This window comes from Pleurodeles waltl, chromosome 2_1 (genome assembly GCF_031143425.1).
Source record: "Pleurodeles waltl isolate 20211129_DDA chromosome 2_1, aPleWal1.hap1.20221129, whole genome shotgun sequence".
NCBI classification, from domain to species: Eukaryota; Metazoa; Chordata; class Amphibia; order Caudata; family Salamandridae; genus Pleurodeles; species Pleurodeles waltl.
In genome coordinates, this window is record NC_090438.1 from 558,092,330 (window position 1) to 558,164,418 (window position 72,089).

The following is a 72,089-nucleotide window of genomic DNA, read 5'->3' on the forward strand; positions in this document are numbered from 1 at the left end:
CAAAGGCAAGGAACAAAGACAAGAAGGACTGGCCTGCTGGACCCCTGACCAATACCTGGACACTGTGCTCTGAAGGACTACACTTGAGCTTCACCACAAAAAGGACTTTGCCTGGCTACAACTGGTTCAAGAATGGATTCCTTATTTGCTACAGATAGAAAATAGCTGACCAGAGTCCCCTGTATCAAATCCTGAAGAAACTGACTAGATGACCACAGTCCAGTGGTAATTTCTGAGTTTGAGCCAGGTGCATTTTGGGAGTTGGAGTTCTAACCATCAAGGAGCAACTCAGAGTGTCTGGAACCTTGGGGTGAGTTGGGGACTCCTGACAAATCTTCAAAGACCTTCTGGAAGAAGATCCAGAAATTTGGAGAACTTTTGGGAAAAAGCTGTATAAAGGCACCGACCCCACGTCGTGAGTCAAGCCGGCTTACTTTGATTGAAACCCGACCTGACTTTCAGGTTTGTCCTGCTGAAAAGCTTCGGAGCCCCAGGCTTCCAGGATTTCACTAGGGGCTTTTGGAAAGGCAATCCAACAATGTTGGGTCAAAATCATCTTGCTGTAGAGGGTTGTCCGACGTCGCAGAGAAAAAAAAAAAAAAAAAAGTCACAAAGTCCAAATGTAAAAAGTTGACCTGGACTACCTGCGCAGCAAATACGAGAAGGGACGTCAGATCCAATTTCAAGTTTGGCCCGGATGAAGATTTCTGTCATAAAAAATTGTGTAAGTCCAAAGGTAGAATTCTTCACTGAGGTGTCTTGTGATGCGTATCTGAAGAGGGCTCCAGGGAGGTCAGATCAGATTTGTGAGTTCATCCTGATGAGAAAAATCTTCAAGAAAAAAAGACTAAGGGTCTCAATATGAGTTTAGTCAACTAACGGTGAGTCCGCCATGGTGACGGCCACCGAAAGACTGCCATATTGGTGATCACACAGACTGCTGTATTACGAGTTGCACAGCCAAGCTCGCCAAAAGACAGCCAGAATACCGACACCGCCAGGACTCTGGAGGGCAGGAAAGAGGCAGTCCCACCACCAGCACCACCAGGCCGCTGAGAAATTACCAAGCCTATTATAACCCACAAACCATAATAGCGGTTCTTCCATGGCGAAAGACCAGTGGTGGTGCGAACATTGGATAATTTGAAAACCCAACACCTGACTCACATCCACACATCCAACACACCTACACACTGCACTATTAATCACACACCTTCACACCCCACAATCCTTTGCAACCAGAACTCCATACACAGCTCAAAAAAGGCAGCACACAAATATCAGTATCCATAGATAAGGCACCCCTATACACTTTACATTTCACACATCACACACCTGTACAACACACCCAACACAACTATGGGTACCCCACACATTAGGCACCACTGATCATCCACTCACATCATAGCACCCACACTTCATCACCAAATCAATTTCCCTATTTTTTACATCCTTACAGTCTCATCAGAGTAGAGCCACACCTATTTGGAGCACAAGTCCAGCAAATATCCATCACCAGCAAAATGGAGATGTGGCAAAGAATAGTCAACAGGGTCAATTCTGTAGGCAACTATCCACGCACAAGGGAGGACCTCAGGAAGAGGTGGAATGACCTCAAGGGGAAGGTGTGTTCCATGGCTGCCAGTCACCAGCTGACTAGTGGTGGACCACCACCTCCTCCCCCACAGTTCACATCATGGGAGAAGAAGGTCTTGGACATCATGCATCCTGAGAGCTCAACAGCGATACCTGGGGGAGTGGAGTCGGGTAAGTCACAACACCTATGATGTCACTCTAAGCATTTGTCTTGCATGATCACTGATCTCCCTTTGACATCTTAACTGCCAAACCACTTACAACCCCTGTGTCCAGCTGTCCAAATACCCCTCTCTGCCATCCCACATGTCAATTAAACTCACCTGGGACTCCATTGTCTGTGTATGGCATGGTTAGTGCAGGGACTGACAGCACTAAAAATCCCAGCAAGAACTGTTCCACCATAAAGAAAACCAGAACTGTGTACTACAAATAAAATTGCCTTGTATATGAAACTAAAAAACAATTCAACACCACTGAATGCTCCACAATTGTACAGTCTATGGCAGTGACAGCAATGCAATGTGAAACTGCCAGTACAATACCTTCCAACACAGAGCTACAGCTGTGTTCTCTGCTCAACTGGCATTCAAATCTCCATGCAAGCAATTTAATGTACTCACATGGGACACATACACACATATAGGAAGCTGGCTGTACATTGATTACACCCATTCTGAGGCTCAGGTGTAATTCTTACTCCCATACTGTTGGCCAGCTGTGTTTCAATTATACATTGTGCAGCTGTTAGTTGACTCAATGATGCCATACACCTAGCTTGGAGATAACTTTAAAATATAAATTAATTTAGCAGACAAGATATGAGTCTATAAACAGGCATCTAATCACCAGGATAATCCAACATCGTGTAGCATGGTGTAGGAAATAGGAAACATCTGTTTCCCATATAGCTCTAACCCAGATTTGGAAGCAGGTATCAATGTCATATCAGGCAATCAAATAAAGTCTGTGTGTGCATGTCACAAGGCATGTCTACCGGTCAAAGTTTGATGTCACGTGTTGCATAATTTTCAGTAACTCTGTGTTCCACTTCTCCTACAGGTAACCTAGCCATAGTGACAATGGAAAGGACACCAGGGACAGCCACTTCCCATCTGGATGAAGCCCTCAGTGTGAAAATCACCCCATGGATGTGTGGACATTGAAGATGACTCTGGCTCTTCTGGAAAACCTGGTCAATCGACAACTGTCAGCCTCACCTTGCCTTTATCGACTCCTCCCAGCGCTGTTGGTACAACATCTCAGATAACCATTCACCCCAATCCTATGTTACAAGCACAGTGCTCCCCAAGTACAGGTACTTGAGTCACTAGTCATAAACCCAGATACTGATCAACCTGGCACCTGTGGGATTAGGCAATCAGTACCAAGGACACAGGCATGTGGGGGTAGGGTGCGGGGGAGGAATGGTGTGGGCCCAACGATGGAGGCTCGTAGGGATACCACTGGCCAGGACACCATTTCCCAAAACTTGGGAGCTGACCAACAATCCCAAGGTGAGATGGGCCAGGTACTTACCATGATGGGGGAGATCAAGCAGCTGCAGAGGGACAACCACCAGGAAGTGATGCAGCAGTGGAGGCCCAAAATGCCCATTTGGCTGCCATTGCAGTGGTACTGATAGACATGAATGCTACCCTGAGTAGGTTATGTCCACAACAGCTGGCCCCTTCCACTAGCAATGTGATATCTGTCCCTTCCACATCTGTGGCAGATAGTAGAATGGAGGCCCTGCCAGGGGAAGGACATGCCTCAGACACTCCTTTCTCTGTAGCTGACAACCCCCAACACAAACATGGACGTCCACCTAAACATCCAGGAGGAGCAAGTGCCAAGACTTTTCCCACTGCCAGGAAGTGAACGTCTACTGATTGGTTTCCCTTGCTTGTCATTGATAAACCCTGTTGACTGTCCTACAACCAATCTCCATTTTCCAATGGTATAAGACACTGGACTTGCAAATCCAAATGTTGTTCTAGCTCCCCTGATGATTTCATCCACCACAACTGAACCCTTCACTGTTTATAAGCATTTGATTTGATCCAATTCCCATGTATGAATGTGCACTCCCTATTTAACCCTACTTTACCACAGATCATGTGTGAGAGTCATTTTTCAGCTATATTTAACTGTTAATTGTAATACCTCTTGCACATAAAAGATATGCACAAATGTTCCAACTAATTAGTCTCATCTCATATGTACAGTTTAATCAGGGTACATTTTGCATTTGATGATACTGATGGACAATGGTATTATCACTGTCATTGCTCTTCCCTCCATATAGGTTGGGAAAATACAAATGATCATACAGTAAAGTACTGCTGCTCACTTTAATGACTCAGCATAAGTGCGAATAACTAGCACCCCGCAGGCCACAGAAGTTAGAGACATGTCAGTCTTTCACTATCCAAATGGGCAAACAGATTGGTTCACTGTATCATCAGCTAAAGCCTTATCAAAGACCCATACCATACCACCCTAATTACCATACCCCATAAAACAGGCAGATGTCTGTACAAATAACCCAAGTCATGGAACTTTCCACTCACCATGGATAGGTATCAGTGGGCATGCTACTCACCTATGTCAGTCTTGATGCACCTGCACTGTGGCCTGAAATGAGGAAACATAGTGACAGCTCCATACAAAAAGTATGTACAGAAAGTACAGTACTGACATGACATTTCACATGACATACTTGCTTCACTTATTCAGACCTGTTACAAGGTAAACCTCCTTGGTAGGAGAGGGATGTTCATAGACCTTTTTAATATCTCTTCTGAGTGGACAATCTACATATTAGTAACCATAGAGTTATTGCTAGACTCCTATTGCATCACATACATTGGTGTCAGGACAATGTCAGAACCATAGAAATGTTCAGTAGGTGGTAAGCGGCCACCCAGCATTTTACTTAGCCATACTGTTGTGGGCCTGATAAATAGTCAAATATATCTTATTCACAGTTACAATCTTATCATTTTTGTGCCACCATTATGTGTAAATTGAAAGGTTCTGCCATGATTCCACATTGTGAAGAGTTATATACATACTTTATGTTGCTAAATAGGTTATGTTTACTGAGTCCTGGCTGTATGGAAACCTATTGGTTGCACTGACACCAATGTGGCGTAGGTGTGATAGTTCACCTACACATGTGAGTGGTCTGGTTTGTGTATTCAAACATTTGGCTTGCATCATGGTGGATGTCCCTGTCATGATAGCATCAGATGTGGCTTGTCTCACTGAGAGTTTTCACAGACAGATAGGCAGACAGACAGAAGGGTAGCCACGTCTGATGTGGGGATAGTGATGTTGCCACCCAGTCAGTCATTTGGCTATTAATGGAATGATTGCATGATTAGGTAATTCTGAATGTCGCCTTCATTCACATGACAGTGGTCCATTGACTAGAAACAGAAGATATCCTAGCTGTTGTTGTGTGTGGGTAGATGCTCTGAGCTTAGTATGCCCTTGTATCACTGATATACTTTGTTGTCAGGAGGGCAATGACTTAGATGCCTTGCTCCACAATGTTTTTACAAACATTTCATACATCACTATTGGTACATGTGTAGGTGACATGTGTTTTAGACTCTTGAATCTAGTAAGATTTAGAGTATGGCAATTTGAGAAGTTGCATGATTGCATATATCCATTGTGCACGCTGTTAACTATGTGACATGAAGTGGTTATGGGTTGAATACAACAGGCTCTCTAGAGTATACTAGACAATATATTTCATTGCCTAGTACATTACATTAGACTTATTTGTTAGTCTATGTTGAGTTTGTGTATTTGAATTGCGGAAATCAATGTCACATTTCTATACTATACTATAGTTTGATTGTTGCTTGACTATGTTGCTGTGGATAGGGATCCTGTATCATGTAGCAAAGACACCTTGTCATGGAATGGTCAGTGTGATAGGCTACTGATATCATGGTTTTGTAAGGTGTGAGCTAGGTAGCTTAGTAGGTGTGTACAAATGTTTTAATTGAGGGACATACATTCTATCGTGTTGTGACATGATGTTGGCACTTAACTGGTACTTCCTGGGGGTGTTGGTCAACTAGATGTAATGTCACTGATGTGTAAAGTATAATAGAAGTGGTATGTAGAAAATGTGATGAACATATCTCACACTCCTTTTTGTAGAAAACTTGTAATGAGGCCCTCAGTCTGAAGGTAAACTTTTGACTGAGGCCTCCTGCTTACTGTAGCCGAGGAGAACTCTATTGCGGTCGGCCTCAAATTTTGACATTGCCACAGTCAAGTGCAACCAGATCAGATTGGTGCTTTTATGCCCTCATTATAACATTGGCAGTAAAAACCGCCTACCACCGCTGCAACTGCCGCCAAAAGACCGTCGCTGCAGCTACCAGCTGTCCACCGTATTATGACCACAGATGGTTTTCCACCAGAAGGATGGTGGAAAACCGGCTGTGGTCATGGAGGCAGATGGCGGTAATGTGGAGCTTCTGCCACCAGCAGCGCCATACCAGTAGACTGCCGCCGGCCGTATTATGACCCATAATACGGCCTGGCGGTGTTCTCCTGGCAGACAGTGCAGGTGGCAGCATCTCCCAGAGGACCACCTGACTACAGGTAAGTCGGGGCCCTGACAGTAGAGGGGGGTGGAGGGGCTTGTGTGTGTGTGGGGTGTGTGTGTATATATTTGTGTGTTCGTGGATGCGAGTGTGTGTTGCGTGTTGGATGCGAGTGTGCATGTATGAAGGTGTGAGTGCGTGTGTGTTGTGTTTTTTGTCTCCGTGTATGTTTGAAAGTGTGTGCTGGTGTGTGTGAGTGGATGTTTGCATGCGTGGATGTTTGTGGGAAAGTGTGTGTGTATGAGTGTGTTTGTGTGTGTGTGAAGAGGGGAGCCTGTATGTAGGGAGGAGTGAGGGGGCTTTTGAGAGGCATGGGGGTGTGGGGGGCAACTGGAGAGGGAGGGGGAGGGAGAGACCCCTATCAGTGACAGGGAAATAATTCCCTGTCACTGATGGTGCCTACCGCCATGGTCTTCGTGGTGGTAAGGAAGCCACGAAAACCATGGCGGTAGGTGGGATCATAATCCCGCGAGCAGAACAGTGATAGCCGCCGGGCTGGAGATAGATATCTCCAGCCCGGCGGCTGTCACCGCCCTGGTGGTTGGAGTGGTACATTGGCGGGTTGGCTTCAGCCAACCAGCTAACGTCATAAAATGCCGGTCAGTACCGCCAGCCTGTTTCCGGTACTTACCGCCATATTACCACCTACCGCCGATGTCATAACGATCCCCTTAGTTTCTATGCACTAAAAAACATTTTTTCTTTAACAATTCATATCTCCAGTTCCCCTAATCCAATTTTGATCATTTTGTGTTTTACTTATTTACTGTTTTGTGATTTTTAAATGCATTATACACCTGTCTCCTAAGTTAAGCCTTGTCGCTTGCTGTGAAGCTACCAAGGGTTGAGCTGGAATTAATTTAGTGGGGGTTAGTGGCCTACTGCTATGTGTAGGTACTTACTTGCCCATATCAATAACCCACTTTCCAACATGTTTGGTGCAGAGTGGTGGGATCCAGTACTTGTGTTTGATATCACACTACAGTGCTAAGTGAATCAAGTTAAACATCCTCTAAACTGACCTAAAGCAAAAGTATTTTTGAATTTTTCAAATTTGGACTACTTTTTTTTAATTACTTCCTTTTTGATTTGTTCTAAATTCTTCTGATTAATTGGTGCCAAAGTTTTTTTAAGTGACACAAAACTTAAGGGATACCATGGAGCTTGATTTGGCTAGCCACCAACACTCACAGTAGCTGAGCTTAGGGTGTTGTACAGAAAGAGGGGACTGCCTGCTGCTAACAATCTTAGGAAGACTGTGATGATCAAGTCTCTTGAAGCCTCGATAGTGCAGATGTAGGCAGAAAAATCTTCAGAGGTAAGAAGGGTGGGGGAAGATGTCCTCTCCAACCTCCAGGAAGATCACCTAACAGTGATTTCAGCAGCCAGGGCCCACCCAGAGCTAGTGGGAGTGGAGGCTTTGTGTCATCAGTTCAAGAAGAAGCAGAACTGGACCTCAGGGAGAGGGAACTTGAGGCCCAGGAAACCCTCATAGCTTTGGAGGCAGAGAAGTTGGCCCTACAAAAGAAGGAGAGGACGAAAAGGGAACAAAGAGATGGTGACAGTGAAGAAGAAGCTGAGATGTCCCGGGTGGTGGGTTTTACCCCAGACTACCCACATTGAATGTTCCTGCTGACAAGAAGGGGATAACATAGACAAGTGGCTGACAGCCTTTGAGAGGGCTCTCAGGATGAGGAGGGTTAAGCCTCAATACTGGGGCTCACTCCTATGGGAGTTGGTCGCAATATCTGGGAGGGATAGGCTCCTGACCCTAAGAAAGGAGGAAACAGAGTCCTATTCCAGTATGAGGAAGTACCTCGTCAAGAGGTTTGGTCTCACCCCAGAGCAGCATAGGATGAAACTCAGGAACACCCAGAAGGACAATACCCAGTACTGGATTGACTTTGTGGACACCTCAGAGAAGGCATGGAGGGCTGGGTACAAGACAACAAAGTAAATAGTTATGAGGTGCTATACAATTTGATCATGAGGGAGCACATTTTGACCAATTGTATCTCAGAGAGGTTACATCAGCATCTAGTGGACTCTAAGCTGACCAAACCCAGAGAGCCAAGGGAAGCAGCCAATGAGTGATTGAAAACCAGATTGGTTTTCAAGTCCCATGGGGGGATCTCCAAGAAGGGGGGTGTGACGGGGTGTCCTCGGTGGAAGACGCCCCTAGGTGCCCCAGGGGTACGGTCTTGGGTCAGGCAGGCCCCGGGGGGACTTCCAGTGACGACTTCCCCGACCAGGAAGTGCTCTGTGATCTTCCGATGCAACAGATGGAGGGGAATCACTGGGGCTTTTTAAGGGCCCAGACCACCCAGGAGGGGCGGCAACCACCAGAGGAGGACACTTCCAGGCACCAGACGACAGCATCACTGAGGAGGACGACTCCAGCCGACAACTGTGCCTCAGAGGAGGGAACCAGGAGGACGCAACACGCTGAATACGGCCACGCTCTGGAGAGTGTGGCTTAGCCAGGAACGTTGACGGGACGGGAGGGGAGGTGGAAAGATGGGAACGGGTTGTAGCGCTCGAAATTATGTTTGTTGGGGAGTAGTGGTTCTGGGATTATTGTTTCTATTCAGTGGTAGCTCCAGTGCAGTACTCTTTAGTTTAGCTAAAACCACGTTTTGACCATATAGCAAAAGGACCGGTTCCCGATCTCAGTTGCAGGAAGCCTATTGATTTTTTTTTATTTTCTCAAAACTAAAAGCTGGGGCCACGAAGTACCATTTGTTCAGAAAACCATTTAGACCAATAACAACAGGAACAGAAAAAAAAGAACACAAAAGACGATAGTCGTACCAATTTATTTTCTTCAGATAACAGAGAAACGAGATCCAGAGATAGAAAATTCAGCGAAAGCCAGTTAAAGATAGAAAAAGAAAGACAACTGTAACCAGAGAAGAAAAGAGAGAGAGAGAAAGGAAAACCAAGCGGAAATAGTGGAAGGGCAGAGGGTGGCAGTGAGAAACAATAAGGAGAGACCAACAGCAGAGAAGAGAGACAGAGAGCGAGAACAAGGGAAAAATCCCACCCAGAAAAGCGACAGAGAAAGAAGAGAAGGAACTAGAAAGGGAAAGGAGAAAGAATTAGGAAGGATATACTTACCAGCTGCCTGTATTCTTCATTTTCTTTGCATGCTCCTCCTGAGTTGACCCTGTGGAAAAGAAAGAAGATCAAGAGGAAAGCATGAAGTCCCACAAAGAAGGCAAAGAGAAGAAAAGACTAGAGGCCCACCAAAGACAACAATATGAGGAGAGTAACATTACCATAGTTATTTTAATAAATCATTCTATAATCATACTATTGCGTCCCTCCATTTTCTGACCCCTCTTACAGTGGTGTCAGAAGTGGGATTGTGCTTCCCCCTTAATCCCACAAACCGCCTACCAAGAAAAGAAAATGGAGGACAAACCATCATTGGCTGATATGATTGCACAGTTAGCAGAGGGTCAGAGGCACCTCCAACTAGTGTGGGAAGAGCAAATCTGAGAAGCCAAGGTTGAGAGGGAGGCCCTTCAGACGGCTTTGAAGAGCCAGGCGATCATTATCGCTAACAACCAATTGGTTCGCGAAACAGCTCTGGGGAAATTGACTGATACTATTGCCAGCAGTAAAGTCCTTCTGAAAGTTCCCAGTAGTGTGTTGCAAAAGTACCAAGAAACCAACGACCCAGATTCGTTCTTTACCAACTTTGAGCGGGTCGCTAGCTCCGCTAACAGGCCAGCGGATAAGTGGGGACAATGTATTGCACCTCTTCTTAGTGGGACATTATGCAGAAATTAAAAAAAACATTTTGGAAAGAATTGGACTAGATCAAGAGAACTATAGGGTTCGGTTCAGACAAACCAAGTGAGCATCCAAGAGAATCCTCGTACATTATATTACCGAGTACAATATGCTACAGTGAAATGGCTCAATCCCACAGAAGCTTCTAAATACAGTTTGTTTGATACAATAGTATTAGAACAGTATCTAGATGCACTTCCTCCATCCACTAGAAACTGGATTTGACAGCATCCAAATCTCACAAACACAACGGCCGTTGAACTAGCCTGCGTGTTTTATCGAGCTCCAGAATTCAGAAGTACTCCTACCAGAGGTACTCCTCCCACCAATAAGGGTCCCAACACTAAACCTCTGTGAGACCCAGCCCAAACCCTAGAAAAACCCAGTAGTTTCCGTGGCCCTCGGAGAGACTTCAATGCAGGACCCCAATGCTTTTATTGCGCTTATTGGGGCCCAATAGCCAGACACTGCCATCTTAAGAAGGAACCCGAAGAGCTGATGGAAATCGGTCTAGCAAAAGGACGGGTCCTCCGGGCTGGCACAAGAAAAGCAAAATACACTATACTCATAAGAGTTAATAATGAGAAAAAGGACATACTTGTGGATTCAGGATGTAATCAGAGTGTAGCCAACAAATACTATGTACAACCCCAACAATGGGAAAAAGGAGCAAATGTCTTAATAACCTGCGTCCATGGAGATGAAAAGCTTTATCCAGTAGATACTGTAACTATTAATTGGAGAGGCCAACAGGAGCAGCTCACTGTGGGGGTAATACCCGATTTAGGGGAAGACCTGATAATTGGGACCGACTATGTAGCCTTCCCAGAGCTTTTAGAAAGTCTCAAGCAAGAGAGCGCCACAGATAACTGGTGGAAAGAAGCCCCCTTCGCCGCAGTCAAAATAGAAGAGAGTCGTCCCAGAGAAACGCTCACAAAAGCACAAAAAAAAGAATGGTAGATGATATATGATGACCTCCTCTCCTGTTGAATCCCCAAAGATCAGTGGCTAGTCAATTTTGACTATCTCTAAAGGAAGACTCAACCTTGAGACATTCTTGGAACTTAGCTCTATCTCCAGCAAATCAGTTGGTAGGCCCTTCATTCCAACTGAAAAACGACTTGCTATATAGACAAGGTCCGAATTCCAATGCCCAGTTGGTGGTTCCTCAGGCATTTAGGGAACAGGTATTGCACCTAGTACACGGGGATAACAGTGAGGGGCATCTAGGAAGAGAAAAGGCGGCGGGAGTCTATCACAAAACACTTCTATTGGCCCGGGATTTATGGGGATAGAAGGGAACATTGCCAGGCCTGCCCTCGATGCCAACTCATCAATCCATCCAACGATTATAAGGCTCCACTCCAACCCTTGCCTATCATCAACGTACCATTTACAAGAGTTGGTATGGACCTATTAGGCACCTTAACCCCCTCAGTCAAAGGCCATCAATATCTACTGGTTTTGGTGGATTATGCCACCCGTTATCCTGAGGCTATTCCCATTGCTAGAATGACCACCAAAACAATAGCCCATGCTATGATACAATTCTTCTCTAGAGTGGGTTTTCCTAAATAAATATTGACAGAATAAGGGGCTCCTTTTATGTCCCGCCTAATGGCAGAGATATGTCAGATATTGGGAATCTAGCAGATCAGAACATCAGTGTCCCATCGCCAGACTGATGGTCTCTTAGAGCGGTACAACCAAATGATTAAAAATCTCCTACAGAAGGCCATTAATGAGTCAGGGAAAAACTGGGAGAGGAAGTTGTCCTTGGTTCTCCATGCCCTCTGTACCCATATCCAGTCATCCACAGGGTATAGCCCATTTGAGCTCTTCTTTGGACGTCAACCACGTACCTTGCTCGACATGCTGGTGGAGCAGTGGGAAGAGGTAGACGCAGAAAGCAAAGATGTGCTCAGTTATGCAAAGGAATTAAATGAAACACTACACGAGGTATGAGAAGCTGCTCATACATGTCTAAAAAACACCCACGACACTCAAAAAAGGTATTTTGATAAAACCTCTCGACCCAGAACCCTAGACGTAGGGCAGAAGGTCTTGGTATTACTGACAAGCACAGAAAATAAATGACTAGCCCAGTGGCAAGGTCCCTTTGCAGTGCACTCCTGTGACTTATAAATTAGAAATTCCCAATGGGAGGGAGCAGATATACCACATAAACCTCCTTAAACCATGGCAACAGGCAGAGAAAACCCACCGTGTGTTTCTAGTCAACACCGGCTCTGTAGGTGATCTACCACTATACCCCTTGAGCACACAAGAAAACCGAAAAGAAAGACCCCAATTCGGTACATGTCTCTCTTCACTACAGAAGTCACACTTAACTAAGATAGTAGATAAGAAAGTTTTTTCAAAAATCCCTGGGAAGACCCATTTAATTTGTCACCACAATCGGACAATAGGGGATAAAATCATTAGACAAAAACCATATCGGATACCTGAGGCTAGACGAAAAGTGGTAGAACAAGAAGTAGAAGAGATGTTACAGGCAGGTATCATTGTGCGATCTTCCAGTCCCTGGTGCTCTCCCATCGTACTGGTACCAAAACTCAATGGCAAGATTAGATTCTGCATTGACTTCCGCCAATTAAATGCTCTTTCCCACTTCAACATTTACCCCATGCCCCGAATCGATGACTTGTTAGAACGTCCAGGGAAAGACAAGTACATGACCACCTTGGACCTTACAAAAGGGTATTGGCAGATACCCTTAAAGGAAGAATATAAAGAAAAGACCGTGTTTTCCAACCCCTCCGGTCTTTATCACTTTAGAGTCCTTCCTTTTGTCTCCATGGTGCACCCGCAACATTCCAACGCTTATAGATCTGGTACTGAGACCCTTTCAACAGTAGGCAGCGGCCTACTTAGATGACATCATCATCTATAGTGAATCATGGAAGGAACATATATCCCATTTAACCAATGTCTTATCTGCCCTTAGAGATGCAGGCCTCATGGCAAACCAGGGAAAATGTAAGCCAAGCTATGATCCCATTAATTACTTAGATTATAATATCGGTCAGGGCACTGTGAAACCCCCAACTGGAAAAAGTACAGGCCATCACCCAGATTCCTCTTCCCAAACAAAAGAAAGATGTCCGAGCCTTTCTGGGGATGGTTGGATACTACAGAAATCATCCCTCATTTCTCTGAAATTGCGGCTCCCCTCACCGCCCTGTTAGCGAAAAACAAACCTAATCAAATCTCTCATATGCCTGACTTAGAGAAAAAGCACTTCGAGCTCTTGAAACATCTCCTCAGGGTCAAGCCTGTGTTACGATGTCCTGATTTTCAGCAGACTTTCCAAGTACAGACGGACACCTCGGACAAGGGCCTCAGGGCTGTTCTTTCTCAAGCTGATGGACATGGGCTCTACCATCCCATAGTATTCTTGAGCTGCAAGCATTTGTCACGGGAGAGGCATTATCCTACCCTAGAAAAGGAATGCTTGTCGATTAAGTGGCCATTCAATCTTTGCGCTACTATTTGGCGGGTCGGACCTTTACCTTGTTTACAGACCATGCCCCCTAGACCTGGTTGGCGAAGCATAAGGACTCTAATGCGCGAGTTCTCCGTTGATTCTCATCCCTGCAATCCTTTTCTTTTCAGGTTTTTCACTCTCCTGGCCATCTTTTGCTAATGCTGATTACCTTTCCCAGTATCCGGTTGGCCTGTGGCCCGAGTGGCAACTGTCCAGGGGAAGTGACTGTTACGGGGCGTCCTTGGTGGAAGACGCCCCTAGGTGCCGCGGGGGTACGTCATGGGTCAGGGAGGCCATGGAGGGACTTCCAGTGCCAGCTTCCCCGGCCCAGAAATGTTCTGTGCATCTCCTGATGTGACAGATGGTGGGGAATCAGTGGGGCTTTTTAAGGTTCCACACCACCCAGGAGGGATGGCAACCATCAGAGGAGGATGCTTCCGGACATCAGGTGACGGCATTGCCGAGGAGGTCGACTCCAGCCGACTGCTGTGCCTCAGAGCAGGGAACCAGGAGGATGCAACACGCTGAAACCGGCCACGCTCTGGAGAGCGTGGCCTAGCCAGGTACAGGATGGGAGGGGAGGTGGGAAGACGAGAACGGGTTGTTGCACTGGAAATTATGTTTGTTGGGGAGTAGGGGTTCTGGGATTATTGTTTCTATTCAGTGGTAGCTCCAGTGCAGTATTCTTTAGTTTACCTAAAACCCCGTTTTGACCATATAGCAAAAGGACAAGATCCTGGTCTCAGCTGCCAGAAGCCTATTGATTATTTTTTTTATTTTCTCAAAACTAAAAACTGGGGCCACAAAGTACTCCCTTTGTTCAGAAAAGCATTTAGACCAAGAACAACAGGAACAGAAAAAAAGAACACAAGAGACGATTGTTGTACCAATTTATTTTAGCAGTAACAAAGAAAAGGGATCAAGAGATAGAAAATTCAGCGAAAGCCAGTAAAAGATAGAAAGAGAAAGACAACTGTAACCAGAGAAGAAAAGAGAGAGAGAGGAAGGAAAACCAAGCGGAAATAGTGAAAGGGCAGAGGGTGGCAGCGAGAAACTATAAGGAGAGAACAACAGCAGAGAAGAGAGACAGAGAGCGAGAACGAGGGGAAAATCCTGCCCCCAGAAAAGAGACAGAGAAGGGAGAGAAGAGGGAACTAGAGAGGGAAAGGAGAGAGAATAAGGAAGCATACATTTACCAGCTGACTGTATTCTTCTTTTCTTTGCATGCTCCTCCTGAGTTGATCTTGGTGAAAAGAAAGAAGATCAAGAGGAAAGCATGAAGTCCCACAAAGAAGTCAAAGAGAAGAAAAGACTAGAGGCCCACCAAAGTCAACAGTATAAAGAGACTAATATTACCATAGTTTCATTTAATAAATCATTCTATAATCATACTATTGTGTCCCTCCATTTTGTGACCCCTCTTACAGGGGGGCAGGTCCCCACAAACCTAAAGAGGGAGGTGGTAAGCTCATCATAGAAACTCCCTCTGTACCTCAGAACCCTAAGAAGTGGGAAAGGAAATCCCCCTCCCACTATGACAAGCAGTGGCAGGGAGACCCAGGGTTAAAGAAGCAATTGGATAATAAGGCCTGCTTTGACTGTCAGCAGACAGGTCACTTTAGGGGAGATATAGCCTGTTCTAAAAAGGTGGTCAGTACTGGGCTGTCCAGTGTAGCCATAGAGCAGGACTCCTTATGTAATGAGGTCCTCCTAGCATTAGGCTGGGAGACTAGTCCAGATGGTAAGCTTGTGATCCCTGAGAGTCTGAGTAAGTACTTTCACCCCATTCAGGTAAATATAATCCCTTCCACTGGGATAGAGGAGGTGGGCACCTCATTACCCAAGTTGGCAGAGAGAGAGGAGGAAGACCCCCTAGAGGGAAGTTTCTGTTTAAAATGGGCCCTTTCACTGTTTGGATGGGTTCACTGCCCAGAAGGTGGTGACCATAAGAGGCAGATGTAAGACAGAGAAGGCCCTGCAAAAGGACAGCAAGTTGTCCTCTTTGTCTTCCTCGCCTGAGAAGTCAGGAAGACTCTCCCGGGGTTGGGCTCAGTCTCCTCAGAGTGTTGGCTGGGGAAGCCTGTGTGGGAAAACTTGTCTGATTGCAGAAGCATCCTGCCTTTTTGATGACATTTTTCACTTATGCTGGTGTTTTCCTGACTCTGATGGTGCCCTGTGCACTGCTAAACAGTCCCAGGGCCCGTGCTCTGACTGAAATGAGTATTCAAATTAAGCTAATTATAATTGGCTCTCTCAACCTACCTATTAGTCCCTGGTATATGTTAGGGCATGTAGGTTTAGGGGCCCCAGCATAGATGGTACCCCCTTAGGTGTACTTCTGAGTTGCCCAGTGTCATTTTATGGCAGGCCCTGCCCTGCTGGCTGCTTTTAAATTAAAGTTACCTTCAAATTCGACTTTAGAATTAAAAGTACTAACAAAGTATTAAACTATTTTTTCTTTACATATGTCACCCCTAATGTTTGCCCTTGGTGCCCCCATGGTTGGGTGCAGTGTAACTATAAGCAGGGACTTTATAAATGGTGTTTTATAAGCTCTTGAAAGAGGGGAAAAATAGCTAAATTAATTTTCCCCTATTGTAGTGAAGGGGCTCCATAGGCTAACCTGGGGAGACTTTATTTTTAATTAATAAAGTCTTAAAAGGAGCTAGATATTTCAAGTTTGGTATCACACTCATTGTTATACTAAATCCAAAGAAAATCCAGAACTTGAAAAGACGGACAGAACGTTGTAAGTCAAGCAGGCTTAAGTCGACCGCGACCCTGCCTGACTTGCAGGTTCGTCTCACTGAAAAGCTCCAGAGCCCTGGACTTCAGGATTTCTCTGGGGGCTTCTGGAAAGACAATCCAATGACGTCCACTTGAAATCTGCTTGCTGTGCTGGGTCATCCGACGTTGGAGAGAAAAAGCTAAAAAAAATGTGACAAAGTCCAAATGTAAAACGTTGACCAGGAAGTTCTGCCCACACGAAGATTTCCATCGCGAAAAATCATCTAAGTCTGAAGATATCATTCTTTAATGAGGACTCCTGCAACACATATGGCTTCAGGGAGGTCAGATTTGTGATTTTGTCCCACTGAGAAAAACCTTTAAGAAAAAGACTAAAGGGCCTGATTTATGAAAAGTTAACGCTGCCTTTGTGTCATTTTTTGACGCAAAAGTGATGTAAACTTACAAAATATATTTTATAAGTTTAGGCAGCTGTTGCATCAAAAAATGACACAAAGGCGGTGTTAACTTTTCATAAATCAGGCTCTAAGTCCAAAGGTAAACTTTTGACCGAGACCGCCTGCTTGCTGTAGCCAAGCAGAGCTCCATCGTGGTCGGCCTCAAATTTTGACTTTGCCCCGATGGATTGCGACCAGATGCCCATATTGGCGCTTTTAGTTTCTATGTGCTAAAAAACATTAATTCTTTAAAAAATAATATCTCTGGTTCCCCTGATCTGATTTTAATTGTTTTAGTGTCATTATAAATATAAGAATATAATGTATTTTCTTTTTAAATTGGAGCTGGATTTTTATTTTGTTCTGTGCTTTACGTATTTACTGTTCTGTGATTTTTAAATACTTTACGCACCTGTCTCCCAAGTTATGCCTTGTCACTCATTGCCAAGCTACCAAGGGTTGAGCTGGGATTAATTTATTGAGACCTAACTGGACTAGTGGGGGTTAGTGGCCCATTGCTAAGTGGTTGCTAAGTGTAGGTACTCACCTGCCTTACCAATCCAATAACCCAATATATATATATTACAGGTTACAGGGATGTCATAGTTAGCCTCACATTTTAAACATAACAAACTAAATCATTGAAATTCACCTGGTATAGTTAGAGTTATCTCAAGTAACTATAACTCATGCCCTAAGGTAACTATATCTCACACCTCTGCCATGCACAGTTTTCAGTTAAATAATTTTACTGCAAACGTTACAGTGATATTATCAATAATGTTATCAAAGATGTCATGAGTGATATGTTATGTGGGGTATTTACCAGTGCAGTAACAGTAACCTCCCAATCCCAAGCTGTGCATTGCCCTCTGGCCATGCGCAGCGCGAGATGGCCATGTCCTGTCACTCTGGGTGTGAGTATATGTGTGAGAGTGTGTATCTGTGGTGAGAGTGGCTATGAGAGTGTCTGTCTGGGTATGAGAGTGGGTGCATCAGTGTCTTAGTGGGTGCGTCAGTGTCTGTTTGGGTCTGTGAGTTGATGCATGAGGGTATAAGTGGGTCTGTGAGTGGGTGTGTGAGAGTGTGAGTGGTTCTGTGAGTGGGTACTTGAGTGTCTGAGTGGGTCTGTGAGTGGGTACGTAAGGGTCTGAGTGGGTGTGTCAGTGAGAGAAAGAGACTGAAAAAGAGAAATTTAAAGACGAAGAGAGAAAGAGATTGAGAGGAAGAGAGAGTGAGTTTTTTGGCTTAAATTGTATTCTTAGAATGAGATGTTTCTGGACAAATTGAAAAGAAAAATGTATTTGTACAAAGAGTGAGATCATCTTTCAGTATGAAACTTAAACATTTGGAATTTAAAAGAAATTAAACAAGGAAAATGAATACAGGCACACCTGTAGTAGAACCCTAAACTTTCAGTGTAAAGGGTTTGTGACATTTACCTTTAGTTCATAGGTGACTCCTTACTGGGCTGCTTCCAACCTTACCTATGATAATGAATCTATGCATGTGATTGGAAAGAACCATGAATGTTCCATCACTAGGAAGATTTAGCAGTCAAAACACTAGTAAATAAACAAGGCCATTGCCAAGCAACGCTAGAATTTGAACCTTCAGCCTACTGAGTGACGACACAAGACCTGGACCATTAGGCCAGAAGTGACACTTTCGGGTCTGCATCCGAATATAACTATAATATTGGTACCAAGAATCACACTAGTTTGATGCTTTGAAATCATTGCATGGAGAGACCATCGCAATAAAAATCTCTCTCTCTCTTCCATCCCATTGAGAGAGAGAGAGAGAGAGAGAGAGAGAGTGACAGAGCTGCGGGGAGAGACTCAAGGCCCCTGCGGTCCTAGCTGACACCTCCAGTCCATAAATTTGGCAGAAAGCTAGCTTTTGGTACACAGATTGTGCTTTCACTTATTTGGTGAAAATATGTTCAGTAGTTTTTGAGAAATTAATAGGAAAATAAATTTGGATGTCTCTGGTCACAAAATTGTTACAATGCTTTTGAGGTGATCGTGACGTATTTGTGAATGCACACAACAACAGAAATGCTGTGACTGGCTGGCTGCAACCTGACTAGAAAGTTCCGGACACCATTTCAGGATCTGACATGGTCCCCAGGGCTGATAATTGTAATGAAAAGTGTCATTTGGGGTCAGGGTGGAGTTATCCTGACCCGAGGGATGTCATGTAGTAGTCTTTGTAGATCAAATTATGACCTTACAATTATTTTTTCATGGCTAGTGATATTCTTGAATATGTTGCTGCATTCAGCATGACTCCCATTGTAACATCACAACATATTTACAAATATTGGTGACAGTAATAAAACATTGAGAGAGTTACTTTGACACGTAAACATTCAGTCTTAGTAGCACTGAGAAACTCATGCACCCAGTCACAGACCCAGTCTGACACAGATGAATTCATTTGTAGACCCAGTCATACCCTCATGCACCCTTTCACAGACCCAGTCACACCCTGACGCACCCATTTGCAGATCCCCTCTCACCCTGATGCACCCATTCGCAGAACCAGTCACACCCTCATGCCCCTAGTCATAGATTCTCTTACACCATGAAGCACCCATTCACAGACCTAGTCACACACTCATGCACCCATTCGCAGATCCACTCACACTCTGATTCACCCATTTGCAGACCCATACAAACCCTCAAGCACCCATTCTCAGATCTACTCGCACCCTGAAGTATAGATCCTGTCACACACTCATGCACCCATTCATAGATCCTCTCACATCTTTATGCACCCATTTGCAGACTCAGCCATACCCTGATGCACCTATTCATAAACTCAGTAACACCCTTATACACCCATTCATGCATCCACCCATACCGTGGTGCACTAAATCACAGACCCAGTTATACCCTCATGTACCCATTCACAGACCCAGTCACATACAAATGCACCCATTCATAGATCCTGTCGTACCATGACATACCTATTTGCAGACCCAGTCACACCCTCATGCACCCACTCACATTCCCAGTCACACCCTCTTGCTCCCATTCATAGATCTGCTTACACCCTGATGCTCCCATTCGCAGAGCCAGTCACACCCTCATGCACCCATTCATGGGCCCAGTCACACCCTAATGCACCCATTCATAGATCCTCTCACACCTTGGCACACTTATTTACAGACCCAGTCACACCCTCATGCATCTATTCACAGATCGATTCACACCCTGATGCACCCATTCACGATCCACTCATACTGTTATACATGTATTCGCAGACACTGTCACATCCTTATGCACCCATTCATGCATCCACTCACACCTGACACACCCATTTGCAGACCCAGTCACACCCTCTTGCACTCATTCACAGACCCAGTCGCACCGTCATGCACCCATTCACAGATCCAGTCACACACACTTGTGCCCATTCATAGATCCTCTCACACCTTAATGATCCCAATCGGAGAGCCAGACACACCCTGACACACCCATTCACAGACTAAGTCACACCATAATGCACCCATTAATACATCAACTCACACCCTGAAACAGGCATTCACAGACCCAGTGATGTCCTTACAGATCTTTTACAGACTGACTCACACCCTCACACATCCTTTAACAGGTCCACTCAGACCCTCATTCACAGAGCCAGTCACACCCTCTTGCACCCATTCATAGATTCATTCACACCCTGATGCAGACCCAGTTACACTATCATACACACATTCACAGATCCACTTACACTATCATGCATTCATTCATAGATCCACTCACACTCTCATTCCCATTTGCTGACCCAGTCATACCTTCACACACCCATTCAGATGGTGATGTTGCAATTCACAGATGCATTCAGACCATAAGGCACTCAGTTACTGACTCACTGAGAGACTTATATACCCATTCATATATACTCATACAGTCAGTCATGCATCCATTCACCCACCCATAGACCCATTCATGAACCCACTCACTCACCCTCCCACTCACTCACCCATACATACACTGATGCACTCACTTACTCTGAGGTACGTGCACTCATGAACTCAGTCATTCACCCATACAATAGTCATACAATTAGTCACTTACCTATACATATACTCATGCACTCAGTCAATCACCCATATAACACTCATGCTGTCACTCACTCACTCATAAGTGCACGGTTGCACTCACTGATTTACTCATACATTCACTCACACACTCACTCGGCTATAAACACACTAATATGCTCTTTCACTCACCCATGCACCACTCACACACTCAATCACCCATGTTTCCACTCACACAACCATTAATCCATTCATGTACCCACTAACTCACCCATACATACACTCATGCACTCACTCACCCATATATGCTCTCATACACTCAATTACCTATTTACAACCCTAGCAGGTAGTCACTTACCTATAAATGTACTCCTGCACTCAGACAATCACATATGCATTACTTATGCACTCATTTACTCACACATACATGCACTCATATGGTCTGTCAATTACACATACATACTGGCATGCACTCAGTCCCTCACATATATATACACTCTGGCACTCAGTCAATAACCCATACACCACTCACGGAGACACTCACTCATCCATATACTCATGCACACAGACAGTTACCCATACACCATTTATGCACTAACTTACTCAGCCATACACCACTCATACATTCATTTACTCACCCATTCAAACATTCACTTACTTACTGATGCATGCACTCAGTAAATCACCCAGTTACTACTCAAGCAGTCAGTCACTTGCCTATACTGCACTCATGCACTCAGGCACACAGGCAATCACCCATGCACTACGCATGCACTAATTTACTCACATATACATGCACTCATACACTCAGTTAATTACACATGCATGCAGTCATGTACTCTGTCACTCATCTATACATTCACTCATGCACTCTGTCAATACTTCATACATTGCTCATTTGCTCATGCAGTCCTTCACTCATCCATTCATGCACTCATGCACAAAGACACTTTTCCATGCACCATTTGAACAGTCACTCAATCAACCAAAAAATACTCACACCTTCATTGAGTCATCCATATGGCACTCATGCACTCACTTTCCCATGCACCACTCTTGCACTCACTTACTCATAGATGGACTCATGCACTCAGTCACTCACCCACTCATGCACTCAATCTCACACCACCCATGCATCACTCATGCACTCACTCAGTTGACCATATAATTACTCACGCACTTATTCAATCTTCCATACACACACTTATGCACTCAATCGTGCACACAGCACTAATGCAGTCACTCACTTTGTCATACATGTACTTATCACTCAGTCAAACACCTTCACATATACTCATGCACTTAGTCAATCACCCATACACGTACTCATGCAGTCAATCACAGACGCACCACTAATGCAGTCAATCACAGACACACCACTAATGCAGTCACTCACTCACCCATACATGAACTCATACAATCAGTAAATCACTGATTCACCATACATACACTCACTCACCCATACACCAGTCATGCTCTTACTCACCCACACACCACACATGCACACACTCACACATGCACACATGGTTGCACTCACTCACCTATACATGCACACATGCACTCACACATTCACTCATACATGTACTCATGCACTTCCTCAGTCACCAATATATAAATCATGCACTCACTTACTCATACGCAAACTCTTGTGTTCACTCACTAAATTGTACATGCACTCATGAAGTTATTCACTCACTCATAAACCACTCATACACTGATTCACTTACACTTGCACTCAATCACTCACCTATACATGCACTTATGCATGAAGTCATTCACCTATACATTAGGTCATACAATCACTCACTCACCCATACATGCACTCATATACTCACTCACTCACCCATACAAACACTCATGCACTCAGTCATTCGCTCATACATGCACTCATGCACTCACTCAATCACCCATGCACCACTTATACAATAAGGTCCTTATTATGATCCTGGTGGTACCAAACCGACACATCCCTCTGAGTTCACCCAATACCGCCGGCGGGACGTTATAGTTAGGCTCACATTTCATTCATACCAAACAAAAGAAATTCAGCACTTACAGTTTCCAGAGGTAACTATAACTTGTGTCCCTGTAATGCACTGCTTCTGACCTCACAAATAACATCACTTGTAATGGTCAGTGACATCATTGATGACATCTCTGATGACATCTCAAATGACATCACTGATGACTTCTCAAAAGACATCACTGATGACATCATTCCAATAGTACCTGAGGCCCTCATTATGGCATCAGTGGTCTTTTCCCAAGACCGCTGAAGCCACGGGTGCCAGAAAACCACCAGTGCTGACGGTCTCCCAACCACTATATCACGAATAGTGAAGGATTTCCCCCATAATTTGGGTGGAGATCCTCCAGTAGTCATGCTGGCGGTTGGAGGCGCAGAGGTGGTACCCCTGCCGGCCCTGCCCCATCAAAAGTACTCTGCCAGCCGTATTACGACTTGCAATATGGCCTGACTGTGTACTGATGGTGAGGCGCTGCCGGTGGTTTGAGCGCTGGGTCCCGTCCCCTCAGGGAGGAGTTCCTCATTGGATGAGGTAAGAGTCCTCGGCAAGGGGAGAAGGGTGGGGTGTGTGAATGGATTTTCTGTGAGTGTGTATATGCGTGTCATGCATGGGGAGGGAGGGAAAGTGTTTGTGTGTGGGTGCATGTGTGTCTGTGTGTAAATGTGGTGATGGCGATGCATGTGTGGGTGAATGTGAATGCTGGGTCGGGTGCATGTGTGCATGCATGTAGACAAGAGTGGGGGTTGTGTGTGTATGTATGTTGAGAAAAGGAGGGGCTGGGGGATGGAGTGTGTATGCGTGTCAATGGTGGTGAATGTAGTGAATTTGTGTGTGAGTAGGGATGTTCTCCGTGTGTGCATGTATGTGAGTATGGATTTGGGGGTGTTGCATGTGTGTGTATGCATGAGTGTAAGGGTGTTGTGAGTGTGTGCGCGTGAGTGTAAGGGTGTTGTGAGTGTGAGTGAGTGTCAGGGTGTGAGTGTCTGTGGTGCGTGTGGGTGTGTGCGTGTATGGAGGGGAGTGAGGGGTAAATATGGGGATCAGGAGTAGGGAGTGAGTATGTGTATGCAGGGGTGGGGTGTCACTACTCGGAGCAGGGGTGGGGATTTACTGGGGGTTTGGGGAATGTTGTAAGGGAAGGGGGGGCTTTTGGGTAGATAGGGGTGGGGGAGTCATGTACTGGAGATAGGACGGCAAGTTCCTGTCGTTGGTAGCCTTTCCCCCAGGGAAATCCCTGGGGGAAAGGGGACTCATAATGTCACCGGAGGTATTGGGTGGACCGTCGGGTTGGAGATGCTGATCTCTGGCCCGGCTTTCCAACCACCCTGGCACTACCAATGGGAACGTGGCGGTTCAGCACAGGCCAAACCGCCACACTCATAATGTGGCGGTCATCACTGCTGGCCCGTTGGCGGTGAGACCACCACCGCGGCCCTGGCGGTCTTCTGACCTCCAGGGTTGTAATAAGTGTTAAACATGTATACTAAGAGAAGTTGCTGTGTGGATGAGAATGGATGTGTGAGTGTTACTATAGAAGAGTGAGTTTGTATGTGAGAAACTGTATACAAGAGTAAGCGGCTGTGTGGGTTTTTGCATTGGTGAGTGAGTGGGTGTGTTAGTGGGTATATGAGTAAGTGAGTGGCTGTGTGAGTATCTGTGAAATCATGGGTATGTAAGTGGCTGTAATTGTGAATGAGAGGGTGAATGAGTGGCTGTATGGGTGTGTCAGGGGTTGTAAATGGTGAATGGTGAATGGTAAATGGTGAATGAGAGGCTGCATTAGTGGCTAACTGAGTGAGCAGTTACACTAGTGTTCATGTAGATGAGTGATAGGGTATATAAGTACTTCTATGGGTGCATGAATGATTGTGTAAGTTGCTGTATGGATGAGTGTGTGATTCTATAGCTGGTTATATGGGTGAGTGATTAGTTGTGTGAGTGGCTCTATTATCAAGTAAGTAGTGTGAATGAGGTTGCAGGGGAGAGTATGTGCTTGTCATATTGAGTGCATACATGAGTGAGTGACTACATGTGTTAGTATATGTATGAGTGAGTGGATGTCTGAGAAAATGTATGGTGAGTGAGTGGCTGTATGAGTGACTGAATGGGTGAGTGAGTAGGTATGTGAGTACCTGTATGGATGACTGATTCACTATGTCAATGGATGTATGGGTGTATGAGGGTGTTTGTAAGTGTCTGTATTTCTATATGACTGGACATATGAGCAGCAGTATTGGTGAGTGAGCAGGTGTATTAGTGGATGTATATGTGAGATAGTGATTGTGTTAGTGGTTGTTTAGGTATGTTCATCCGTGAGTGGTTGTATGGTTCAGATGTACATGTGCAACTTTGTGGTTCTTTGAATGGGTATGTCGGTGTTTACGTGGGAGTGGGTAAATGAGTTATTATTAGGGGTTTGTAAATGGGTGTGTGAGTGAGTTTGGGGATGATATCATCAGTGATATCATTTGAGATGTCACAGACCATGACATGAGTGATGTAATATGTGAGGTCATAAGCAGTGCATTACGGGGGTGCTAGTTATAGTTAGATCAGGTAACTATAACTGCTGATTTTCTTTGGTTTTGCACCAATTAAATGTGAGCCTAACTATAACATTCCTGTAACCTTTGGTAGTTTCAGTGAATATAGAAATGCTGGCTCCTGCAGAAGGTGGGAAGGAGGTACCCCAGCAGGTAACAGCAAGTACACCAGTTGAAGCTCCACTTTTGGAAGGGAGAAATTAATCTAACTCCTGGGCTTTGCAAAGGCAAAACAAGTGTGTTTACTCCACAATTCCACATTGAAAAATGATCTGAAATCCTTTGTGAGGTCAAGGCATCGTTTAGCTATTAGAGCATGCTCACACACTCTCAAACCCACTCTCACATTCACATACACCCTCTAATACCCATTCTCATTATGAGACAGACACTCTCACAGCCACTCACACAACCAGAGACACTCTCTCACACCTAGGGCAACTCGGACTGCTCATGGCAAAAGGCTGTACACAGGCTGGGGTTGAGTGATTAGGGGGTTGGCCATGGCCAAGCCCTGCAGCCAACCCCCACCACACAGGGCTGAAGGTTGGATTAGCAGTAGTTATGTCACAGTCTATGGAATACAATTGTGGCCTGCACATTCAACAACTTAATTACAAATTAACAACAAAGTGAAAATGCCTTTTTGCATGATGTTGAGAATGGTTGACAATTGGGGTGAATTGGGAACAATGCAAGAAAATGTTCCAGAAACTCAAAACCAAAGCTGGATCAGAGCAGGATGTAGAATTGATGAAAAAGAAGTTTGGGTTTCAGTTGACGGAAGTCCAATGTGACCAGATAGTCTGTTACCACGGATGACTAGACATTTCTATGGCCAGACTCATTTAGGAAGGGATGCTATGGTTTGGATCTTCAAGAAGTTCTGGTTTAATCCTAGATTTAGAGTTCAAGCAGAAGAATTGTGTGACGTGTCAACAAATGTTTGTAGGCAGATGAACACAAGTTTTGTTGAATAATGTAGAGAGATCTGAAAGACTCTTTAACCAAATGCAAATGGATTTCATTGAAATGCCTATTTGCAATGGGTTAAAATGTTTTGGTAATTGTCTGTTTTTTTCTCGAGGTGGGTGGAGGCTTACCCAACAGAAGGAATAATAGTCCTACTGTGGCCAAGTTACTGTTGAGGGAGCTCATCCCTAGGTATGGCATGCCTGTCTCTCTGGAATCTGATTGAGGTACTCACTTGAACAGTGAGTTAATAAAAATGTTATGTGCTATGTTATTTCATTGCAGTTATCATATAGAAGCTTCTGAAATAGTGGAACAACTAAATGGAACTATGAAATCAAAATTGACAAAGGTGTGTGCTTCCACTTCTTTGAAATTCCCTGAAGCTTTACTTTTAGTTCTTATGATTCTGCAAAGTACACTTGACAGAAAAAACAGGTCTTAACGGGGTGAGCAACGAAGCTACTTGCAGTTCCAGGAAATGCATTTGTGAATATTACAGATAACATGATTCTCGATTACTGTAAGGGTTTGGCTGATCAATGATGTGGTTTGTTCGGTCTCTTGACAGGCTCAAGCTCCTACTGCAAATTCAAACCAGGAGTAGTGCCATGACCTTGGGCCTGAAGACTGGGCCCTGATTAAAAAACATGTGAGAAAGTCCTTTTGAGAGCAATGCTCGAAAGGCCCCTTTCAGGTGATGCTGATCATGAATACTGCAGTTAAATGTGCTGGGATCCCCAACTGAGTGCATGCATCACACAGCCAAAGATTAAGAGATCCTTATACAGAAATAGTATTCTGTGAGTCAGAACCAAATTCACTGGTGTACATACCACCACACGTTGTGTTAGAAGAAACTCAAGAAAAAGACTGTGATCAGAGGCAGCAAGAAGAACAAAGGAGTGACAAATCTCTGACAGGTGAAAAGATCCAACTGACAGACATACAACAAAGTGGCACTGGGGAAGACCTTGTGATACAGATAGATGAAGTAACTTTTGAGTCTCCTTAAGGGAGAAAAGAAGACTTTGATGATTCAGAAAAAGGAACACGTTCTAGAATAGAGACAAGAGCTGATGCACACATTGAAAAATGGCAAACGCTTACAGTAGAAAGAAGACAAGATTAAAAGGGTTAACTGAATTAATACCACCAACCATCAGAGAAGAAACAAAATCTAATGGTATCAGTGATAGAGAAGAAGAATCAAATACACTCAGGTGATCAAAAAGGATGAGAGTACTGTGTCGAAGATACTTGTAACCTGAATGGATATGTTGTGTGAGTCAAGTTTTCACTGTCCCAAGTTTTAATTTACTTCATTGGAGCAAAGAATTTCCAGAGCCTCCTTCAAAGTCTGTGATTGTAAAAATACTGTATCTACTAAAATTGCAGGACCTGAAAAACTCAAAGACACTGAGATATTATTTGAACTGTTAGATAATAAAAGACTCATAAAATAGTTAATTTAGAAAAAGAAGATGAGAAGAGTACCCATGGCCGAGGGAGCAGTTAACAATTAGGGATAACATTTCAGAAGAACATAGAGTAGGGTTAAGAATTGTCCAAATGAAGGTCATAAATTCATTAACAAAACTAAGAGATCTAAAAGAATAAAAATAAAGAAAAATTGAATAAGAAGAAAGAAATCTAACTTGAAGAAACTAACCTGGAGAAGAAGCTCATTCAAATTGTACAGCTGTACCAGTTATAGTGCGGTTATATTCATTCACCCTCACCCTCAGGAGCAGACTATTTACTCTCCACTGCGCCTTGATCTGCCTTTGTTTAATTGCTCATGGACTCTGCCCTATTGTTGTAACTGTCTCTTGTGGTAACTCCTGTAAGCATCCAAGCTTAACTACTATTAATGTAGCCCGCTGTAACCCTGTATCCTGTGTGTTGTAAAGCGCTCTGAATCCTTCGGGCCATGTCCGCACTATATAAAATTGCAAAAATAAATAAATAAAAATGTAATTGGCAACAGATCCAATTTTAGAGACAATGGCTCTCATTACGAGGCTGGCGGTCATCAGACCACCAGCCTTGCTGTGGTGGTCTTACCGCCGCAGACTCAGTGGTAAAGACTGATACATAACAAGTTGTGGGGTTTGGCAGAAACCCGACCCCCACAGCCAGCGGTGAGCACCTCGAACCTGGTGGCAGGCCTCAGACTGCTGGCTGGATTATGAAGCTAGAGACCGCCAGGCTTTCTGTGGTGGTCCCCCACCACGAAAACCCTGGCGAAAACGCACTGGTCAACAGGAATCCCCATTCCTGTTGCCGGGACATGAGCCCCCACACGTCCACACATGCAGACAACTCCGCACCTGTCCACACACTTACAAACACTACCCCACCCCTTCACGCATGCATGAATTCATAAACACACCCCTCGGCATACCCATACATTCCTACAGACACCCTCACGCAGACACAAACCCACATTCACTCACATACATGCAGACACCCCAATTCATGCACACATACACGCACACATTCATATCCAATCACACAGATGTACGCATTCACCACCCCCTGTGCATACTTGCACTCATGGACTCACACGCGCAGACACGCACACCCCCCTGTACATGCACCCACGAACACCTCCCAACAGTACACATCCATTTATACACCGACACTCACACATATGCACCCCCTCATCCGCACACTTGCACACAGACACCCCCACTCACTTGTTCACAAACACAAACTCATACATCCCCATCCACACAAATACACACACACACCACACATCTGCACCAACACTCCCCACCCCCCTCTTTCAGACAATCATTTACCTTCTCCGTCGAGGAAGCCACCCAGGAGGGGATGGATCCTGGTGATCTTGCATCGCCAGCACCACCACGCCAGCAAGACTCCGCCAACCCGTATTACGGCTCATAATATGGCAGGCGGAGTCTTGCTGGCATGGTGGTGCTGGCGATGCAACCTCCTCTTTGGAGTCCTCCAATGACTCCTAATATGGCGGTCTGTTTGCTGAATCGGCTTCGGCGGTCTTTCAAAAAGACTGCCGAAGTCAAAATGAGGGCCAATATGTGTAATGACAATAGAACTAGGGGTAAAATATTTTTAGTCCTTTTAATGGCATAATATTAGTGGCAATCGCAATAGTATTAGTTATGTGTTTACAACAGAAAAAGCTGTAGTATAGTATGTAAACAATAAACATAAATCAGTGTTAGATGAAGATGACCTGAAAACATCATATGTAGACTACATGAATAAAGAATATTCAGTGAATGTTTATTCTAGATTGATACAAGAATACACTAATGGAGAGATTTACATGGCCCTAACCACTGCTCCATATTTACAAGGAGGTGTAACAGCACTTTTTGTGGGTTTATGCTTCCTTGTATATATGGGCCTCCACTATGCAGTTTTCTGCATCAGAGGGGCGTGCAATGAGTGTTGAAAGCATGGCAAAACATTGAGGAATGCTTTTATTCCTCCTTGTTTTTTGCTTTTCCTATGTTTGCCACAGTGTGCTGCAGATTGCAGCACGCATAGAAGAAGCAAAATTCCATGGATGATTATTTATGTGCAGGAAGGGATAGCTTCCTGCACATAAGCAATCACTCCCCTCAATGCAGACACCCTTGCACTATGGTGCAAGGATGCCTGCGTTGGTCGAGGCAGCTTAATTTAGTGCAGGAGGAAAGCAGGGCTGCTCCGCATTCTTGTGAATAAAATGCAGCCCTGCATTTCAAAACTGGCTCAGCATGGTGCTGCTGATTTTGGCGCAGCACCTCCCTGCACTGGTTTCTTGCAAATCTGGTCGTAAGGCTTTAGAAGTTAAAATCTGTTATGTGTTCACATATGCCATCTTCTGCTGAAGTTACCTACCTTCATTCCACTTTCATACTCTAGCTCTTGTAGTACTCTTCGTAGTTTAGTATATAGGCAACAACAATTGGATATTACTATTCTAATTTTAATATGCTGCTCACTAAAATACCATTGATGAAAAGCATGAATTTACAACCACAAGCTAAAGAAATGGAGACTGCATGGCATTATTTTAGACAGTTTCTTCTCTTTAAAACTGTCAAAGCTCATTAGAAGAATTTAACATGCTTAAAGAATTCACAAGAAAAAGCCTTTATGATGATCTTAGAGGAGAGGAATGAACAATTTGTAAAACGTGCATACAAAAGAAAGGAATTTCAGAAGAATGTCTGAGGAAAGAAAGAGGGTGAAATAAAATGTCTGTACCTAAATTATTGGTAGACATGAGGCCCAAAGGGAAATTATGTGTATTAAAATGAGAATTAGAGGGAGAATGTCACTAGTGGGAAATCGTAATCTGAGCATGTGTTTGAATTATCTGGACGATCCTACTATACCTGGAGTTTGCTTTGTTTGTGGAGAAAATGATGAAAAGATATTTAGAATTGAGTGAATGAAGAATATAAGAGACTAAAAAACAAGAGAAGATTTGAAACAGAAATGACATGACACACAAGAAAATGAGAATGAAATGTAATGAAATATATTTTGTAAATGGGTTGTGATGTTTCCAGACTGTACAAGGGAGGAACTGATGGAACAACTAAGTAAAGTCGGTAAATTAATCTAAGTGAAAACTAAGCCTAACCAGAAGGTGAATTTAAAAGCACACTTCATTGTAAATTTTGCATGACCCGTGTTTGGTCTGACTTGCGTGCACCACTAACGTTAACAAATTCCAACATACTTCAACTGAAGAGAAATGTTTCTATTGTACTATTAACATGGCCGCTGCATGAAGTTTATTTGCTGCTGCAACAGCTGAAATCTACACCTTGACTTCTTTTCTATCAATCTAATCTGCTATGGGAATGTTGAACTTTGCATCTTTAGGAATAAGCTGCTAGTGGGGAAACACATAGGAATGGAAGTGATGAGCTTGGAATGCATTATCAATTCATAGAAGTGTCTTGTTATCTAGAAAGTCTAGTGAGTGGGAATGAATTAGGATATATCCTTAGCAGAGACAAGAAGACTCACCTTCCACACCCCCACCCACAATCTTCGCACCGCCAGCCTCGCCCTCGCCTCCATCCCCCGCATCCGCCGCACCACCGCCGGAGGAAGATCTTTCTCTCACCTAGCCGCCAAGACCTGGAACTCCCTACCGCTCCAACTTCACCAGACCCAAGACCTCTTAACATTCAGGAAACGCCTCAAGACATGGCTTTACGACCAGTAGCTCCCCCCCCCAGCGCCTTGAGACCCTAATGGGGGATTAGTGCGCTCTATAAATCCTTGATTGAATGATTGAAGAAACAATATGAGAAACTCAGAGCATGGAGCATTATTTGTGTGCAATCTCAAGCTGAAGAAAAGTTTGTCATTAACTAATGTTTGACATAATTAATTAAAAGTCTATAAATATCATTGCCACTGTAGTGAATCCTAGTTTGTTTTAATGGGATACAGGACTCCATCACCTAGTGACTTTTACCCTACTTAGCTTGCTCTGTTTTAGCGCATTTTTTTAATGAAATCTTTCATGATGGCTGCTTTGTTTTTAGTTAGGCCATTTTTTAGTTTACATTATCAGTGACACCGTGCTAAGGCGTCAATATCAAGCAACAAAGATGAACAAACTTTAGATGTTCACATTAGGTACTTTCCCTCTTCACTCTTTAGAGGGAATTGTTTATATAATTTACCGTCACCAGCATGTCTTGTTATCTATTGTTTACGAACTGACCTATGTCACGGGTCCAAGCAGATCTGAATAAATACTCCTTACTTAAACAGATAATCAGAGGGATTCTGACAAGAGGCCATCGCTGCTATCGATGCTGCACCTCATCTTGATGCTGACCCAGTCTTCGTGTCCATACGGAGTCTGAGCTAGGTAACGAGGGTTGAGGGGCTCTTCTCATGGACATGGCATTGGCAAAATATGTTTAATATACCTAGCTTTCTTTTAGTGACAAAACAGATGTCAGGGCACTCATGAATCCATAATTAGAAGTTAGTAATGTATCCACTCTTCATTGTATAAAGACAACAATCTTGTGTAGATCTCAGAGTCCACTTTATTCATAAAGCATATAGTTCAACAAATAAAGATCATCCTTGAAATCAAAGCATTGTGTAGTAAACACGGCCAATATTCCAATAGCCACCACAGCCACAGCCAACACGTGTTTCATCCTATGAGAATATGTTCTCTTAAGGACTTCATCAGGGCTGAAAATAAATGAGAACAATGTCTACATATAAAGTATAAATCAATGGAATGAGCAGAATACAACCAGTTCAAACGGTGACAATAGTGAGAAAAGAGAAAACATGCTATATTGTGACTTATGTGATATTAATCAAAATAATTCAACTGTAATCTACCATACACAATACAGACCAACATGTACAAGCACCAGGGAATACCCAAGTCAATTATATATTGGAGCCTTATCACCAGAGCACCATGTGCAATGTCTTTGAGTGCCAAAGGTTCATACAGTCAAATGTGCACGTCCCCATCAGAAAGCCAGAAATAAAAGTGGAGCCTGTTGTGAGTATAAGGATAGGGGCCAAGTTAATGTGAAACTTAATGATAATCCCTCCAAAATGCACAAATATGTTTAAAGGGAAGATCTACTGATAATCAATAGTATACCCTCCAACAATTCTTAAAGGACCTACCTTAACTTCAATTTGTAATGTTAAGTGCAAATAATCCTCTAATAATAACTGCAATACCTGCAGAGACACAATTTACATACTATAATTTCCAAATAACCTATATTGTCCGGGATACAAGACCGCCACCAAATAATTAAATAAAACCAAGGCAAATTAGCCACAACTAACCTTTGTATACTATAATCAATCCACAATCAATACCGATTTGAAGTAATCACCATTCGTACCTAGAGTAAATTAAACATGAGAAAGACATCTGTGTGATAAGCCAGAACCGCGTAAATTAGAAAGTCAGAAACCTATGTAACATAAAAAAATCTCAAAGAAGATATCTAGGTCACAACAATCTATTACGATCACTCACCTATCCAATCATGGTTATCAAAGTATAAGTGGGGAACCCCAACGCGGTCAAATCCATCCGCAGCGTTCCCAGTAACAAAGAGCCTGCTTCATAGTTTTGTGGGGGTACATTCTTTTTGATTAGATGGTCATATTTACGTGAAAACGTAAAAATCCTACCATTTTTGTAGTCCAACTCATCTCGTCTAAGCTTACGCGCTTTTCTTTGTGCGATCTCATTTTGATGTTGATCTAAGATTTCGTTCAAAATTTTATAATTTTTGGCAGTTGGTTCTTCCAAATTCATATTTTTAATGTCTGTTTCCAATTCTAAAATCTCTGTTTGAAATCTAGTCACTTTCCTATCTGAGTTTTCTATCAGGATATTCATAAGTCTGAATGAACTTGAAATCAATTCTTGCTCCCAACTGTCCAAAAGATCTGGATCTAGATCATCGAAAGTGGGAAAAATGTGTGACCTCAGTCCCCTAGGTATCCTGTTGAGTTTTGCATATTGTTTTAAGGTGGCCCCATCCCACCATTTAGACATCTCCTGTTTCTTCAATTTTTCCAATTTGAAGAATTTGTCACGGAGCCCCATTTTAGTATGTTGGGCCCCGTTGATTGTGGTTTAAGTATAGTCCCTGTCTGCTCTAAGTTCCCAAAGATGTCTGCTGCTAATTTATCACGATCCATATCTTCAATACAAAGTCTAGAAAAGCAATATACAGTAAGTCAATAATGCACAGGTCTGGAGTAGCACCCCTATGTTAACAAGACAAAATTAAAACAGTGCTCACAAGGAAGAAATTCATAGGAATAGGGCGCTCACAGTAAGTCCAAATAGTAATAGTACAAGGTATTTGTGGCACGGTGCACCTGGCAAGAGGATCTTCCTTAATCCTCCAATGTTTCAAGGGAAACTGACAGTGACAAAACAGATGTCAGGGCACTCATGAATCCATAATTAGAAGTTAGTAATGTATCCACTCTTCATTGTATGATGACAACAATCTTGTGTAGATCTCAGAGTCCACTTTATTCATAAAGCATAGAGTTCAACAAATAAAGATCATCCTTGAAATCAAAGCATTGTGTAGTAAACACGGCCAATATTCCAATAGCCGCCACAGCCAACACGTGTTTCATCCTATGAGAATATGTTCTCTTAAGGACTTCATCAGGGCTGAAAATAAATGAGAACAATGTCTACATATAAAGTATAAATCAATGGAATGAGCAGAAATGTCAGTTTCCCTTGAAACATTGGAGGATTAAGGAAGATCCTCTTGCCAGGTGCACCGTGCCACAAATACCTTGTAATATTAATATTTGGACTTACTGTGAGCGCCCTATTCCTCTGAATTTCTTCCTTGTGAGCACTGTTTTAATTCTAGCTCTCTTTTAGGTTAGAGGTTAGGCTCATTATGCTAGGATATTAGGACAAATCTCATACTTTATGCCATTTCAGATTCTTGCAAGATGGTGGGGGTCTTTGTGTTAACGACTCTTGTCTTTACCATTCTGTTTCTTGCACTGTTCATTATCCAAATCAATGTAGCCCATGCAGCTTATCGCAGACTGCAGTTTTGCTAAATAAAATCTATTGAAACTTTAGTGCATCTTCTTCGTTGCCTGTGTTTGATTGAGACATGGTGTTTATGTGAGAAAAGGGTAATCTCTGTTTACCCACGACACTCCTTGAGATGTCACACTCTTGAGTCCATGCGTAAAGGCTGCCACAAATCACCTTTTACTGTTTGGGTTTTTGGTGAGGTGCTGCTTGTGAGCTGGGAGGGTTGGGATGACAGTTGCGACTTGTTGTAGGACTGGCATAGTCACCTACAAACATAAGTACTGTCAACCTTAAACCAACAGTCTTCCCTGGAGTAAAAGTCAAACTACGACATGGCGCCACCAACAATGGTGTTTAGGCTCTAATTTACGGATACCCTGTCTATCACTCTCTCACATACTTCAGGTACCCTAAGCACCATTATACGGAGAAGACGGTGATCTTGGGGAAGATCCTCCTCAGCTGAACAGGGAGCACGTAATTAGGCTGTAGGTTGTCCAAGCTTGAACTCTTAAAAGGACTCTGCTCCCCATTTGGTGTTCCATATCTTTTACCCATTTCACAACATGGGTAATGCCATAGAAATTTCTGAGAATGCTTGAGAAGCACTAACTCTACACCTAGTAGGGCATGGCTTAAGAGAAGAGGGCGGGGATGTTACATTCATAGTGGAAGCTAGTGAAGCTCATCAAACAGAAACATTTCATTCCTGGGTTCACTTTCGTAAGGAAGACAACACTACATTCACATTCCACACATACAGAATTGCAAATGTACCAATATGGTACCAAGCATACCAGTATCATGAAATACCACTCACTTATCAGGGGCATCAGAACTGGTTTGAAGGCACCCTACCACATGTAATACAACCCGTGAGATTAGGTCCCTTAGGTAATGAAGGACCAATGTGGCCTATGTTTGCCACATACACACCTCACCCATGTATAAAAAACATGCAGGCAGCAGACCTGCGAAACCTATATCTTGAACTAGTTAAATTCTACAGACGATTTGTTCAGTTCATAATGCGAACTTTGAACACTACACCAGCGGGTCCAGCACCACCAGCACCTGCTGGATATCAACTGGCTACTGGGATTAATCCATAAACAGTACATACCATCATGAGTAAAGTAGCCACAGAACGGGAAAAATACCATTTTGGATAGCCCAAAAAACAAATCAGCTGGAAGCTGTGTTTCCCTATGGTGGACCACAGGAAAAACATTTCTCACAATGTGCTTGCCCTTTGGGATGATTCCCTTGGTGGATGACTGTGCCACATGGGGTACAGTCTTCGCTGCAATATATACTACAACACATGGTACCCCAACACTTGCCAATTTACCTGAAGTGTTAAAACAAATACAGAACGAGCACGGGGTTGCACCAGCCCTGGATTGAAATTAATGCGCAACTTCAATGCAGTCTCTTCAGTAATACTCAGTAATATCAAAAGGGAAGCAGTAACACTGACTATACGCTAGCACCTCTGAGATATTCCACATTAAGACAGGGAGAAAGAGCTACCGAAAATAATTTCCAACACCTATACTAGTATAGGACAGGATAGTTTGGGAGCCAAGCCGAAGAAGCTAAGGAAGGTACTAAACATGCACAGGAGGGTTCTAAGAAGTGCTAGGATAAGCAAAAACATTTCAACGATAGACTAAACCAGAGAGCTGATTCTCCACATCTGGAGAACTCCAAAAGGAGATATTGGCCCTCATTACAACCCTGGCGGTCAGTGGTAAAGAGGCGGTAAAACCGCCAACAGGCTGGCGGTAAAAAAATATAGAATTATGACCATGGCAGAAACCGCCAACATGGACAGCCACTTTAACACTCCGACCACCACGGCGGTACAAACAAACAGCATGGCGGTGACTGGCAACAGACAGGCGGAAGACAATGGACCGCCCACACTATTATGACAGGCCAAACCGCCACCTATTCCGGGGCGGATTCAATACGAACAAAAACACGGCAGAAACAGGAATTGGAAGGGAAAACACTCACCTCTACACACCCCACGAGGAATCTGGACGCCATGGAGCCTGAATGCCAAATACTCCCTGCGATAGTCTTCCTGCTCCTCTACCAGGAGCACGACTGACGGCGGCGATGACCACGGTGAGTACTGCACCTACAACACAGTGGAGGGAAAAGAGAGTGACACACACACACGCAACACGCATTACCCCCAAACCCACCCTCACCCACAACAACACACACACCTATACATGCTGAAATATTACATTTACACCCCAAACCCCCCTGCAAGAACGCAATGTCAAAAGGAAATGATTTTAACGATTTTAATAATGTAAATCCATTAGTCAAAACTTTATATACACTATAAACAAATATGTACACCAAGAATTAAAGTCCAGGTACTGCACCTACATAGTCCGTGGACCACTGGGACCAAAATGCATGGGCGAGGCCCATACTTGATACCCGATCGAAGAGGTGAGAACACTGCAGGAGCATCAGATCGAAATAGAACAGGCACCTCAGGGCGAAGGAAAGGGGGGGCACCTCAGCCGGCTGAGTGCACGACGCCAGCACCATGAGGGGGCTCCATGCCCATTGATGTATCCTGGGAAGTGCAAAGCCACAGTCTCTCAAGTCTCTCCAGTGGGTGGTGTGCCCACTGCTTTATCCTGGGGAGTGCAAAGCCACAGTCTCTCAAGTCTCTCCAGTGGGTGGTTTGCCCACTGCTTTATCCTGGGGAGTGCAACGCCACAGTCTCTCAAGTCTCTCCAGTGGGTGGTTTTTCCACTGCTGCATCCTGGGGAGTGCAAAGCCACAGTCTCTCAAGTGGATGTGAATCTCCACTGGTTCTGGAGGGGGCCTTGTGCCCAGAGTGCTTCATCCTGCCAAGGACTGAGGTAGTGGATGTGATACTCCACTGACAGTGGGGCAACATCGAAGCTGCCCAGGCCCCTGGAACTGACCACCAGCCTCGTACGAATTACCACTGGGGATGGCAGCCATGTCTGTGGTGGTGCCACTGGGTCAGGATGTCGCGTGGCTGCTGGCGGTGCTTGCGGCGGGGTCAGTAGTGGCGGTGCTTGCGGCGGTCATTGGGGCGGCGGTGCTTGCGGCGGTCATTGTGGCGGCGGTGCTTGCGGCAGTCATTGGTCCGGCGGTACTGGTGGCGGCCTCACTAACTGCGGTGCAGGTGACTGGCTCACTGACTGATGTGTTCGTGGCTGGATCACTGACTGCCGTGCTGGGGGCAGGCTCACTGACTGCCGTGCTGGCGGCGGTGTCAGTAGCGGTGGTGCTGGTGGCGGGCTCACTGACCGCGGTGCTGCTGAAGGGCACAGTGTCTGCGGTGCTGGTGAAGGGCTCAGTATCTGGGGTGCTGGCGGCGGTGTCTGTGGCGGCGGTGCATGTGGCGGTGCCAGTGGCGGTCTTGTCCACCGTGCAGGTTGGTGGCAATGTTGACTTGCCTTTCTTTTTCAGGCCCTTCCCCACCTTGGATGGTGGTGCAGCTGTCTTGCCACTCCCAACTATTGTCTTAGCTGAGCCCTTGGTGGCAGGTGTTTTGACCTTCTCCCTCCGGGAAGCGGGCAACTTCTTCTTTTTTGGAGGTTGGGGAATGTCCTTGGACTCGGACACTGGCAGCCCTGTTGCTTGGCGCACTCCAGAATCCGGATATTGCTGGCACCACTGTGCCCGGTGATGTGGTGGCTGAGGTGCTGGGTTGGGACCTGGAAAGGCGGGCCCTAGGGGACGGACGGGGGGGGAGGTGTAGGGAAGAGGTCAACATTTGAGAGGAAAAGCTTTTTTGACACACTGGGACAGGTAGATGGAGGGGGTTTGTGAGTGGAGGAAGAGGTAGTGGTTGTAGGAGGTGTTCGTATGCTGACTTTGGGTGAAGTTTCATAGGCTGGAGGCTGTTGTGAGGTGGATAGCTGTTGGGTGGGTGTGTGCCTGTGTTTGTGTAGTTTGGGAGGAGGGCTCACAGACACACTGGGAGAGGACACAGGGGATGTGTGAATGGTAGTGGGGGTGGTGAGTGCATGTGAGCAGTGTGTGGTGATGGGCGTGCTGGTGATGGAGGTAGTGGCTGAAGATGTAGTGCATGCAGGTGTGAGTGGAGGCGTGACATGGAGGGAGGAGGGAGACATGGAGGAGGGGGACACAGTGGAGGCAGTGGATGTTGGTATGTGTGCATGGGTATGATGCTTGTGTGAGTGCCTGTGGGATGTGTGGTGCTTATGTTTGCCAGAGCCCATGTGTGTTGAGATGTGTGCATTCTGGTCTGATGGTGTGCTTGGGATAGGCTGAGGTACTGGGGATTGGGTCTGGGTGGAGGAAGTTGGAGGGGGAGGCTGGACACAAGGACAATGACTGCCATCAGTGCTGAGGCCGGAGCCTGAAATGTTCTCTGTTGGGCTGCCTGGCCAGAATGAATGCCCTCCAGGTATGCATTTGTCTGTTGCAACTGCCTCTCTACACCCTGGATGGCATTCAGAATGGTAGACTGGCAAACAGTGAGGGATCTCAGGAGGTCAATAGCACCTCACTGAGGGCAGCAGGGCTGACTAGGGCAGGGCCTGAGGGGTCTGGGGCAAAGGAGATGCCCACCTTCCTGGGTGAGCGGCCATGGAACACACGCTGAGGGGCTGCTGGGAGGGCAGTGCTGGTAGGGGGAGTGGCGGCTGTACCTGTAGATGCGGTGGGCACAGAGGGGCCCACCACCGCAAGGGAGCTCCCATCAGAGGAAGAGTCGGTGTCGCTGGTCTCAGCTCCTGTCGCCGCCGTGGAGCTCCCCTCACCCTCCGTCCCACTGGTGACTTAAGACTCCATTGTATGGCCCTCCAGGGCCATGTGGGATGCAGCTCCCTCCTGCTCCGGTGGCACAGCTCCTCTGCCTGATGATGCTAATGCACACAAGAACAGGGAGACCACAAAAAGGGGGTTGGAAGAAAGAAGAAAGACATGTTCAGCGCATACAATACCGCTACCGTCGGCGGACACTACAGACACAGCAACCCTCTGCACTACGCCATGCACTTAGAGTTCCCTAATTAATCACAGGGACATGGGGTACATTGCCTACGCCCAATTGCTGCACACATGGAAGTCACAGGAGCCTGACTAGGTCTAGATGGCTCTTACCACTTGTGAGGATGGGGTGCCAATTAGCCTGCCACTTAGCCTGCCTCACAAAGGTTCCTTGCCTACAAAGCTCCCCCTAGCCTAGAGGAACCCAGTGCCCACCTCCCCCACCCAGACACCTCCAATGCACGCAGAGTCAGATGGATGTGACGGTACTCACCCCCTTGTGGCTGCTGTGATGCCCTCAAGCGCCCATCCAACTCCAGATACGCCACTGACAGGATCCGGAACATCAGGGGGGTCATGGTGCGACGGGCACCCCTCCCACGTTGGGAGGCCATCCCCAGCTGGGCCTCCGCCGTCTTCTTGCTCCAGCGGTGAAGGTCCTCCGATCTTTTACAGCAGTGGGTGCTCCGTCTGTGGTGGACCCCCAGGGTCCGGATGTCCTTGGCGATGGCACTCTAAATATCCTTCTTCTGGTGGGCGCTGACCTAGAGGAATAGTACAGGGGAAAATGTAAAACTTTTATCATCCGGACCATCACAGTCATTGTCCCACGTTCCCACCCTTGCCCTGACGCACATACACTCACTGTCCGATCATGCCGGCCTCATCTCCCCCCGTATCTTCCATCCACACCACTCCAAACAGGCATTGCCGATACAGCATGCTCACAGTGTACTCACCTGTTTGTCTGGAGGACCATAGAGTAGCGTGTACTGGGGAGGACCCCATCCTCTAGTTTATCCAACTCCTCCGATGTGAAGGCAGGGGCCCTTTCCCCAGACACAAGAGCCATTGTCGCTTCCGGACTGAGGTCACAGCAGCACTTGCAGTGTAGGTCCTCTCCTGTCGAAGATCAGGTATCAAGTGAGTGAACAGACAGAAAATGGAGGTCACGTCCACAGCGGTGGGTACCGTCACTGCCGGCGTACATCGTCATTGGCTCCTGGGACCCATAGGGCCCAATGTTAACCAATGCAGGATTGTGCCCGGTCTTCGACCGCCTACCTCAACGATGTACAACGCCAGTGCAGTTACCTCACATCCCCTTATCCCACATTACAGGTCAGGCAAACGCCATTTCAGGGGGCCACATGGCATCAATGTTTAATGCGTCACACATATATAGGCCTTCCATATACACAGGGACAGGCACATAGCGTATTGACAAATGTGTGCAATAAAATTTTTGTTTTACTACCTCAGTGTTGGCAGACTCTGTGCTCGCTGTTCTCATCCATAGGGCACATCCACTGGGGCAGTTGAGGAGATGGCGGCATCCTCCGGTGTACAGACCGCTGCTGGACCTGTTGACAATGGAAGAGAGACATGTAATAGTCACCTACAGACTTGATTGTGCCACAATCCAGGAACTGTGTGCCCAGTTGGAGTCAGACCTGATGTCAGCTATCCTCCATCCCACAGGAATCCCCCCTCTAGTGAAGGTCCTGTCAGTACTCCATTTCCTGGAAAGTGGGTCTTTTCAAACAACAGTGGCCATAGCATCAGGGATGTCCCAGCCTATGTTCTCCAACGTGTTGTCCAGAGTGTTGTCTGCCCTGCAGAAACACATGCACAGCTACATCGTGTTCCCTTAGGTGAAGGATTTGCCTACAGTGAAAGATGACTTCTATGTCCTGGGACACATCCCCAACATCATAGGTGCCATTGATGGGACACATATGGCCTTGGTCCCCCCCGCAGGAGTGAACAGGTGTACAGAAACCGGAAGAGCTACCATTCAATGAATGTGCAGATGGTGTGTTTGGCCGACCAGTACATCTCCCATGTGAACACCAAGTTTCCAGGCTCAGTGCATGACACTTACATTCTGAGGAATAGCAGCATCCCTTACGTGATGGGGCAAGTCCAGAGGCACCGTGTGTGTCTAATAGGTGAGGACAAGGACCATATACCCTGTGAATAGTTGTCCGGGTCTGGGGTTGTCCCTAAAGGTTAGTGTGTGTCTAACAGATTTCCCTCAACATTTGCAGGTGACTTTGGTTACCCCAACCTGTCATGGCTACTGACCCCAGTGAGAAATCCCAGGAAAAGGGCAGAGGAATGCTACAATGAGGCACATGGGCGAACTAGGAGAGTGATAGAAAGGACCTTGGGCCTCCTGAAGGCCAGGTTCTGGTGCCTCCATATGACAGGTGGTTCCCTATACTACTCACCAGGTGCCTTTTCTACAGGAAGATGGTCCAGAAGGAGGTCTTGTGGCAGCTGTGGAGCCTGTGGACAGTGAAGAAGAGGAGGCAGAAGAAGAGGACATAGACAACAGAAACAATGTGATCCAGCAACACTTCCAGTGAGACACAGATAAGAAGACATCACTGCCTCCTACATCTGATAAAATTGTTAGACCTATCATCTGTCTGTCACTTTCACTCAGTGTATGGACCCTAAATTGTCACTTTGCCTTTCCATTTCACAGATGTGGCTCCCACTGTGTGATCTCTGCTATGATATCTCATGGACTAGAGCTGTGTGACATAGGTATGTTGACAATAGAATGGATATTGCCATTTTCCTCAGTTATTGCAAATACACATTTGTGAAAGCACAGACTGACTCCAGATTGTTTTGTGATTCAAGGGTGTTTATTTAAGTGTTAAATAGTGGAGTGGGTTGTAAAATGGTCTGGGGTGATGGTGGAGGAATGTCCATGGCAGAGTCCAGTTATTCATCTCACAGGTGCATTGTCCAAAGGGGCATGGGAAGTGGAGCTAGGGCAGTGTAAGGATGGACAGGGTGCCAAAGTGGGACAGAAGGATGACATTCAGGGTGGTCTCATTTCTTGGCGGAGATCTTGGCATTGTTCTCTGTCTTTGTCTTGGATCTCAGGGACCGCTTGCGGGTGGTTCTCCATCTGCAGGGGGTGGGGTGCTGGTGTTGTGGTCCTGTGGTGGTGCCTCCTGTCCACTAGCGCTGGCGGAGGTCATGGGCAGTTCATCGTCCAGGCTAGTGTCAGGGGCCCCTTGTTGTGCCACAGTGTCCCTCCTGCTGTTCACAAGGTCCTTCAGCAACTCTACAATGGTGCCTAGGGAAGTAATGATGGACTTGAGTTCCTCCCTGAACCCCAAATACTGTTCCTCCTGCAACCGCTGGGTCTCCTGAAACTTGGCCAGTACCATTGCCATCTTCTCCTGGGAATGATGGTACGCTCCAATGATGTTGGAAAGGGCCTTGTGGAGAGTGGGTTCCCTGGGCCTGTCCCCCCCCTGTCGCACAGAAGACCTCCCAGTTCCCCAGTTTTTCTGGGCCTCTGTCCCCTGAACCATGTGCCCACTGCCACTGCCCCCAGGTCCCTGCTGTTCTTGGGTTTGTGGGTTTGCCTGGGTTCCCTGTAGTGGTGGACACACTGCTGCTTGACGTGTCCTGGGGACAGAGGTATGGGCCCACTGGGTGGGTGCTGTGCTGGTGTTTCCTGAGGGGGAGGCCCTGTGGTTGCCTGTGACTGAGTCAGGGGAACCGACTGTCCCGAGGTCCCAGATGGGCCGGGCTGGTCATCTAGATCCAGTTGGACAGAGCTGCTGTCATCACTGTGGGCCTCTTCTGTGGGGGGGTGCACATTTCTGGAACCTTTTGTCCGGTGACGTTGGGTAGGGGTCCTGCAGGGGTGGGAAGCCATGATTATTGCATCTGTGTGTGCCATGGTGTGCAATGGGTGGGTGACCCTGTAACCCAGTTCTTACATTCTTGTGTAGGACCTTGTGTGATAATTGTTTTGGGGTCTGTGTCGGTATGTGTAGTGGACATGCTTTGGTGATTGGTGTCCATGCTTTTTTGTTGCATGCAGGGCTTGGTGTTGGGATGTGTGGTTTGTGATAATGGGACATATGTGAGGAGTTGGAGTGATGGGGTGAGTGCGAGGGTGGCGGTATTTGATGGCATGCAGGTAGGGTGGGGGATATGGTAGTTAAAGATTTGACTTACCAGAGTCCATTCCTCCAGCTACTCCTGCGAGGCCCTCAGGATGCAGTATAGCCAAGACCTGCTCCTCCCATGTTGTTAGTTGTGGGGGAGTAGGTGGGGATCTGCCGCCAGTCCTCTGAACTGCAACGTGGTGTCTTGAGACCACAGAACGCACCTTCCCCCGTAGGTCGTTCCACCTCTTCCTGATGTCATCCTGTGTTCTTGGATTCTGTTACACTGCGTTGACCCTGTTCACGATTCTGCGGCATAGCTCCATCTTCCTAGCTATGGAGGTGTGCTGCACCTGTGATCCGAATAGCAGTGGCACTACCCGGATGATTTCCTCCACCATGACCCTGAGCTCCTCCTCAGAAAACCTGGGGTGTCTTTGCGGTGCCATGGGGTGGTGTGGGTGATGTGTGAGGTGGTGTGTGTTGTGATGTGTGAGGGGATGTTTTTGTGTGTGTTGTTTGAGGTGCATGCTTGTTGTATGGGTGATGGTGTTGAGTGCCTGTGGATGCTAGTTTGTTGATGGTGGTGTCTCTCTCTGGCCTTCTGTCGCAATTCGGTCATAAGGGATTGTGGGTGATGTGGGGGTGTGTTTTATATTGTATTGAGTGTGTGGGAGTGGTGTGTGTATCTGTTTCAGGTGTGTGTATTTCGATTTGTCCAATGTGGTTGTGTTTAGTAAATGTGTGTGTATTTTGAGCGCGGCGTTTGTTCCGCCAATGGTTTACCACGGTTGAAAGACCGCCATGTGGATTCATGGGTCGTGATACTATGGGTTGTATTCCTGTTGGCGTGACAGTGGAGGTTTTGTTATCGCCAGTTTATCACTGACCTTTGGTGTGGCGGACTGTGTAGGTGTCTGGATTTTGCCGGATTCCGAGCTGTGGGTCGTAATAGCTGTAGCGGAATTCCGCGGCTGCGGCGGTGTGTTGGCGGTATTCTGCACGGCGGTAAGCGGCATTTACCGCCAATGTTGTGATGAGGGCCATAGTCTTAGAAATAGAGAAAATATAAAAGCTCCTGACAGTGGGCAACCTCCCTGACTGCCACCGATGTTGACTACATCTTTGATTCAAAACTTCAGACAAAAGAATTTCTCCAATTCGAACAGGAGTACATACCCCTCCTTTGGATATTTTGCTACTTGACAGATACCATACTGTCATTTACACTGATGGTTCAGCACAACCAGCTGTAGGTACCAAACATCAATATTCAGCTGCTTGCACAACTGTGAGCGGAGTGATGAAGGATGGAATTTTCCATCCTCAAAATACCTACACACAGACCCTAGGGGACTGCATAGCTCAGATTGCTGAACTCAAAGCCCTTATATTAGTGCTAGAACACACAGAGCCAGGATTGCTGACTTTAATTGTCTGTGACTCATACTAATGCGTCCAGTTCAACAATGATTACTTCAATCATTGAAAGGTGAACGGGTTTAGAGACTCCAAAGGGAACACCATAAAACACAAAACATTGTGAGGAAGGGTGGCTGATCTCAAGGATTAGGTACCGTGTGTCCACGTAGAACATTCACTGGGCTATCAACGTGTAGGAGTTCACATTATCGGCAACACATTGGCTGATGAATCAGCCAAATTGGCAGTAGCTACGACTTCTGTGGCTACAGTGACTCGTTTCCAGATGAGATTGGATAATGAAATTCAGACTGCTGTGAAAGCTTCTGCTGAAGGCAAGTCTCTCCCAAAAGTTTACCCTACAAAATATTCTTACCACATCAGTGCGCAGAATGTTGCCTATGCAAAACTTCCTGTGGTTGGAGATTGAGCGATCCCCAATCAAGACCAGAGATTAGATCTAATAAAGGTAGCGCATGAGGGTGTCACTTCCGCTTATGCTGGTATTTTGCCCACAGTAACACTCTTACAGAAATGCTTCTGGTGGCCAGGTCTATACAAACAGACAAAACAGTATGTCCTTTGTTGTGACATTTGCCAGCAAAATAAAGGCTCAAACATCAAACGCCCACCACAGACGTCCCTCTTAGTGTCCAGCAGGCCACTACAATGTGGGTACCTGGACCATCGCGGTCGACTTCAACCTGATGGTACATACAAATACATCTTGGTTGCTGAAGATTCTTGTTCTAGATACCTGTGGGTATGGCCTCAGTGGTCGGCTAATGCTCAAACTGTTATAAAAGACTTGCTGATCTTTATAGGTACATATGGGGTTGAAGCATTCTATTCGGACCAGGCCCCTGCATTTTCCTCTAATGCATTCAGGGACACTATGGGAACGATGGGTGTTGAACTCCATTGTTCCTCACCCTACCATCCTGAGGAGAATTTGGTTGTGGAGAGGCGGAACCGTGATCTCAAGCAGTCCTTAACAACTAGAGTATTAGGTTCTAGCCACAGCAGGCTTCATCACGTATATGGGGTTCAGAGAGCACTGAATGATCTGCCAAGATGGTCCTTGGGAGGATGCACCCCCTCTGAGGTTCTCTTTGGGATACCTAAGTATGTCCCAGATCTTGATGGGCCTGGTGTGGTGGCAGTAGACACACCATTGGACATAAATGGACGTCTCACTGTTTTACAAGAGCTTCAGCAATTCCGTGATGATAAATCATCCACCAGTGCTGCCCCCTTAGGAATTAGGGATTTACCAACAACTTCCACTGGCTGGATTCCTAAAGTCGGGGATCAGGTTTGTGAGAAGATTGCTGTGAAGAAGGAATTGAGCCCATCCTACAGAGCACCGGACCCAGTCCTGGTAGTACAAGGTACCAGAACTGTCATCCTACCACCGCTGCCTGGTTTCCAAAGGAAACAGATTCATTTCCATTGATGACGTCAAAGTTTACCATGTGGCTGATCCTGCAAAGTAAACCCAGAAGTCCCTTGTGTAGTTCCCAGCCGCCTCTCACTACCCAACAGGACATACTGCTTCAAAGTAGAAATAACAACACTACTTCTGACTGCACAACAATGTCCAACAATGCTACAAATACCTCCTCGATCATGGGGTGGATGGAAAATGAGCTCTTGCTGATTCCAGTTAGCACGTCAACAATGGCACCAGTCCAAGATTTGGCTGTTTTCTACACCAACACTACACATACTGAAGGCACCATCTATTATGAGCCTCAACATGAAGTGGACCCGTCCACCAGTAATGCACCTGCTCCTGCATTAGCAGAGACTGCGTCTGGTTATTTCATTGACATTGATGACTTTTCTTCAGAGTCATCCACTCCAATAATTGAAAATATTTCAAAGACATGTAAGCTGTACCTATGGCTTAAAAATAACTGTATAATTCACCCATTGACCTATCTATGGTTCTGCTTGACATTTTTTGCATTGCTTCTGTGGATTGGATTTGTGACTGTTTTCTTTTTGCTCTTAAAGGGTCATTACCTTCCTGAACGCTCCTCTGTTGCGCCTGTGGATGAGGTCTTAACTCCATATCATTCCTCACATAAGGTCTGAAGAGACTAGTCCCTTGTGAACATTTCGGCTATACCAATTCCTGATAGGATTTTGTGGGACAACATTCCATTAAATATATATGGGCCTACTGAGGTCATTCAAATTCCATATGTCTTCACAATTTCTATGACTGATGAAATTACACCTGGTGTTGTATCTGCTGATTGGGATGGCCAGACAGTTGATTCTATGTTAACTGAAATGAGGGATTATTCAGTATTTTAAAGTAATGATGTATGTACTAATACAATGAATCATGGGGAAATATTCTGCTATAATACTTGGGGACATTACTACCTGCACCGTGCCACTAGACTTAGACCAGTGCTTAACTACACACAGTGGGAACACTGTTCAACACCACCTGTGGGGAGCCCGAAACATTATTCAGATAAATTTACTTATTTTTCTGGACATGACACAAAATATCCAGGGTCATACTATTTCAAATTACCTCCTTCAAAAACTAGGAAAATGTTGCTAACTGATACAAAGCTGATTTATTTAGATTCCTTTGTTTCCTGTCTTGCAGTTGAAGGTTACGAGTACTGGAGGAACAGTATTATCGGATATGTAACTCTGCCATCGCCAGGCTGCTTGGCGGTGGAAGCCTGACAGTGGCTGAGTTATGCAACTGGCGGTTTTGCCACATCTTTTATATGGTGGTTGTAATTACTGCCTTCATGGCGGCCCAGACTGCCATGTTCATAATGAGGACCATAGTGTCATCTGCGACTGATATCATTCAGACAGATGTGTCCTTTTTATATCATGGACAAAGTCAGCTGTGTTCCATCATGCAGTTAGATTGGACGTTACAGACTTCGAAAAACGGCAAAGTTCCATGGAAGTACATTAACGATAGTGAATTGTTCACCATTTTTAATTTATCCAAGAAACAACAGACAGTGGCTAAAAGGGAAGTGAGTTTCACCATGCTTCACATGTAGAAGTTAGAAAAGTTTGCAGTTGCAGAAAGTTCTTCAACAGTATGGCTCCTACATGGCATCATTAATCATTAATATGCCCATATCCACTTTTCATTTGCCTGAAACACCTTGCCGTGGGAAGGTGTGAGTGACTAGGCAATAGCTATATTAAAGAATAGTGGGAGTTGCCGTTTGAATACAAATGTCTGAACGACGAAACAGAGGTCTTTGTCAGCGGAAGCGAATGCGAGACTACTGTTAGTTACTCAATGTTCTGCAAGCAGGTGTCCCTTCACGGTCTTTGCAACGCGGGGGTCGCCAACTTGGCCTGTTTTCTGAAGGGTACTTCCGTTCCTTTGATTATGTGGTTCAATTTCAGTCTCTAAGGACGTTACATGTTGTGGACAAGTTTTATTCCCCCCACACGAGAGATAAAAGTATCAGAAATGTGTCCTCACATTGATTCTGTTAATGTAAATTATGACAAGCTGAGCAGGCTAAAGGCGCTACTGTTCCAAAAACAAGTAGCGTTGACATCAGCTAGAGAGACGTATAATCTCCAGATTGCGAGATCATCAGCCAAGATGCCACTTATGAGCCACCCCTGATCAATGATCTGGCTCCCTTTGGCACTATGGAGGATGCCACTCCTGCAGGTGGATCTGCACAAAGACTACTACTCACTACTGCTCCTTGGATCCATCTGCCTATCCTGTGATTGATCTAACATGTGACAATGTAGCCTCTTTTCTGAGGTCCTTTTCATTTGATGTCTTAGAAGATGCTCTTCAAGATCATGACTATTGCTAGAAAATTTGATGTTTGGCTATTATACCAAATCCAAAGTTTACACGTATTGCCCTTTCTTTGGCCTGCTGTGCTTGTCATGATCGACATTATGGACCTCATTATAACATTGGTGGTAAATGTTGCTTACGCGACGCTGACTGCCACCAACATACCGCTGCAGTGGCGAATATCCATATTATGACACACACACACCAGTCCGACAGAATACAGCCACATGCACAAATCCGCCAGCCCAAAGGTCAGTGCAAAAGTGGTGGTCCCAATACCCATACCTTTACGCCAACAAAACAATGCCCATCACATTATTACCCAAGAATCACCACGGCAGACATTCAACAGTGGTAAACCATTGGCGGTACATACCTCCTCGCTCAGGATACCCACATCCAAAACAACACTACATTGGCCAATACAAAAAATACACACCTGACACTCATACACACACCACAGATGCACACCACTACAAAACACCCACCCACATTACACAACCCTTTACGAATACAAAGGCCAGATGTATCAAAGGGTTTTTCCCATTCTGTGTCAATGGGAAAATGTGTTCGTACTTATGGCCCCAAATCATTGCCACCAGACTGACACCAAGACCACTGCAACAGCTAGACACACACCACTTACACCCATACATCCCTCACACACCCTACATCACAAACCCCACCACATTACTCAACACACTCTCACCAACACACACCACACAACACCCATGCCCCTACAAAGGCAGCCCCATTTCACTGATGAGGATTTAAGGGTCATGGTGGAGGAACGACCTACGGGGGAAGATACGTTCCATAGCAGTAAGGCACCAGCTCACAGAACAGAGGACTGGCGGGTGACCTCCACCTCCTCCCTCCTCCACAGCTCACAGCATGGGAGGAACAAGTCTTGGCAATCTCCATCCTGAGGGACTCACAGGAGTAGCTTGAGGACTGGATACTGGCAATTCAACAATTACCACTTATCACCCCCCATACCTGCATGCCATCTCACACCCTCACCCTCACTCCCATCACTCCACCCCATCCCACATACTGCACCTACACATATGACTAACCCCAATGCCAAGCCCTGCATGCTATACCAATGCATGGACAGCCCTCCCAGCCCTACAGGGACACCGATCACCAAAGCATGCAAAGCATAGGGAAACTAACAATCCCACTACATCACCATACACAAGCAAAAGGTGGCAGGGAAACACCAATGATGGAGGGGAAGACAGAGATGTACAATATGTCACAAACGTGAAGCATAATACATCACTTACATCCCCTCAGGTACCCCAGCCAACGCCAGTGGAGAGGAGGTGCCATGACTATCCAGTCCCCCAACAGAAGATGCCCCCAGGGATGACAGTAACTCTGGACTTCCGGATCTGGATGACCTACCGGGCCCATCAGGGAACACTGGACAGCCGGTCACCCAAGCCCATTCACAGACCAGAACAGAGTCTCCCCCTTAAGTATCCAACACCACAGCACCCACCCAGCATACCCACCTCAGTTCCCAGGACATGTCAATCAGCTGTGTGCCCAGCTGTACAGGGACCCCAGGCCACACCTCTCCCCTAAGACAATTAGGGACCTGGGTTCAGTGGCAGTGGGCCCACCATTCAGGGGACAGAGGCCCAGGCCAACAGGGACACAGGGAGGACTGCTGTGCACCAGGGGTAGGACAGGACCAGCGTACTGACTCTCCAGCAGGCACTCACCGAGATCCTGGGAGCCTACCAACATTCTGAGGACACGATGGGCCAGATCCTTGACAACATGCAGGAGAACAGGCGGCTGCAGGAGGGACAGTATCAGGGGATCAGGGAGGACTTGCAGTCCATTAACACCACCCTGACCTCCATAGTAGGGGTGCTGGCAGACATGGCCAACATCATGAGAGTGGCAACAGCACCCCAGCTGGCCCCTACCACTAGCCAATCCATTGACCAGCCCTCCACTTCTGCTACAGCTAGTGGGCAGGAGGCCCCCCCACAGGACCCACAGGCCCCCAGCATCCCTCCCCCTGCAGAAGGTGAACCACCCCGCAAACATTCACTGCAACCCAGAGAGAAGCCAGAGACACTTGCCAAGGCCCCGCCAGGGAAAAAGACTCTCCTGCTTGTCCCCCATGAACTGCTGTTGCACCCCTTCCAATGGCCCCTTAGACACTGCACCTGTGCTACAGACAGACTGGAACAATACCCTGGACTTTCCTCCATCATCACCTCATTCCACTGCACTTTCCCCTCATTTTTTTAGATCTACAATACACACCCTTGAACACAACTTTACTACTAGAATGTTATGTTTTGAAAATGTGTATTTATCGAAAAAGTCACATCCATTGCAAATAAACTGTACACTGTGAGAGCATAGAAATAATGACGGATAGCTGGCTGTAGTCAGCACATCAGTACACAGTTGTTATATCACCAACATCTGTAAAATGACAAACCATAATTGACAGTAAGTTGAGATAAAAAGAAAGGTAATGCCATCATGCTACATACACACATAATACACCAATACTCATAGAGATGTGCAGTTGCACTGTTTGTGTGTCATTGGAAGTACTGACGGATGACTGATGTTCTGTTGTACTCATCCTCAGCCTCTTTATCCTCACTGTCCTCAGGGTTCACTGCTGCCACAGGTGCATCCCCAGTCTCTTCCTCCTGCAGAAAAGGTACATGGCATCTGAGGGCCAGGTTGTGCAACATGCAGCATGCCACTACTATCTAGCAAACCTTCTCGGGTGAGTAGCACAGGGATCCACCTGTCAGATGGAGGCACCTGAACCTGGCCTTCAGGAAGCCGAAGGTCCTCGCAATGATCCATCTGGTTCACCCATGTGCCTCATTATAATGTTCCTCAGTCTCCGGTTCTGGCATTCCTCACATGGGTTATCAGGCAGAATAGGTTTGGGTAGCCAGAGTCACCTGCAATTATTAAGGGAGGACATTTAGGCGGTCATTCTGACCGCGGCGGGCGGCGGTCGCCGCCCGCCATGCGGTTACCGCCGAATGACCGCACTGCGGGCAAAAGACCGCGGCGGTCATTCCAACTTTCCCGCTGGGCTGGCGGGCGACCGCCAAAAGGCTGTCCGCCGGCCCAGCGGGAAAGCCCCTGCAACGAGGAAGCCGGCTCCGAAAGGAGCCGGCGGAGTTGCAGGGGTGCGACGGGTGCAGTGGCACCCGTCGCGATTTTCACTGTCTGCAAAGCAGACAGTGAAAATCTTTGTGGGGCCCTGTTAGGGGGCCCCTGCACTGCCCATGCCAGTGGCCTGGGCAGTGCAGGGGCCCCCAGGGGCCCCAAGGCACCCATACCCGCCATCCTGGTTCTGGCGGTGGACACCGCCAGAAACAGGCTGGCGGGAAGGGGGTCAGAATCCCCATGGCGGTGCTGCAAGCAGCGCCGCCATGGCGGATTCCCTGGGCCAGGGGAAAACCGGCGGGAAACCGCCGGTTCCCCTTTTCTGACCGCGGCTTTACTGCCGCGGTCAGAATAGCCCAGGAAGCACTGCCAGCCTGTTGGCGGTGCTTCCGCCGCCCTCCGCCATGGCGGTCATGGACCACCAGGGTCGGAATGACCCCCTTAGTCTCAAACAATCCTATGGGGTTAACACCAGAAGGCATACACTAACATACAGTGGGTGGGATCCAAGGCTCATCTATTAACCACACCCCATGCCTCTGTGGTTGGCCCATCACATTTGGGATGCTGCTCTTCCTTAGAACAAAGGCATCATGCACCGACCCAGGATACTTAGCATTGACGTGGGAGGTGTGCTGGTCCGCAAGGCACACCATCTGCACATTCAGTGAGTGGAAACTCTTACGATTCCTGAACACCTGTTCATTTTGGAGGGGGTACAAATGCAATATGTGTACCGTCAATCACCCCAATAATATTGGGGATATGTCCCATTGCATAGAATCTGGCCTTCACAGTGGCCAGTTCTTCCACTTGGGTGAAAGAAATGTAGCTGCACATGTGTTTTACCTGGTCAGACAACACTCTTGTCAGCACGACTTAGAACATTTGCTATGACATTCCTGCTGCCAAGCCCAATGTCACTTGGAAGGAACCAGTTGCCAAGAAATGGAGCACTGGTAGCATTTGCACAAGAGCGGGGATCTCAGTTGGATGACGGATAGATGAGATGAGGTCTGGCTCCAAGTGGGCACTCAGCTCTGTGATTGTGGCCCTGTCCAGTCTATAGATGAGGGTAATGTGCCTGTCCTCCAGTGTAGCTAAGTCCACCAGGAGTCTGTACACGGGTGTATGTCTCTACCTCCTATTCATCCACAGCGGTAGGTATCTAAGGGACACAAGAGTGAGTAGGCTGTCACAATTGGAACAATGAACCACAACTGCACTGCAGTCTACATGGTGCACTTATGTAATGGGACAGTGTTAATGGCGAGGTATGTGACAATCTAATATGATAGTTATTTTCGACATTTCTGTTCCCCCCGAAATGGTGACTGCCTGTCCTGTATGTATGGACAGGTAGAAGTGAGGTAATTCCACCGAAGTTGGGCGTTGTGGCGGAAGGCAGTCTTGCACCGCCGTGAAACTCCTCATGGGATAATATGGGGCTCTATGGAGTACATTGGCCTCTGGGGATCTGCACCAGCGGTGATGGTGTACACTGCCTGGGACGTGACCGCCATTTTCTATTTGATTCCTTACTTGTTTCCTGACCTTCAACAGGAGAACACCTTCACTGCGTGTGCTGCTGTGACCTCTGCATGGAACCTACCATGGCCCATGTGACTGGGGAAAGGGTCCCTGCCTTCACTTCGTAGGAGTTGGACCAACTGATGGATGGGGTCCTACCCCAATATGGACTGCTGTATGGGCCTCAAGACCAACAGGTGAGTACACTTTGGGCACAATGGCTGTGGGAAGGATGCATGAGATGAGTGTGCAAGCATCGTGAATGGGCGCTCAGGGGGATGTCTTGTGGCGGTGTACATGGTGTGCGCTGGGCAATGTGTATGCCAATGGTGATGGAAACGGGTTGGGTGGGCCATTTGTGTGACTGGCTGGATTGTTTGTTTAATGGTGTTTTCCTGTTTGTATTGCCTTTGCAGGTCAGCGCCCATCAAAGGAGGGAATATGGTGTGTCATCGCCAAGGATGTGCGGACCCTGGGGGTCTATGGCAGGTGGAGCACCAACTGTCAGAAACAGTGGGAGGACCTGAGACGCTGGATGCGGAAGACCGCGGAGGACTAGCTGGGGATGGCCTCCCAACGAGGAAGGGGTGTTCATCGGACCCTGACTCCCCTGATGGCTTGCATACTGGCGGTGGCCTACCCTGAGCTGGATGGGTGCTTGAGGGATTCACAGCAGCCACAAGGGGGTGAGTATAGTGGGTATCATTACATATTTTGGTAGATGGGGTGGTAACCGGGTGGTGGATGTTTGTTAGTGGGTGCCCCAAAGGCCAGGCAAGACATTGCAGCATGTGTCATCTCAAGGGTAATGTGTGTATGGCAAATACAGGTTACCTAGCTGGTTAGCAATCCATTTCAGGCAGGGCATCGTGGGGCCCAGGATTCCTGCAGTTGGTGGTGTGTGGCCCTAATCTTGCCTTAGTAACTAGCCATATCACTGGTAGTGCAATACATAGTGCTAAAGCCTGTTCCCTGTGTGTGGCGGTGCTGTGTACGCCAAATCTTGTGTTGGTGCAATCATTGACCCAGTGTATCCTTTGTCTCTCTCCCCTCTTTCTTGTTTTTTCATCCTGTCCTTGAGTGCATTAGCATCATCTGGCAGAGGAGTAGGGGCACCAGCGACAGAGGGAGCTGCATCCCACAGGACCCAGGAGTCAGAGTCCACTGACGCTGAGGGCACCAGTGGGACAGAGGGTGAGGGGAGCACCACAACAGAGACTGGAGGTGACAACACAGACTCAGATACCTCATCTGGTGGAAGCTATCTGGTGGTGGCGGACACCCCTGTGACCACCCCAGCTGCAGGTAGAGCTACCACCCCGTACCAGCACTACCCTTCCAGTAGCCCCTCAGTGAGTTGCCCATGCCTGCTCACCCAGGAGTTGGGCATCTCCTTCACCCCAGGCACCTCAGGCCCTGCCCCAGTGAGCCCTGCTGCCCTGAGTGATGAGGCTATTGACCTCCTGAGATCCCTCTCTGTAGGGCAATCAACCATTGTGAATGCCATCCAGGGGTGGCATCCAAGATGCAGCAATTCAATGCATTCCTGGAGGTCATTCACAGTGGATTGGCGGCCCAACAGCGATTGATTGAGGCTCTGGCCTCCTCTCTGATGGCAGCCATTGTTCCTGTTTCTACCATCCCCCCTCCAACTACCACTTCCCAGTCCCATTCTCCTCAACCCCAACCCAGCCCAGGCACACATACAGACGAGCATACACACAAAAAAACAGCCAAGAGTGGAACAGGCAAACACAAGCACCACACTTCACACAAGCACTCATGCAAACACCATACAGTTGCAGACACAACATCCATTGCCTCCACAGTCTCCCCTCCTCCTCCACCTCCCTCCCAGTCATGTCCACAATCAAACCTGCATGCACTACATCAACATCCACCACCAGCATCACCACACCAAGCAGCGCATACAGCCATGCATGCGTCCCCTCTGTTCTCTCCCACCCTGTCTTTCCCCCCCTCCTAAAGGGTGCAAACACAAGCACTCACACACCCAACACTCATGCACCTCACATCAGAATACAGCCCATGCACCTGCACCCAAATCCAGCAGACATACACCTCCTACAACCACTCCCTCTACCTCCACTCCCATCACTCTCCTCCCTCCTCCCATCCCATTATCCCAAAAAAGCTTTTCTTTCCCATCATGACCTCTTCCTTCTCCCTCCCCCCCATCCTGCCCTTATAAGCAGGGTACCAAAGACCCAGCCCAGCAACTCAGCCAAACAGTCCACGGGGACAGTAGTGGCACCACCTACTTGTGGTGGTAAGGATACAACACCTCCAGGCAAGAAGGGGAAGGAGCCTGCACCTCCAGACAAGAAGGGGAAGGAACCTACACTTCCATCTTAGAAGGGAAAGAAGCCATCCACCCCTGCTAGGAAGGGTAAGGAATCCACGCCCCATGTCATGGAGGGGCAAAGCCCTCTACTCCAGCGGAGGCTGTCATGGTGACACCTCCACCACCACCAGCAGTCACTGGGGCCCCACCACCAGCCGAGGAAGTGCAGCAATCAACACCTGCAGAGGCTGCCCAGGGGGCACCTCCATCTGACAGCACACTGCAGCCATCACCACCAGCAGAGGCTACCCCGTAGGCATCTCCATCTGCCAGCACACTGCAGCCATCACCAACTCCAGATGCTGCCAAGGAGGCACCTCCATCCACCACCACACTGCAGCCATCACCACCTGCAGAGGATGTCCAGGAGGCACCTCCATCCGCTACCACACTGCAGCCATCACCACCTGCGGAAGCTGCCCACGAGGCACCTCCATCCGCCACCATATTGCAGACATCACCATCAGCGGATGACTTTAAGGCCACACTCCATGGGCTGCTGTACAAGGGGCCCCCTCCAGAACCAGTGGGCAAGTCACCCGCCTGAGAGACTGTGGCCTTGCACTCCTTAGGACAGAGCAATGGGCATGTTGCCCCATCGAGAACCAGTGAGCAAGTCATCAACCTGAGAGACTATGGCCTTGCACTCCCCAGTGGGCTTCTTCCCAAATACGGCTGAGGTCCCCATCTCCCCCTGCCTTCCTGCCCACTTGCAAACTGATGCCCCTGCAGAGTTCTACCCAGATGAAGTCAGGAATCGAGTTGGGCCTTAGACTGTGCCCAGTGGCCATGTGGGCCCTTTAAACATTGGACTGGGCAGTGTCCCTTTGTGTACATGCGCACATATCTGTTTCACTGACAATTCTATATTTGTTAGCTGTTGATATGAATACATTCACTTTGGTGCATTCCTATTGTCCTTGCATTATTCTGCCATGTATCAGGTGCAAATAGTTTTTGGTGTGTAGCTGGTTGTGTGTATGGTGTGTGTGTGTCAGGCGTGTCATGCGTGTGTGTGTCACTCTCGTTTTCCTCCCTCCCTTGTGTGCTAGGCGGCTGTACTCAACGTCATTGTCTTAGTCGGCGTTGGTGTTCCAGGTGGAGCAGAACGTTGAAGATCATCTGGAAAACTTGCAGTTCGGGTTCCATAGCGGCGTTGTTCTTCCATGTGTCTCAAATGGTGAGTCAGTTCTCTTCAGTGATGTGTTTCTGCCAGGCTTTTGATGGCGTTGGTACCTCCCTGGAAAAGGTGGTGGTTTGCAGTGTCATAATATGGTGGGCGGTACTTTGTCTCCCATCTGGCTATTGCTGGCTACCGCCGTGGTGAGTGTTATTTCCGCTCTGCCGGTTGGTGTGGTACATTGGCTGTCTATGAGAGTTGTCACCGCCATAGTCATAATTTGGTGGTAGTTACCGCCAACCTGTTGGCGGTATTACCGCCACTTTATCACTCACCGTCAGGGTCGTAATGAGGGCCTATATCTCTTTGTGTGTTTTTAGCTATTGATTTTCGACCACGTTTTTAAATGTGATATTTTATCTAGTTCTTATACTTTTAGCTTTTAGTCCAGAGCATTTTTTAGCATTTGGAGTCATTCACCTTCGGTGGCATCAAGTTATGGCACCCTACTTGTTATAGCAATGGGTAGGGTGTAGTGAATCCTAGTTTGTTTCAATGGGATACAAGAGTTAGCTTAGCCTTTGGCTTGCAGACTCATGCCCCTGTCACCTAGCTACTTTTAGTCTACTTAGCTTGCTCTGTTTTAGTGCATTTATTTAATTAAATCTTTTAAGATGGCTGCCTTGTTTTTAGTTAGGCCCATGTTTTAGTTTTGCATTATCAGTGCCTCCTTGCTAAGGCATCAATATCAAGGGACAAAGATAAACTGTAGGTGTTCACATTAGGTACTGTCCCTCTTCACGCATTCGTGGGAATTGTTTACATAAATTACCGTCCCAAGCATGTCTTGTTATCTATTGTTTGGGAACAGACTTACTTCAGGGGTCCAAGCAGATCTGTAGAAATACTCCTCACTTAAACAGATAGTCAGAGGTATTCTGACCAGATGCCATCGCTGCTATTGATGCTGCACGTCGCCTTGACGCTGATCCAGTCTTCATGTCCCTATGGAGTCTGCGCTAGAGACCTCATTCCAAGGTAATAAGGGTTGGGGGCTCTTCTCATGGACATGGCATTTGACAAATTACGTTTAACATACCTAGCTCTCTTTTAGGTTATAAATTAGGCCCATTATGCTAGGGTATTAGGAAATATTTCACATTTCATGTCATTACATGTTATTACAAGATCATGGGGGTCTTTGTGTTAACGACTCTTGTCTTTACCATTCTGTTACTTGCACTGTTCATTATCCAAATTATTGCAGCCCATGCAACTTATCGCAGATTTAAGTTTTCCTAAATAAAACCTATTGAAACTTTACTGCATCTTTTTAATTGCCTGTGTTTGATTGAGACATGGTGTTTATGTGAGAAAGGGTTAATCTCTGTTTAACCACAACACTACCTGAGATGTTACACTCTTGAGTCCATGTGTAAAGGCTGCAACAAATCACCTTATACTATTTGGGTTCTTGGTGAAGTGCTACTTGTGAGCTGGGAGGGTTGGGATGACAGTTGTGACTTGTTGTAGGACTGTCATAGTCACCTATAAACATAAGTACTGTCAACCTTAAACCAGCAGCCTTGCCAAGAGTGAGAGTCAAACTATGATACCATGTATAAAATAATTCTCTTGGAAAGTACATGAATTGAGGCAAGACTCAAGAGAACACTCTCTTTCACTTTGGGACTTAGACAAATTGAGTTCTAGATACATCCCATTGCTTTCTGTCTAGACTATTTCTGTTACAGTATTCTTTATGATTGCTGATAACTTTTCTGACCAGACTACTGAGAAATAGGTTTATGGATTTTAGTAAATTAGAATAGGGATTTGGGACTTGCTTCATGCAATGTTCTGTAATAGATAGTGAATAATAAAGATTAAACTTATTTAGACAAATAAAACTGTTAATCTAAATTCAACTCTCATTTGTGATTCCAAAGTAAGGTACATTTTCAATTGATGTCTTTGAGAAAGTGTAGCTTACTTACACCTAAGCCCAATGCCAAGATAATTTCTAAGGTCCAGGAGGTGTGGAGTATCTTCATTTAATTATATCTCTCTGCTCTCCCGCAAAAGGGTGAGGTGACACTTGGGTACCTTAGGGCTGAAGCCCAAAGAGTCTGAGGGTACCTGAATGGATGATGCTGCAGCACACCACTAATGGGTTGACACTGATGGACTAGGGACTTTCAATAAGTAATTAGCTTACAGAATAAATCTTGCCAACTCATCTGGACAAAAGTCCCCACTTTCTCATCTGGGCCCATCCGACAGACCTTTGTTATAGATGAGATTAATCAGAATGTGTAAATCAAACCAGCTAGTAATCAAAGTTTCTTTTTCAATCTTTTAGAGTCAATGATGTGAGCTGGTGTGCATTTTAAAGCTTTATTTAAAATATTTGAATCAGCAAATCTTTATTAATCATCATCATAAGATAGGCAGACAACTAATCATTGCAAATCATTCATATCATAACAAGTTCATAAAGTGTGTTCCATAAAGGAAAAGTCCCTATTATAAGCAACAGAGAATGAGAGAAAAGCATCAGTTAGAACCCATATAAAACTCCTAATTAGAGAGGTGAAAGCATGAAGCAAATGTCAATCTTCCCATAAAGAGAGGTTTAGGAAACTCAGTAACGTCTCAAATCAGCGTGGATTCAATCAGGGAAAATGAGAGGGTCGCTCAGGAAGAATCTGAGAAGCATGTGCAAAGGGCTTCTGCAGAGAGTCTAGAAAGGGAGTAAGCAGGATGTCAAAGTCTGAACTTAACTCTAGGAACAGTGCTTTATATAACATTTTCATATCATTTGTTGATACAAGTTGTTGAAGTCTTCAGTCGTCTTGCCTAATCAGCCCACAGTGTCATCAAGGAAACAGGAAAGCTTTAGTCATCTAAGTGGTCGTGAAACATTGGCTCACAGACATTAAACTTTAGAAAGAAACATTATATGAAACATATGGTAAGTCAGAAAAAGATTCTCAGATTTCCCCTACTATAAGACAACTACAGTTCAATGTTAGGCCTTTATATTACACTATGAGCTTATACGGTTCCCATCCATCTAAACTAAATGTGCCATTGATCGTAAGGAACATTCTGTGGAAATTAAACTAAATATTTTAATACATTATTATGTTGTATGAAAACTATGCCTATAGGAAGGTCGAAATCTTACATGTTTTCTTTTGTCATGCATTTCTCAATACTTTGTGTCATTGAACATTTAATATTTCATATTTCTGAACTAGGCTAGGGTTTGCAAACTTAATACTGTTAAATGTGTAAGCCTAGTGATACTTGCTTTTAAAATACAGTTTTTTTCTGAGGCCTACACATTTATTTTCTACATGTTAATTGCATTCTTTTTAATTATTTAAAAATGCCCTTGCAATCTCCCCCTGCTGATGCTTTCTAACCATCATAAAATCATTCATAAATCAATTCATAGATGTAGGCTCTCATCTTTGGTCGGGCCTTTACTCATTCTTTTTGCGTTTTCTCTTCCTTTTAGTCCATTGTATTCTTTGTTAATGCGATCACTCCTACATCTTTCTTCATTTGTTCATTTCTTTCTCAGTTCTTTTTCTTTTGGAATAACATTTTGATAACTTTGTATACTCCTAATAAAGTCAGGAAACAGACAGCAACAATTAATATAAGTACTAATATAGCTCTGAATATTCCTCTTCCTGATGTTGCAATCCAATTGCTTATGCAGAAACTCCCTTTGTGAAACGTTTTACAATTCTACTGACTTCCAATGCTTCCAAAACAAGTTTTAATGTTAGAAATGTTCTTTGCATATTCTACAATTTATGACTCTCATCAGGTATGTATGTACAATAATTTTCAACCTTTATTATCTTACAGACCCTGACTTTCTCTGCGAGTAAAATGTCTGAAGCATACTTTATTTTGTAAAACCATAGATCTAACTACTACTAAGTCTTTATTACCCACTACTAAAGCTCTAGATGTACTGGTTGCCAGTTTGTCTACAACTGTTAAAAGTGTTCTAATATTTTCATCATTTAGTACCAATCCTACTGTTGGAATAATTGTTCCAAATATGTCTTCACTCTAATTTGTGTTCCTTCATTAATGCTACGTTGGTATCTATATGTAGATATCATTCTCAAAGCATTTAAACTATGTACATGGTACATTTCAGAAATAACAAACTTAAAGAACAAATACCCCCACATAATCAGCAAGTAATATGAAGTATGTATTCTCTCCACAAATAAAGTAAACTCCAGTTATAGTTGAATTGTCTCCCTGTAAAATTTGCCATGAACCTCCTTATAATTCAAATGTGTGATTGCAATTACTATTCCCTACAGGTTTCTTTCTATTTTGAATTCTTCTTCTAAAAACACATATTGTCTCCTTGTGTTTCCTCTCTAATGTTAGTAGTGTATAAAATATATTTCTTCTATAATTATCTCTTTTTTCAAACCTTCATCAAAATATCCTCATGTTGCTTAGCACTACATGCAAAGTATGTTCTTCTTTATTCTAATATCATGATAAAATATTTCACTAATGGATTCATCAAGCAGGTTAAATGATTTTCATATGCCTTAACAGTGTCTAAAGGGTGTAAATTCATGCACTTCTGTAAAGGCACCTTGGAAAGAATCATGTCAAAGTTAGAATAATAATATTCAAAGTGTTGTTGTCTATAAACTAACCAAATTGAAATTCTGCATGATGCAGCATATGATAGAGGAATGTGATGCTACCTCCACATCAGCCAACAAAGGTAGTAATCTGGAATGAACATGTGTTGAATAATCTTCTTTCATGTAATCTGCAAACAAGGCCTTCAACTTGTCCTCATCTATGTCACGAATACATGTCTTGTTCATGAATGAAAATACAGATTTCTCCTTTTCTGATATAAAGTGTATCAATATTAATAACACCATAGCTAATAAAACTATTAAGAGAAATGTAATACCCATAAAAATATTGCATCTAGCTCTGGTTAGAAAGCACATGTTTATGAGATCTTTTCAAAATGACAAGTGTAGTAAAAAGTGTTAATTCTTTGCTTTCAGTTACTCAGTTACAGAGTCTTTATTTTTCCTTTTAATTTAGTTTCTTATAGCTTTATTTACTGAAATCTTGATATACTCTTCCTCGACCGTACTCCATATTCTTCTAAAATGTTATCCCTTTACTTTAATTGCAGCCTTGGGCACAGGTAGACCTTTTTAATTTTTTTGTTTAGCAACTTATCAGTTTTTATATCTGTCAACACTCCACCTTGCTCCCCATGGGTATTACTCAACGAGTTCATGTCATTCCTTCCCCTGTGGCATCTTTCTGTCTGGAGTACTCCATGACATCCCTCCCTAGAAGACCTGAACCATTGACCCTTCTTTTCTGTTGCTATGCATGTTTAGTCTAGTTACCACCTGCAGTGATCATATTTCTCTTTATGATTATCACGTCTCAACTGTCTACCTCTGAATTGTACCATCGTGAACTTGGGGTTCTGTTGTAATTGTAATTGTTGTCGATTACAGTTTGTACCTGCTGTCTGCTAAGCCTCATACCCCATGTATGTAACACATCGGCTGTGTGAAACACATGATTTTCCCCAGATTCATTGAAAGATTCCACACTTCCACGTGGGACAAGTGCCTTTCAGGATCGCTCTTAGCTTCCTATATAAATACCCCCTTGGAACCTGCATTGGTGCTTGGCTTCGTGTCTGTCCCCTTCCTGCGCAAGGATCTCCCTGCATATCTGTCCAGTGCAAGCTTTGTCCCTGCACTCAACTCCAGAGATGCCCAGACCTTCGGCATTTCAGCCCTGCACAAGCCTCATCCCTGCACTCATCTCTTGAATCGCTCAGAATGTCCAGCGCTCTAGTCTTCTAAACCTTTGTGATGACTCTGTGATCCTGACTTCTGTGGCATTTCCAGTGTTTCCCTCCATGAGCTATGATTCCAGCTTCCTCTTGAACTTCTTGCAACAAGCCTCCTGCTGCCTTCAGATTACAGTTAAGGTACTAGACAAGGTTAATTACTTTGCCTTCAGGTTAGTGCACACTAATCCTTTATAGTAGTAGCAGGCATGTCTATCACTCTCTTCAAGACTCTAGACTTTGCTCTAGCTCCTTCTCCGTAACGTTCCTTTGGTGCTCCCTGCTTGTCCTTGCGCTGGTCCCTCTCTCCAATCCTTGTCACTTGAATTGTGCTGCTCATAGGCTAGAGATTGAATTCTGAATAACCCTAGTGGCTTCATTCTATGTACCAAGTATAATCTTGTTCCTAGCATACCTTGAGAGTGTCAGTAACTCCAACCTATGTACCTAGCATAATTTTGGGAGTGCTAGTAACTCCAAATCATGTTTTGAGTACAACCTTGAGAGTGTCAAGTAACTCCAACCTTGGACCGAGTATGACCTTGTTCTGAGTATAAATTTGTTCCAAGCATAACCTTGTTCTGAGTGTAACCTTGCTTTGAGTACAGCCTTGTTCCGAGTATAACCTTATTCCGAGTATGAACTATGTACCAAGTGTGACCTTCAGAGTGTCAGTAACTGCAACCTATGTACAGAGTGTAGCCTAATTCGGAGTGTATCCTTGTCTTTAGCATAACATGAGAGTTTGTTTAAGCTCCAACCTATTTATTAGGAGCAATCTTGTTTCTATTATGCCTTAGGAGTGTCCTTGACTCCAATCCATGTATCAACTACTAACTTGGGAGTGCCTGCATCCCTAATCTATGTTCTGAATTACCCTTGGAGTGCCATAGAACCCCATCAGTGTGCAAAGTTATTCCTTGAGAGTCCCAGAAGATTCTCATCCAAGACTCTGGTTATTCTGCTCTTATGCTGTGATTTTAAAGAAATCTGTAATTGCATGACAAATTCTGTGGGGGCTTGTTGAAGAATTGATGGTAATTGCCCCTTCTTTTTGTTCCCAGATTATTGTGTCTTCATGAAACCTGAGGTGCTGTGCTGTAAACCCTTACCTTTACTGTCCAAGAAGGTCTCAGGAACTACACACCCTGTTAAGCAGATTAGTACTGTTGCTGAGCAGAACCTGTACAACAAGGTTTCTTTTATTAGTTTGGCCCTCCTCATATCCCCTTCTCCCCCTCTGGAAGCAGGGCAGATCCAGCTGTACAGTTCCTGGGTCCTATGTCTTCCTGGGATGGAATGTAGATCCAGCACCAGCTCCAGTGTCGTCCCCAAGGTTGGAACCAAGTGAGAGTGTGACAATTTTATTCTATAAGCACAGTTAATTGAAGGAATTTTCAGCACTTTTATCTAAACTAAATTCAAGCAACTTCATTTTTAATTTATTTTACTTATTGTTTTGACATTTAACAGACAATACCATCAAAAGTGAGCCATTCAGAACAACATAATATGGTAATGCAATAGAACACCGGTGTCGTCAGTTGAGCAGTGTGGAGCTTGCACATACAGATTTATGAAGCATGATATAATAGGTACAGTAGGTGCACAGGAAGTACCATTATACAATTGTATCAAAGGATTTTACAAAAAAGGGTATATATCATCAAAAAGACATAGTTTCAGCAAGCTCCAGCGGGAAGAGTCAGTATATTATAATGCCACCTTTGGGACCCTATTATTTAATCCAGATTCAATTGTAGCAGGTATGTTTGAAATGGTCCTAAATGTGTTGTGGGTGTGCTGCCGGTGGAAGTGTCTCTGTTTATACTTCTCTCCATTCTTCACAGGGCATCATTTTTTTCAGCCAGTCACTAAACTTTGGAGAGCAGTTTACCTCCCTATCTCATCGCCACTCTATGTTTCCCCATTGCTTTCACATTTACCAGTATTAAGTTTGAAACACTACCAATTTCAAAGGGCTCAGACCCAGCTGTCATTCAAACTCAATCCAGCAGACAGAACTGTATGGAGTGCTGCACCCATTTCACAAATTATTTGCCCACCCCCATTCCAGTGAGTTCAAAAAGTAGGAAGGGCCACTCTACAGAATAAAGTGCCTTAGCAGTGTATAACAATGTCACAATTACTGGCAACGCAGGGTCCAGCTGGTGTGTAAGTGCAAATAGAGAGCAGACATTATCTGGTGTGGGGCAACCCGGTATGAAACCAGACTGATCCATACAAATTACATTGGGCATTATGGGCAACAAACGGTTTGCAGGTAGATTGCCCAGTCTCTTACTATTAACATTTATTAGATAGAGGGAGCGGTATGAATCATATTTATGCAGGTGAAGATAGACACGTCGAGAGACTCTTTGTCTGACCACCCATGCCAGCTCAACCAGCTGCAAATAAGTTTCCACCTCTTCTGGAGTAGTACGTGTGCATGAAGTGTATAGTCTTTGGTAGAAGGCAACAAAGTCCTGCCATATTTTCGCGGGGGGGAGGGTGTTGAGAGTGCCTATCAGAAGTGTCAATTGTTTGAATATAATTGGCAGATTGCCGGGGTTTGAATAACATAGCAAATGTGTGCCCTGACCTGTCTCTCTCACCATATTTCCTAGCCTATGCAAATTTGCTTAGGAACTTCACTTCTCTATCCACCTCTTCATGTAATTCATTGGGTCTTGTAGGTTTTAATCAGTGGTCTCATCATATCGGAGCTCCAGGGTACGGAGTTCCTTTTCTAGTCTAGTGAGTCTCTCTCCGATGGATTTTTGGATGCCATGACCCTTAGCGATACATTTTCCCTGGAGAGCAGCTTTGAAGGCCTCCCAGACTGTTGCCACTGTAGTGACAAAGTCTTTGTTTAAATCGACATAGGACAGTATAGCTGAATGAATTTCTTCCCTAATTGCTGCATCAAGTAGCATCTTGGGTTGGAGTCTCAAGAGCAACCTTTGCACCAAGTACTAGGAAAGATGAGCAGTAGACCTACCAGAAGTGCTCAGATCAAGTTCTAGGTAGGTGTTGCACGTCTAAAGTCTACCCCACAACATCCCACGAGCCCACCCAAAAGTCGAGTTATGAGGAGGTGTCATGCACCAAAGAGTGAAACGTATATTCACGGGTTGTGTTGTGGAATTCTCGCCAGGTATCCAACATATCAAACTGTGCCATGATGTCTAAAAGTGCAGTATAAGCCCCAGTCAAGCTTCACTCATGCCGGTTAGAGCACTCCTGGTCTGTATTCAATACTAAGTTATGGTTTCCCTCCCAGATGATGGTATCCAGGTCTAATGTTAGGCATTGCTTGAGGACCATATAGAAAAAGACTGGACTATATACATTAGGACTACATGTGTTGAGCAATGTGACATGTGTGTCCGATAAGACCTTGAATTATTAAATACCTTCCTTCTGGATCCGCTATTGTCCGAAGATAGTGGAATGCCACCCGCTCTCAAATGATGATGGCTACCTCACTAGCATAAGATGAATAAAAAGCAAAGTTTTGGTAGGGGCCTCATGGAGTCAACCCTCTCCCCCGAATTAGATGCATTCCTTGCAAATAAATGACAACACCATTCTGGCAATCCATAAAAGCAAAGATCTGGCAGCATTTGTGAGGGTTATTTAGACCCCAAATATTCCAAGTGATGAACGTCAATGCTAGTCCCTCATGGTTAGGTGTATCTCTCATCTGTAAGTATAAATGCTACTAGTGTAAGACTGTGTGTTCGAGTGCTCAACCAGTTGCCACAATGATTCACCCACTTAAAAACAAAGCAAACAGTCCCATTCCCCCCTCACCCCTATCCTCCCACACTAGGAAGCAATCACCCAGTAAACCCCAAGATATTTTGAAAAGGCTTTTCAGGAAAAAGAACATAAGCTGATATCAACACTAAGTAGCACAGCAGATAATAGGGCCAAAAGCTGGAGGCAGCCAGAGCACTCATAGGGTAGAGACAACCAGCCAAATAGTTCTTACTTCAGATTACGTGAGAGGCAGATCTCAGAGGATATCATCTTTCTAGCACAACAAACAAGCCAGTGCAGTCTATCATATTAGGTGAATTCTATGGTTCAAATCAAGGCAATGACCCAAAGCAGTAAGATCATGGATGAAATACTGTTCAGGTGACCAACACCTCTGACCTGAGGTTTCTCGGGTGCCATCTGCAAGTCTGAAGACCAATTTTTCAATGGCATCCAAAGATGAAGCGTTATCCAAACTTTCACATGGAGGTGAGGCATCGTCCTGCGGAGGATGCTTCCATAGGAAGATGAGTACTGATGAATAATCTGCTAAGATCTTTGATTTGCCCTTCCATGTGAATCACACTCTCACTGGATAAAGCATGGTGTACGGAATGCTTTGCTCCTGCAGCTTCTTTTTGACAGGGTGAAACTTTTGATGGGCTTCTTGCACAGACTGCGTAAAGTCAGGGAAAAAAGTTAGATGCATTCCTTCAGGCCGGACTTCCCGTGCCTCCTGTGTCCGGCAAAGCACTTGATCTCTGTCTCTACAGTTAAGGAACCTCACAATATTGGGCCTGGGAGGAGCGCCTGGCATTGGCAGAGCAGCTAATGACCTATGCAACTTCTCAACAACAAAAGTTAATTCAAACAACTTCAAGGTGGCTGAGGTAATTCTTTGCTCCAAATAAGCAAATCTGATATTGTGATATTTAGTACTTGTCTCACTTAATAAGTCCTATGAAGTGCTGAACACTTCTGACAAGGTATTCTTGTTCTTTTGGATCTTCTAATTGTTTGTTGGTCCCCTTCTGAGTAAACTTAAGCTTGATTCTGTCTCCTCAGCAATTGTTGGGGGTGAGGATTTAAATGATACACTTGATTTCAATTTCTTTTGACTATATGTTCTTGGCCAATTAACATTATGAGTGTCTCTTGGTCATGATTCAGTACATGTTCCTTCTCCTGGATCTTCTTGATGCTCTGGGGTTATTTCAACTGTCACTTCAGCTTGGGATCTTGCTTCTCTTCCTTCTCTACTACGAGCTGCCATTCCACTCTGTGAGATATCTGAGAACTGGACTTCTCCACCTTTCTGCAGTTTGTCACCCTTTTCTTCTTGTTGTTGTGCTACTTGTTGTTTTGATCCTTTTAGTTGTGTGACTTGTGCAGTCTATTGTGGTAAAGTCACAAGTGTTCTTGCTTCTGACTCATAGAGCACTATTTCTTAATATAGATCATTTATTTTCTGGGTATGTGAGGCATGCACCCAGTTTGAAAATACAGCACATTTAACAGCAGTGCTGATAATTAAAATCGCCTGATAGGGGCCTTCCCACCTTTGCTACAGGTGGGATTTTCTTACTTGGTTCTTATTAAGTACCCTGTCCCCTGGGTTCAAGTCATAGCATTGCTCTTTTTTTTTTGCGCTTCTTTATTGAAAAAGGAGGGTGACACACTACATACCCTTATACCAAGATATGCATTCACAACAACATATGAACAGGAAAGAGCATCTCCACAAACAGGCAGTTATACAATAATAATATCATATAGTGCTGAATAAGACCATAGTTACAATCTTGGTAACAGGTGTAACGGCAAGGACCATCTGGAAGTAGTTACCTTTAGACTCAGCCATATCCCTGACAGGTAACTGCAAGACGGGTCTAGGGGAAGAGGGAACCCATTGATGTAACAGTATAAAAACCACATCCGCCACATTCTCTACGTATTGGGACCTGCGGTAGTATGGCAGAAAAGGTTGAAGAGAGGTTAGGTAAAGGGCACAGTGAATGATGGGGCTCCAGTCCTCGAAGCATGGCGAGGGAAGGGCCTTCTGAAGGGCATGGACATGGGTAGATGTACATCGTTAGTGTGGGAACTAGACAGCAGGTAAGCAATAATGGGTGAGGTGCATCAGATTAGGCAAAAATGACTGGAAGACATTGACAGAAACAGAGAGACTGCATCATGTGAGAAAAGGGAGGGGGAAAGACAGATAAAGGAGTGGAAGCAGGGAAGAGAAAAAGTATACAGAAGAAGAACAGAGAGAGAGAACGGGGGAATCAAGATATGGGTCCGTAGGAGTGGAAAAAAGGTTGATGATAACCGGTATATAGCAAGACCAACCATAACAATAAAATGAACACCACAAATTACATTAACACCAGTACTGACCAAGGGGGGAGGGGGAGAAGAGTGGATGGAAGGTGAGGGGGATGAGTGGTATGATCCGGGTGTAAGGACAGTGGGAAGGCAAGAGAGGAGGGGGAAGGGTAGTGAGCGCTTTCAGTGTTAGGGGAAAGAGAGGGAGGCGAGGGGTGAAGGGAATCAACGCTGTCTGAGTTGGAGATTGTGGCCACACCCTCAGGCTGAGGGTCACAGGGGCAGCTCGCCGTCCAAACTACTTGGATATGGCAACAATGACTTTTGTTTAGCTGCACATTCCTGTCAGCTAAGGTAGTTGAACAAATGGTGCTCAAAACACTATACACGTACCTGCTGCCAAAGTACATATACTGGCAAGAAGATAAACTTCAACCAGATATTCTCAAAACAAAAAATAAATAGTGGAGCACACCTATAACATAGTTCCTAGGCTATACTCAAGACAGTATCAATACGAACATATATCAATATAGACTTATTTTATGAAAAATCACAATAGTTTGTATATTAAAGATAAAAAAAGGGGTATGTGGTAAGTAAGTTCAAATCAAACAATGTATTACTCTGCACCAAATTCAATAAATTTGATCACTTCTATAACCAATTCAATAAAAAGTCCAACTGAAAACAATCTTTGCCGGTTTTAACAGGATTCAGCCAGTAGTTTGAAGTTGACAGGATTCAGCCGACACGTGTTTTGTCCTATTTTAGGACCTTTTCAAGGCTGATTAAATACCAACATGAGAAAAATATTTATTAAAATTAACAACAATACCAAACAATATATATATATAAATACTTTGGAAAAATCCAACCTACATACCAATCTTAGAAACCACATACCCACAGAAAACACACAGTGATTGATTAAAAACCATTTATAGACCAACATCACACATCGGAAAACCAATTTAAATCAAATTGAAAAATGAAATAAAACCCAAATAGTGAAAAAAACTAATAATAGAAAAAAAACACATGCTATCACCTGGACACCCATGCTAGTCATATGGTGAGTTAGTACAATTTGTGTGACATGCCAATATTTTATTGAGAGATATTGGGCCTGATTCTAACTTTGGAGGACGGTGTTAAACCGTCCCAAAAGTGGCGGATATACCACCTACCGTATTACGAGTCCATTATATCCTATGGAACTCGTAATACGGTAGGTGGTATATCCGCCACTTTTGGGACGGTTTAACACCGTCCTCCAAAGTTAGAATCAGGCCCATTGTCTCCTGTATTCCAAAATGTAATTTATTGTATATTTAATGAAATGTACCTCTTAGTATAACAGACAATCCATTTTCTTCTCATAGCTACTAAAGGAGAACAAGAAATCCATATCATATAACCACCTCTGATGCCAACATCTATTCCCCACAAATATATAGTCCATTACTTACACCAACCTTTCAAGTAATCGTCTAGCTCACAAATATAATCCAATTTTATAATGAGAATAAATCCAAGAACATCATATCAATGGAAAATTCCATCTAGATTAAGGCCACGTCTCATTTCAAAGCAACACACCATTGACCCTTGACCCTTGATAAATACAAAAAAAGCAAATGAGCTTAAGACAATTCTAATGAAGAAATAAAAAATATAATTCAACAATTATACCAACCCTAAAAACCGAAAGAAAACATAACAATTTCGATGGGCTTGCTACTAATAAACCCCTGAGCCAAGCAAATAGTTCTCAAAAAGCCGAACACCAACACCTGATATTGTTCTTCTCAACACTATTTCAAAATCACACGACTCAAATCCATTACCCTTATTTCTCACTCGACATTATTCATGCAATTAATGTGTTGTATCAGGTTACATTGTGTCCTTCAAGACGCAGAATAATCAGAACAACGCATGTTCTGTCTTCAAAAGCCAGTAGCTCCGTAAGCGTCCAATGGCGTCATTACGAAATCGTCCGATTAGGCTTCGGTTAGTGCGGTCGCCACATTGGAGTGGCCCGTATTGAGTGTTCAATGGTCTGTTGGAACTGAAATCTAGTGAAACCCACCATATACACCGCCCACTGATATAATTATAATTGCCCACAGCAATCTTAAAACAAGTTGAAGCCATCAAAATCACTCTAGACTGCAGCCATCAGAAAGAAAAAAATATTTTAACCACACAATAAACATATATTAGCGTCACTTCAAAGTCGTTCGGTTAAGCCTTGGTAAATGCAGTAGCCATATTTAAGTAACAGGCATTAATGTCCGAACACCCGTTGGAACTTAGTCAAATGAAATTCAGCACTTATACTTCCCACTAAAGTAATCGGGTTGGCCTACAGCAATTACAAAAACGAGTTAATGGCATTAAAATCTCTTGAAAATAGAGACATCAGGGAAAAAAAGGATATAAATCCCAACATTTCATAACCATATGTGAACGACATCACTGGTTCCATAGTATTCTCTTCCACTTAAAGTTTCCACATATCCATAACCCATTGACCTACCTTGTAGAACAATACATATGTCTAAATATTATTTCAAAATGTAAACAGATTTAGATATAAATCCGAGAGACAATATGTAAATAGAAAGTCAAATAGTGTATTACGACATGGATAGAAATTTTAAATCATAGCTCACCTAAGTTTTGTTAAATATGTAGTACTATTAATAGTGCAAATCAAACACTCCCAAAAAGAACGAAAGAGATGAAATGGACAAAAACGTTAAATACCAGGGAAAAATAAATCCTATTAAAAGTACCAATGCC